At 37.2% G+C, this 65112-nt stretch overlaps 4 protein-coding genes across 8 annotated transcripts in view; 2 read left to right on the forward strand and 2 right to left on the reverse strand.

Moving 5' to 3' along the window:
• The first annotated feature begins 6399 nt into the window (after positions 1-6399).
• Positions 6400-8666, forward strand: LOC107602869 (DNA-binding protein inhibitor ID-2-like). The gene is made up of 3 exons (XM_016295483.1): positions 6400-6990; positions 7308-7368; positions 8037-8666. Exons 1-2 carry the CDS (start codon positions 6505-6507, stop codon positions 7362-7364), a joined length of 543 nt encoding a protein of 180 aa, XP_016150969.1. The 5' UTR covers positions 6400-6504; the 3' UTR covers positions 7365-7368; positions 8037-8666.
• A 1472-nt stretch (positions 8667-10138) lies between these two features.
• On the reverse strand, positions 10139-28004 carry LOC107601799 (kinase D-interacting substrate of 220 kDa-like). 5 transcript variants are annotated; one of them, XM_016294104.1, is made up of 23 exons: positions 27790-28004; positions 26846-26944; positions 26410-26508; positions 26229-26327; positions 25960-26137; positions 25347-25511; positions 24969-25148; positions 24715-24880; positions 23179-23330; positions 22786-23075; positions 22521-22661; positions 21460-21697; positions 20440-20528; positions 19917-20061; positions 18295-18457; positions 17009-17187; positions 16320-16540; positions 15309-15431; positions 14042-14074; positions 13010-13147; positions 12818-12916; positions 11979-12209; positions 10139-11888 (listed from the first exon to the last, which is right to left on the reverse strand). In XM_016294104.1, the coding sequence occupies exons 1-23, from the start codon at positions 27979-27981 to the stop codon at positions 10770-10772; spliced, it is 4539 nt and encodes a 1512-aa protein (XP_016149590.1). In that variant the 5' UTR covers positions 27982-28004; the 3' UTR covers positions 10139-10769. The 5 variants fall into 5 exon arrangements, with proteins under 5 accessions (XP_016149590.1, XP_016149599.1, XP_016149581.1 ...); XM_016294113.1 differs by lacking the exon at positions 27790-28004 and adding an exon at positions 27063-27424 and having other exon boundaries at positions 14042-14071; XM_016294095.1 differs by lacking the exon at positions 27790-28004 and adding an exon at positions 27063-27424.
• A 2058-nt stretch (positions 28005-30062) lies between these two features.
• On the reverse strand, positions 30063-60592 carry LOC107601827 (membrane-bound O-acyltransferase domain-containing protein 2-like). The gene is made up of 13 exons (XM_016294140.1): positions 60008-60592; positions 42907-43052; positions 41362-41439; positions 38117-38212; positions 37964-38019; positions 35377-35431; positions 34971-35154; positions 34069-34261; positions 32704-32807; positions 32548-32612; positions 31515-31647; positions 31126-31277; positions 30063-31034 (listed from the first exon to the last, which is right to left on the reverse strand). Exons 1-13 carry the CDS (start codon positions 60089-60091, stop codon positions 30884-30886), a joined length of 1497 nt encoding a protein of 498 aa, XP_016149626.1. The 5' UTR covers positions 60092-60592; the 3' UTR covers positions 30063-30883.
• Positions 60593-62218: 1626 nt separating this feature from the next.
• Positions 62219-65112, forward strand: part of LOC107602581 (uncharacterized) — an 8989-nt gene continuing 6095 nt past the window's right edge. Inside the window, exons 1-3 of the mRNA XM_016295122.1 lie at positions 62219-62681; positions 64717-64853; positions 64942-65006. Of these exons, the coding sequence (XP_016150608.1) occupies positions 62364-62681; positions 64717-64853; positions 64942-65006 (520 nt within the window). The 5' untranslated portion in view covers positions 62219-62363. The remainder of the gene's footprint in view (positions 62682-64716; positions 64854-64941; positions 65007-65112) is intronic.

Consider the following 65112-nt stretch of genomic DNA (forward strand, 5'->3'; position numbering starts at 1 on the left):
ATTCATTCTAGTGAACCGGTTCTCCTCAACAGTCTTCTCTCACTCAAATGTAATGTTGCAAAGTCCAATTCATTAGTGAGTCAGGTTGTTCGAAACTGATCCTGTCCTCATGTAGCGTAGGAACATCCAATTCATTCATACATTACATCTTTGGATTCATTCTTTCAGACGAGCAAAATGATTCACCGATTCGAGTCCCTGTACTATGTTTGTGCAAGTTAGGCTTTTTTTTCTTTTCGTTTTGTTTAAATTTGCCTCTTTTAAGTTTGATATTGTTGATGGATTGCTCATTTGTTTAAAACCACTCACTGTTTTTGGGGCAACAAAACTATGGTCTGATATAGGCTAATAATAAGTTATCATTGCATAGTATTTGCATAGTATTTTTATATAAAAAATACTGCCTCCCTTAAGTATGTTCAGTGTAACTGAGCACTGGTATATATATATATATATATTTATATATACAGGTGCATCTCAATAAATTAGAATGTCGTGGAAAAGTTCATTTATTTCAGTAATTCAACTCAAATTGTGAAACTTGTGTATTAAATCAATTCAATGCACACAGACTGAAGTAGTTTAAGTCTTTGGTTCTTTTAATTGTGATGATTTTGGCCCACATTTAACAAAAACCCACCAATTCACTATCTCAACAAATTAGAATATGGTGACATGCGGTGAATTGGTGGGTTTTTGTTAAATGTGAGCCAAAATCATCACAATTAAAAGAACCAAAGACTTAAACTACTTCAGTCTGTGTGCATTGAATTTAATACACGAGTTTCACAATTTGAGTTGAATTACTGAAATAAATGAACAAACTTTTCCATGACATTCGAATTTATTGAGATGCACCTGTATATATATATATGAAAATATTTATTTGCTGCTATTTTTGGAGGTCAGCACTAGATCTTGGTATAGAAAGAGACTATAGCCACAGCTCGATCCATCATCTGTGATAAAAGCCACAACTACATTAGCTTCCTCTTGCATTCTTTACTAACAGTCAGGTGTGACCTCTCCCATAAAGTGTGAAAGTATATTTCCACATCAGTCTTTTTGAGCAACCCTTCCCTTTCTTTCTTCACATGACATATGTGTTTTAAGCACATGGCTATCTGACACAGGTCTGAGGTCAATTCAGACGTAGTATCTAAACCTCTTCTTCAGTGATCCTTCTGATTCCTACCTTTGATGTTTCAGCAGTTCTGGGGCAGCTTGGCAAACAGCACCTGTCCTGTGAAGTCATGCCTGAGGCATCTCTCAGACTCAAACTAAAAGAGCATGTAAACGACTGCACCCGAGGGCCTCACCATTGGCTGGATCTGATGTGATAGATGTAGAAACATGCATCTGATGCATCTGGAAATCTTTGCTGAAACACTTTATCAGGTAACAAATACGTGTTGACATGGGTACAGGCACAATACACACAAAACTTAAAAGTGAGTTAATCTGTGGTTTCCATAAATTAAAGGAAAAAACAGTGATACTGGTGCATGTGGTACAGCATATCGGTGCCTATATAAAATAATAGAATATATTTTCAGGCAGAACAGCATAGATTTTTAGTACATTTATATTCTTATATATACAGTGGGTACGGAAAGTATTCAGACCCCCTTAAATTTTTCACTCTTTGTTATATTGCAGCCATTTGCTAAAATCATTTAAGTTATTTTTTTTCCTCATTAATGTACACACAGCACCCCATATTGACAGAAAAACACAGAATTGTTGACATTTTTGCAGATTTATTAAAAAAGAAAAACTGAAATATCACATGGTCCTAAGTATTCAGACCCTTTGCTCAGTATTTAGTAGAAGCACCCTTTTGATCGAATACAGCCATGAGTCTTTTTGGGAAAGAGGCAACAAGTTTTTCACACCTGGATTTGAGGATCCTCTGCCATTCCTCCTTGCAGAGCCTCTCCAGTTCTGTCAGGTTGGATAGTAAACGTTGGTGGACTATTTCAATTACATCATGAGGCATATTCTCTCAAATACCAACTTTTGGGTTAATTTAATGAAAAAATTTAACTCAACAGCTGGGTTAGTCCATATGCGACCCAAAATTGGGTTGAAACAACCCAGCATTTTTTAGAGTGTGTATTCAATACTGCTGTGTTTTGTACAGTGATAACTTATTGACACTCAACATCATCCTACAAACAGACACACAAACAGAGGGTACAGTGCCAAAATGTGGGGCCATAAGATGATATGGGAAATGACTGTTTCTCCGAATACGCACTGACTGAAAATTGGCATGACTTCAGGAGCACTCTGGATTGAGAAAACATGTTCTTCTGCTCATATTTCCCTGAAACAGCTGAGAAAAGAACATTATCTTGAAACTCTATTCTTTTTGGCTTGTGTACTTCAATAATGGGCACAGGGAGAGCAAGAAAGGCTAGCTCTTAGTTCTGTGATGCTCCAAGGGATGCCATTCAGTCATGTAAAGTTAGACACATTCCTTTGTGTTTGCACCACTGATAGTCTCAGGAGGAAAAGGTCGAAAACATTCACCACAGTGTAATTTTAAGATACTAGTACATCATGATGGCTCACAGACTCTTCCTTTGCATAATAAAACTATAAACATTTCCCATTCTGCCACTACAGGAATATTTGACATTTTTAAACTTTTGACCAGTTAGGTCACTGACTTAAATAGGAAACACTCTATCACATGCATAACATTTAAAAATGTAGCATGTCACTTTCGTTTTATAAGTCATATTTTTATGAGATATTGAAAGCCTAATGGACTGTGTGTTGCTAAAACACTTTTTACAGGTTCAGTCTCAGGTATGGGGTGACCCAGAGACAACCGCTGATCCTGCTTTATCAGGATTGTGTCCCTATGCATTGCACTTGACCTGCTGGACCTGCAAATAATGCTTCTGTCAATTACTGTGGATGATAAAGTGTGTTTGTAATGCCAAGTCAACAATGTATATTTGACTGAAGTGCATGAGATGACAATTATCACGGGCTTAAAAAAGAGACTGGTTGAAATCTGCTGCAGGTGCGCACAGGCAGATGCAGCACAAATGAGAATGAGAGGTGTGCCTTGTCCAAATACCCACATTTGCAGTCTTTGCACTTGACCACTTGAATGACGTATTTCCTGTATTTGGCCCAAGTGTTCAAGTGAGGATGAAGACCACAAGTGTGTGTCGAACTTTTCATTACCTGATGGGACACACTCATAATTAACTTCTAATTAAGTGATAAAAAGCAGTTGCAAATGTTGTACAAAATAAATATCACCACTACTCATCTTTGCACCAATAAAACGTAAAAACAGTTTTTCTACCAAATTATATGTAATATCTAATTATTATATTAATATTTAACTTGCATTGGAAATGTTTCGGCAAAAAGTCTCATGATTTATTTCCAGAACATGATGCATGATGGGATACACTAAGCCTCAAATAGCGCTCCGGAGCAGTATTCGAGATAGTGTGGTTTTAGTGTGCGTTAAGGGCACTGCGCTTTGCCGTTTTTAAGACCTGGGACAGTCTTGCACACTTACTTCCTGTCGCGCACACACACTCTCAAGTGGCCAAGACCGCAAGTGTGGGTATTTGGACAAGACATAGGCCTACGCGTATTCACACAGCGCTGAAAGTCAAAGAAGGCGCTGAAAGCACAAGCTCCCAGTTGCTCTGAATAGGACGTCACGCACCTGGCGCCAGAGAGCCGCGAGCTCAGGGGAGAGCGTTCACAGGCGATGTGCACTTCGAATCAGGTTCTTTCGAACATTTGATTTCAAATGTATCGACTCAATATAACAATTCAGGGGTTTCTTACATCACATGTATTTACGTCATAAAGTAGTCCTTCTGTCGATCAGTGATCTGCACGGATCGATCCGTGTATGACATCAAGTACCGTGAGAGCTATAGAGAGCAGACGCTCTGCATGCTTTCGAATCGCTCTCGCGGTATTTTGATGTCAAACACCGATCGATCTGCGCAGCGCCGCTTCAAGTCGAACGCTCCTAATGACATCCCAGTGTAGCAAACCAGTTCAGTTTGTTGCAGCCAAGAAATTCATTGAAATCTCTCAGCTGAAAACGCTTTTGTCTATTGATTATGTCTCACATAGGACGAAGAGGATTTAAGTAAGTAAGCATTAATAAAACCCTATTTATACAAACCACTATGATTTGCATGTGTTGATAAAACTGTCATACAGTGAGGTCTTGTAAACATTTCGACTCATCACTCTAGTAGTCCTCAGTTCACCTCATGATCTGACCAGGTCACTGATCGGGTTTGGGCTCATTCAAGTCAAGTCTCTGCTTTTTACAACATGTATTTTTAATATTTAGTAAATAAGTATTTTTTAAAAATCGAGTAAATCAAGTTAATTTATTTGTATAGAGCTTTTCACAATACACTTTTTTTTTATAGAAAATGCGATGTTAATGTTTAGAATGTCTTATATGCTTTAAGTCTCATTAGCAGATTAGAGCTGGGCGATAATAACGATATAAACAATCACGCAGCCGAGATTTGCAGTAGGCCTATATCGGTTTTGCGATTAGTTGGCTTGGCTATGTCCCAAGTTAACAATCAAGAACAGCACTTACTGATTCAGTACGGTTCAACTTCAAACCATCCACTGAGAAGATTCGACTCAAAAGAATTTTGTTCATGAATCAAACAGCTCTATGTTTATTCAAAATGCCAAGGGCCAGTTGCATAAATTAGCCACTGTGTTAAGACTATGTCTTAAGAACTAGTCTGACCAACTGCAACTAGCAGTTAGCCAAGGGGTAATGAGTCAAATTAAACCATGTAACCGACTTAAAAAATGTATGACCAGTCTTAAAAAATTAGATGACTGACTTAAGACTAGTCTAAGCCTTTTATACAACCGGCCACAGTTCCCATATCTATGGTTTGTTGTAACAGTAAAAAAAAATAACTCGTTTGCATAAAGTCTTTTAAGTGCACGCAGTGGGGATGGAGAGAGGGGCAACTAAATACACTTGATTAAAGTTTTCAATATGACTTGTTTTTAATGCTGTTAGACGTTTCAAATGTGAATCCATCCAAGTCCGTTCCATTATTTATACATGTGAGGTTATGTTATTTGTCGGTGCATGCAGTTGCTCAGATAGTCTTCAGCACGAGGAAAGAATGCAGAGGATGTGGGAGGTGCTCTTGTGATGGGAAGTTCGGATCATTTTACCGACTCGGACCTTTGAGTCTCGTTCAGCAAAATGAACGAATCTTTTTTCCGAGTCATTTCGTTCATTTTAGCAAGATATAATTAAAATGTTACGTGTTACTTCCCTAACACGTCTACTACTTACGCAAACGTTGATTACACTACAAACAATACAAAACTATAATGCTATAAGAAACGGAAAAGATTAATTCATTGTTTACCTGGGTCTCCAGTCTATGATTTGCTCACCTCACCTCTTATCTGACAAGTCTTCGGGTTTGAGTCGTTCGTTCATCACGTGACAGACCCATAAGCTTTAAAGGGGTCATATGATGCTTATTTAAAGATCATTATTTTGTGTATTTGGTGTAACAGAATATGTTGACATGCTTAAATGTTCAAAAAACACATTATTTTTCAAATCCTGTACATTATTGTAGGTCCTCTATGCCCCGCCTCTCTCAAACGTTTCGTTTTCTACAAAGTCCCTCCTTCCGACAAGTGCAGTCTGCTCTGATTGGCCAGCTGACCCAGTGCACTGTGATTGGCCGAACACCGCAAGCACTCGTCGGAAATGTAACGCCCCTTACCATAATCGCAAGCTTCATCTTTCAAAATAAATGTAAAGACAGAACCCGAAAGGGGAACAGAGTCACATGACAGACACAGTGATGAAGCTGGTATGTGTTTGCAGTACACAAGCCACGGTTAAGACAGCTGACTCCGCTGTGATGTGACTCCCTCTCTCTCTCTCTCTCTTTCTCTCTCTCTTGCTCGCTTGCGCGTGCGCACACACACACACACCGCTCGCTCGCTCTCTCTCTCTCTCTCTCGCTCGCGCGCGCGATTATTATTATAATAATTATTATTTACTCTTACAGTTAGGTGATGTGTCTCTGGTCTCAAATTGTAGCTTTTTACTTCTTACAGTTTATAAATGTGTGAATTTCTGTCATGGTTCTTTTCCATAACACTGAATGTTGTAACAAAGGGAATAAAGAGTTGGTTATTATTATTAAGTCTCTTTCCGGCTCAGACTGAATAGGGTTAGCTTATGGGGCTGTCACGTGATGAACGAATGACTCAAAAAACACGAAGACTCGAAATAGGTGAACTACTTGACTAATTCCAGTACAGAACCTATAGGATGTTGCGCATGCGCGACTGAACGAATCACTCCCCGAGACGACTCGTTCTTCCCGAGTCACATTAAAGATTCATTCAAAATGAACGAATCGTTCAAGAACGACCCAACACTACTGCTCACGTGCTGCAAATTTGGCCAATGTTGATGCCCCGGTTCACAGAATGACGTCGTCTCATCGACCAATCCGCTTAATTCTTTATGCCTCAACGAACCTAGTTCGGTTGCTATATAAACGATTGACAACAAGCTTCCAGCACAGATCTGTGGGAGAATCGCATGTCCTGAAATTAACCACAACATCGTTAACCATTATGAAGGCAGTCAGTCCGGTGAGGTCCATAAGGAAACCCGCCTTGTTTTTTTCGGAGCATAATCTCGGCAGCTCACGGGGCAAGAGCTCCTCGGACGACCCGCTCAGTCTCCTGTACGACATGAATGACTGCTACAGCAGGTTGAAGGAGCTCGTGCCGAGCTTACCACAGAACAAGAGCGTGAGTAAGATGGAGATCTTGCAGCATGTCATAGACTACATTCTGGATCTTCAGCTCGCACTGGACCAGAACCCGCAACAGCAGCTCCTCGGACAGAGCCCTCCGAAAAAGACTGTCAGATCACTCGGAGCTGAAATCAGCCTCATCTCCTTCCAGGTAAGACATTTACTTGCATGTCATACATTTAATTGTCCATGCTGGTAAGTCAAAGTAATTCACATTGGCGTAGCCTAATGACAAATCTTACGTCGCAATTATATAAGAAATTATTTAAGAAAGAAAATAGAAATAATATGTCCAATGACAACAGTATGCAGTGTAATTTCAGCATTACTAAAAAAGCGACATGAACAATATGTAATGTGATGTCAGCATTAATAATTAAAAAGAAGCATAATTTATAAACCGATATGAAATTTAACTTGTGCTGGCAGGTACACTGAAACTCATTGTTTACTTCTGTGAATTAACAGCCCAGTAACCCTCAAAGAGAGATCAACTCAGAGGACCTCATAACCCTGTCTCGTTGAAATGGTAAGTTATGCTATAAGGTTACTCTGAAATCGATGGTTTCACATGAGCAGCTGCTACCAAGTTAAACTTTTGCACGTGGGGCAGTTGGGTTGTTTGCCAGCGCACCTGTACATGTTTATTATACATTATGTACGGACTTAGACAGGGATATTTTATAACTTTGATAAGTCATTTAAACATGATATAATGCTTAACAGAATATGTTTTATTACAAAGGTTAGAAATGTCATGAAACGTTGATTCTCAAAACTGAAGATGATTCTGAAAACACTCAAAGAATGAAATCAACTATATTCTGTGAAGCACAAAAAGAAAAGAACAAAACTCCTTTTGTGGTCCACAGAAGAAAGTCATAGAGATTTGGAATTACATGAGCGTGACAGAATCTTAATTTTTTGGTGAATTAATTGTTCAATAATGCTTGATTATAGCTCTATTATTATTCATTACTATCAAATATATGTACGTCAGATGCTCGTGTAAATTCCTCCCTCAGGAGCTGTATGGGATTGCCCGGTATTTCGCTAGTGTTTGCTTAAAAGTCCGAAAAAAATGTCCTGTGGCTTCCTCCCTGGCGCCAGTCTGTCCGGATCTCTGTCCTTTTGCCTTCTCTAAACACTCCTCTCTCTCTCTCTCTCACACACACACACACACACAATCTTTTGCAGGTGTTTCGGTCATGGAGCAAAAACAGGGTCTTTTTGTGTTTTTTGTCCCGTGTCAGACTCATTTGCCTGGACTTCCTCTTGAATGACAAAGGATTCCCTCAAACGGACATAAAAAAGATTCTGAGTTAGTTATATACGGACTTTCATATTCTTTCTTCCAAAGGAAGATTCAAAAAGACTGGAGAGATTTGAAAGGAAAACTGTAATTAAGCAAGCAATCTCAAAAAGCAGGATTTTTTCCCCTTTGCTGTTATGTTGGCAAGATGTGCAAAATGCAATCCAGTTCGTCAAAAGGCTGCGGACTCTGTAAAAATGTACTTTTGTTTTCTCTTTCTGCTGAAAATGTGATGTTTATAATATTACAGAAAATTTTATAATTATAACGTAAATGACACTTTTATACTGTACATAATTAAATGCTAAGTATGAAGTCAGTGTCCTTGTCTGAGCTATGGTTACAAATGCATTGTTTTTGTTGTATTTTTTCATTTTTGCAAATGCATAAAGTTTATTAACTTATTACCGTTCAGGCTGTGAAACTACTAGTATTGTAAAGGGTGTAAGGGTAAGATTATGAGGGGTTTGGGACAATGGGGCGGGGGTTCAAAATGTTTCATTAATTTTTATTTAAAAAAAGTTTGTGTAACGGTGCTAGTTATAGACCAATTACGAGTAGACGTCACAGTTACGTCACTTGCAGCTGCGCGCGCATAGTGGTTGCAGAAAAACACTGGGAACACGTGGAGATAAATGGGTAAAAATCCATGGAATAAAAGAAAAAAATATTTTTGTGCCTTTTGATGTCAAGGTCGGAATGCAAATAATTTGTATAGAATACTGTCTCATTTGAAGCTAAACGCAGACGTTTAAATGGACATACTATGGATGAAAACTGCTATTACTCTACTTTTAAAGCATAAATTCGATTTAAACAATAGGTCTACATAATATTCACATATGCTGTTCATAGGGGACGTATTGTATTAGCCCTACAGTTACAGCATGGCATTATTTAAACCTTACTATTAAAAATATTATTTAAACCTTACTGATAACATTTTTACATAACATTTACTTTATCTCACAATTCTGACTTTTTTTCTCTCGCAAATGCAAGTTTATGTCTCCTAATTCGGACTTTATAACTCGACTTAACTCAAAAATAGTGAGTTTGTCAAATCTGAGGGGAAAAAAAGCCAGAAGAGCCCATGACGAGTTGTTTTTCCTTAGTAGAATTGTGAGATATAATCTCGGAATTGCGAGAATAAAGTCATAATTTTGAAATATAAAATCAAATTTACCTTTTTTATTCTTTTATTCCATGGCTCCATAGACTGCCGCTTGAAACCGTCATGTTCTGCCTCCAGATAGGCTCCGCCCACAACAAACTTCACCCCTGTTTCGGATCTGTAAGACTATCCCACGCTCTAACGTCAATTTCGTTGAATAACAGTGCTTATCGCTGGCTGACAAGCTCTTGTAATATGCGTAGAACATTTTGAAAATGACATCTAATCAATATAATTTATAATCTTTTTAAACATAACTATTTTGTACCGTATCCGTGAAATGCTCTAGCTGTAAAGGCTATCTGTCCCGGGTTTTCTGCAACCATGATGCGCGCGCATCCTGAATGTTTACAAACCGGTAATTGGTCTATCCACCTTTTTCTTCAACGCGGAAGTAAGCCTATGGGTGAGACTTCCGGTTCATTAGCCGCTATAGGTAAATAACGAGGAGAATAACAACGTGCAGGAATCTGTAAAACTGTGTGCACTTCTAACCATTGTGTTCATAATTAAGATAATACATTAAAATAATATAAGACACACCAACTTTCAATATCAAGCAGCAAAACGAACTGTTTTGCTCAGCTAAAAATAGCTGGACGGAGTGGACGCAGATGAGACCGGAAGCCAGACCCATATAATTTACAAATGGCAGCGCCCATTTTTACGACAAGAATGGGACCGAGAAAAGACGAATCTTACTGCGAAAAGTAGTGATAGAAAATTGATTCCTTTAAATAGTTAAAATAGTCTCGTGGGAACACATATCTACACAAATGTGTACAGAAAGGCAAAATGTTTATTTCAGTAATTTTTCTTCAAACAAAGACTCAAGAAAGATGGATACTGTCAGTGCAGGTTTATTTCATACCATGTTGAAGACAAGCATCACAAAACACGTTTAACTTTTCAGGACAGCTGCCAAAAGTACAGTATATATCACAGGGCATGCAGTTTCTACTGGCTAATTTAGAACTGCAGTCTGGCACATGCTTGTCACTGCTTATATACTACTGTAACTTCAGCACAATGACAGCATGCAGGACAACGCAATACAACATTTCCAAGCCAGAACGACTGTTAATATTCATACTTTTTAAGGGGTTTACACAAAGTTTGGGTGCTTTACCATGACAAGGTACTACAATACTTTACTTTGGGAAAACTACTGAATATACATCTACAGCTGCGATTTCAAAATGCTTTATAGCCATACAACTGATAACATTAATACGTGATTAAGCTACTAATACTGTACGAAAACACCACATATATGTAACTATAAGATGGTGGATGATGAGTAGGTGATGGACAGTTGTGAATTAAGCACACTTCAACTACACTTAACATTTAGAAATGTCACAGTCACTGTTGCGTGTATTTAGCCATGCATTGACACCACAAAACATTAATTAGCCAAGACTGCTGTAGATCCAGACGTCGCCTACAGGATACTTTCCCGCTCTTCTCCGAAGGTGACAGTGTCAGAGGACACTTTGAGGATCTCAGGAGGATCTCCAGGGTTAAGCCCTCTCTTCAGATGCACCACACGGATGTTCTCATTTTGGGTGGTGGTGGAACCAGGAGTCATGATGACGTCACTTCCAGTGGTGGTGGAGCCATCTGTGGGTTGGTGAACGTTGTTTCCTTGTTGGGCGTTTGTGTTGTTATTGAGGGTAGTGTTGCTGGGTGTACGGTTGAGGTTGTAGCTCTTAGAGGAAGGCCAGCTCTCTTCGGGGCTGCTGGCCAGAAGACTGCATTGGTCCTCAGAGCAGATGGACATGCGGACGATAGCTGGGTCTTGGAGGCCACTCAGACTATTCGGCAGCCCTCGCTTTCGAGCTGAGATCTCCTCATCCAGCTCAATCAGGTTAGCCCTCTCAGACTGTGACAGGTCGGCCTCTTCGTCTTGCAAAGAATGGTTGGGAGAGCTTTCGTTGGAGCGGACACCCGAGTCAGAAGAATCCTTCTTATCTGAAAGGTAATCCTTACCTTTGGCCAGAGATCGATCTCCAGCATCTGAGGCTTTGGGCTCGGGTTTCTTTCCATCCTTGAGCAGAGGGGCATTGTCCGACTCTTCAGACTCTTCATCATCACTGGTAAGTTTCTGGTAGCGTAAACCACCACCAGGCTTCAGCTTCAGATCAGCACCCTGGAAGAGGCTCACCTTCTCTCCAGATGTCTTGCGTCCCAGAAGGGACTTTGATGACCCATGGTCAACCTTCTCATCCTCTTCTGTTATAGGATCTAAAGTGGCCGTGTCCGCCGAGGCATAGTCTGTATTATCGGCCCCGGACTTGCTGCTCCCACGCTTTGAAACGGATTTGCGCGCATCTTGGTCACCTCCATCCTTCTTCTTGTCCTCAGAGCTGGAGTGCATTAGCTGGCCAACAAAAGGTGGAACAGGCTTCTCCATTCCAACCTCAATCTGAGCCATAGAGGCGATGTATTCCTGGTAGGCATTGTGGTATTCGGCCTGCTGCTTGTCTGTTAGCTTGCAAATTTCATTGGAGGACTCTTGAGAGTTAAGGCTGGACATGCTAGCTGTACGGTGAGTGGTGGCCTACAGAGGACAAGAGATGTTGAGATAAATGTCTAATATGGAATGACTTGGGGAAAAAAGGGTTGCAAGAACCTAGGAAGAAATGCTTACCATCCACGAAGGGTTGGAGTGCCTAGGAGGCTCATCCAAGCCCACGTTACTAAGCTCCTCAAAGCTGAGGTTGAAGTTGTACATGGGTGAGGTGTCCGTGTTACCGACTTCTCCGTGAACGGATGCTCCAGTGTGCCTGCAAGACTCCACATGGCCAACCGTGCTGCTGCCCTGCTCACTAGGAGCCTCCTCATGCAGAATCTGGTTCTCCACATGACGGAGCTCAATCACCTGCACAACATCGACTTCATCACATCAGTATCTAGGGCCAGTGTGAGAGACTTCCAGGCCAGTTAACGGCACGGTCACTTGCATTATTGGGTCAATCTTACATTTCTTGATAATGTACATGCTTTACATACCTTGTAAACTTACAACATTTGTTTCTATGAGATTTAGATGTGAATATTGCTAGGTAAAATTACTGAACTGGCTAACACCGATGAGGTTTTGTCAAATTTTCAAAGACTAAGTAGCAACAAGTGTGTAAAAACATGGTTTAAAAATTACACACCAATCTGCCATGCATGCCATTATTTTTGAGCAAAAGAGTTTATGAACTTATGGCTATCCTGTATTATTTCAAGCTATTATTGCATGTATTTTATTTATTTAGTAAAAGAAAACACTAAATGTGTGTAAACAATTATAACAATAAATAAAATATAAATATAACTATTAATTATAATAAATATTAAACTCATATGAAATACATTTCATATGCATTCGTATAATACAAAATTATACATACACTTTTATATTATGTATAATTATTTTGTATGTTAGCAAGGCATATAGAAACTTGAACAACTTGGAAAACAAACAAGAAAACTACTCACTGTTGTCCTGAAAAGCTGCCAATCTCCAAAATTCATGTTCATCTCTTTCTTCAGCTCGTCAATATTACACTGAGACAGAACTCTGCCATTTATGTTAGCCTGACAAAAAAAAAAAAAAATCAGAACAGAGCAAAACAACCAAGTTATATTTTCTTCTCAGTGTACTTTTTTTTTTTGTTCACAAATGCATACCTTCCTAATGGTGGCTGTATACTGAGAAATCATGTTCTGGTCGATGCCGTCAATAAGTCTGACACGCTCACAGACAACATCTGTGCTCATTGAGGCGAGCAGTACCGAGGGGGTGCCGGAGACCACAGAGGCAGAGCCCTGGTACACACAACACACATTAGTGCCTCAATTACATCAGAACAGTGTGCATATGAAAGATCTCTGAAGTCAATAGATAAACCATGCAGATTATTAGAAAACAGTCCAAAGGGGAAGCAAAAGGTCTTGAATTAAAATTCAAAGAAGAGAGGGATCATAAGAGGTACTGCAGAGGAACATATGCAATGCACTTTGAATCTATTTCTGTCAGCAGGATTTCAAAGAAGCTAGTGCAAATCTAGAGTGATATGATGGTAAGAAAAACATTAAGTATATTGTAGCTTTTTAAATAGCTACGTCTAATTATAACAAAACCAAAAATTGTGACCTACACTACATATCTCTGTTAAGGGAAAGTCAGAGTGGCACCTGGGTTCTATAATTTAAGTTTTCAGACAGAATACTTAAAAAGTTCAGCATCCAGGCCACGCTGTGTGAGAAGCTGATTATTTCAATGGCTTTTGAGTAAATTGGCATCATTGAAACAACTGCATCATCACAACTGAAAGGGTATAGAAACACAGATAGGATTTCTTTGTTTTTTTATAAGGACAGAAGCTTGAAAGACCCAGGGGAAAGAGAGATTTCTGAGGTTTAATGAAGTTTAATGTGACCAAGTAAACTACGCTCCATGTTAGCATATCACATGGGTATGAGCACTAACGCAGTGACGTTTTTTTTTGTTTAGTTAACTGGCATATTTAAATTTTGACCTAATATTTAGCATCTAACCTCAACTTAAGCACCTTTATTCCTCCTTCCCCACTGTGAGTGAATTTTTTGTCCTATAAGTGCATGCCGAGGTATGTTTAGTGTGTGTTTGTGAAGGCACGTGAGGAGGGACAGCATCAGCAGAGCAGCAGAACTTAAGCAGAGTCTAGAAGGATTCAGTACCTGCTTCTTTTTGAAAGACGGTACCTTACCCTGCTTGAGGAGAGAGAGAGGAGAGGAGGGAAGAGAGAAAGGAGGTGGAAATCATGAGGGAATTACATTTATGTTGATGAAAGAAAGATAGAGAGAGTTTAAACGGGGAGCAAATGAGTTTCTCTGCAGCATGTGGGAACTGGTGGACTGTGAAAGCCTCTGGTGAACATTAAGGCAGCTGGTGCTAGACGTCACTAGTGCAGTGCCTGTTTGAACACTGGCATCTTGCTTTTATTCTCACACAAATTAAGCTTAAAATGTACCAGATGTCAAACACTAGGTATAATGCACTTTACACAAACAGGGTACAAAACAGGGACTGAAAATGTATTTTAAAAGGTCTTGAATGTTATTTTCTATAAACATCAAAATGAAACACACACACACAAATGAAGCCTAAAAAAGCTGTCATTTTGTGGGATCCAAAAAATGGTTTGTAATTAATGAAAAAATTGTCACATATTAAAAAAGAAAAAAAAAAACGATTTTTCTCTTACAATAATAGCGTTGAACAGTTTAACTTGTAGTCAACGCATTTATTTGTGTGATAATTGAAAATAAAATGTGGGAACAGTTGTATACAAAATGTTAATGCACACTAAATATTATTTTTAGCAAATAATATTATTTAATAAAAAATACTTTTTATGACAATTAATTGAATAACAATTAAATAGACTGTCAAACATATGTTGTGTATTTTATTGTTGGACAGTCGAGACTGTCAAGATTCAGAATAGTTTTTTTATTTTAATTTAAAATTATTTCTTATAATTTTTTAAAGGGGTCATACAGACATTTGAGAAGATTTAAATATTTGTCCTTTCTGAAACAAGCCTTTCGTGCTAAATTACAACATTTACAAAATAATTTATCATGTCTAACAATTCTCACAACAAAAACCATGAATAAGTATTAGCACCCTATTCGTACAAAGCGCCACAAAGAATATGACTGACTTTTCATATCACACATTACTCTAAGAAAAAGCATAAAGTATAGCTGGAGCAACATCATGAAAACAGCTAAAATAAAATGATACTGACACATACGACAAGAGGGAAGAAGAAACATTATATTAATGTTTATAAAAGGAAACACCTGCAGAGCAAAATTACAAAAACATTAGCTGTAGAAGAAAAGTATGTCAGCAAGTAAAACCCTAGCAAGAACGTCTAACACTAGCACTATCCATAAGCACAAGGTCTGGCAGCTTTTGTTCATGACTAGTACTTACAAGTCCACTGCTATGGTCCTTGGGATAGCCGGTTTTAATGAATGGACGTGGAAGAACATGAGCAGGGAAGAAGCTGCCAGCATACTGCCGCGGCAGCTGGTATAGATGTTGGGGGAAATATGGCTGGGAGACCAAGTTTGGAGGGGGAAAAAAAATGTAGGTCATGAAAATATAACAGAAAATCATAAATAAATACTTGCAGGAATGTTCAAGTTCAATACAATATAAATCAATAACATCTATTACAAATAATTTCTACTTGCACTTTCCATTTCTACAATCTTATTGTAATCTTATTGTGTATTTTTTCTTCTCTTAAAGAAAATGTTTGTTTTTCAACATTATGACACAAACGCTGTCAACTGAGCTTAAATTGTATTGAACCTGAAAGATTCCTTTAAATCCAAACATGTGAAACAATGAAATATCTCTCTCTCTCTCTCTCTCTCTCTCTCTCTCTCACACAAACACACACATACAAATACACTCCCTCTCTAACATGCACAAATGCTTAAAAAAAATGAATCATTAGGTGGGGATACAACATGGCACAAACGTAGCCTCATAAACACCTAATTTTGTTACATTAAGGGGGTTAAATTAAGAAAACAAGGCCAATGCAAATAAAAATGATGCTAAAATGAAGAAAAACAATCACTGAATCACGAGCACAGGGAAATGAATGAAAAATTGTCTGGGTGGGCATGTAGAAATGTTTGACATGAGGCTGGAATAGAGGTGTGTGCTCCTCCAAGGGACTTCCCTCATCTATTAATTACACCGATGTGCCTAGTAGAGCTCCCTGAGGAAAGTCAAGACTAAAACACAGCGGAGTCATCAATCTACACTTGACACTATTTATCAGTTTTAATAACTGGACCCATTTTACCTCAAATGCCCCCCAAAGAGATGACAATCTAATGATAGTTTACAACAAAAACAGTTTCTGATTCAGTTTAACCTATCAGAAATGTGCAATTCAAGTGATCTTTTGTGCATGTGCGTACTCACCCTGTTGTAGAACGGGTGTTGTGGCCCAGCCATGCCGCTGAAATAGGCACTATGGGGCTGAGGAGACACACCCGGCGGGTTATACGGGCCGTTGTAGGAGGCAGCAGGGGAGCAGGCAGAGGACTGCTGGCTGTAGACTGATATTGGACGGCCCTCCTGCAAAGGCAGTGTGGGATAGGTGACACCACCCATGCTCACTTGCTCCCGGGCAGCACGCACATCTGAGAAAATACAGAGATAAAAACTTGGAAATACATGCTTTTCAACCGGGTATGACAGAGGTCAATAGAAATATCATATGGTGTCCTATTCATTTTCTATAAGGTATGTCATTTTCAAAAACCTGTTATCAAAATTTGGGACATTTAAATAAAAAAAAAAACTACATTTATGTGATTTTGTAATTTTCTAGAAATAAATATTACATTCAAAAACAATATTTATTATTTAAAATGCACATAAATTATTACACTTAAAAAATAAAAGAATTGTAAAATTAGTAATAAATTGAGTTTGCAAATTTAGCATAAATTAAGCTGTCAATGTGCAATAATCATTAAATGTAAAAATCAATCACCGATATATATATATATATATATATATATATAAAAAAATATATATTAATAAAATAAAATAAATCAAGCTGTCAGATAGTGGCTAGCTAGTTCAGGTTTAAATTTGATTTTTACCTGCAATAATCTCTCTGAGTTTTGGATCTAAATTAACAGTGCAGGGAAGAAAGGTGCGGATGTCTCGAGCCGCAAGCACTGGAGTTCGGGAAGAAAGGAAAACCTCAAAGCTACGGACATCGCCATCTATCTCCAGCAAAGGCTCCACATCTTTAGTGGTTGGAATATTCTTGCAGATCCTGTCAGGCAGTACATGAAAGATACAACTTGAGAATCATGAGACAATACTAATATTTTAAGGTTTGTAAAAGTTACTTTAGCATGTGTGGAGTGTCCATCACGTTTTTACTAAAACAATGCAAGTCTTGTGAGAATGACTGGTTTTAACATACCCTGGAATAAATTATATTGAGCCTTGCCAGATAAAACAAGTCATGATGGTTTTACTGAAAATGAAAATGATGCCGATATATCTCAGCATTAGCAGCACAATATCTTCATTTCATTTTGTGTTTCTGGGGCATGGGCTGCTTTAAGAGTGAAAGGAGTGTGCAGACAGCCAGTATCAACACAATACTACAATATTACTGATGCTCTGGATGCCAAACCTCTTCGTAAAACCACAGACTTCATATGTTTCCACTTAAACAGACCTAAGGGTTTTTAAAAATGCTCTATAAACCCCTCAAAATGTCAGAATACACCCATGCTGCGAATGCATATGTTTCTCTCTTTATATTTAGGTACAACAAGATCTCCAAAGTGATGGTGTGTGGCATGTGTAAAGAAGTAAACAACATGAGTGCAGTCAGAATATTCCATAATCATTTCATATCTGACGCCATGACGATATCTATGCAGTGAATCAAGTCTTACATGAATGGCATCATCTGACTAATCACCGCAGGGAAGCCTATCTAATGATCTGGACCTGCTTTCTTTGGCTTCATCTGACATTCTGTGGCCTCCCATTATTCGTTTCCAGGAAGCTTCCCAAAGGAGACATTTTTCTCTAGGACCCTAATGGGCTAACGAACAAACTACATGCAAAAAAATCATACAGGACAAATACATTACATAAGATTACTCAGAAAAAACCTTGTATGTACACATTAGCAATGATCTGAGTTGTTGATCTCAGGTTTAAAACAAAACGGCACGTTTCTGGCAATCTGATGGCTTTTTTATGAAAGAGCTACAAAACTACTGCGATAAAGCATGTGGTGAAATTGAAACATCAGGAACTGTGTTAGGTCAAATGCAGTTTTCTAGAGATCTACATTACAGCATCATAAAGGCATTATAAAACATAAATAGAGTCATGTGGTTTCTTTCAAAGCTCCTACCTTTCATAGATGGCTTTCAGAGTTGTCTGATCTGGGATGCCGTCTGTCTCTTCTAGGTACAATATGAGCCAGGATGTGCGATATGGCCACTGCTCAGTCAAGTTGATCCAAGACGCAAGCCGGTCCCAGTTAAAACTTATCTGATTGGCCCTCAGCAAGCGGCCTAAACAAGAGGAGCATATTTCTTGAGTACTGAATGTTCAGACTTTATGATTTCATATCTGAAAGTTCATATTCCATTATAGTGACTAAACTAAGAATGAAAGAAAAAAGAGAGAAAAGCAACTGTTTTCTATCTGAACACATTTTAAAATGTAATTTATTCCGGTGATATCAAAGCTGAATTTTCAGAAGCCATTACTCCAGTCTTCAGAGTCACATGATCCATCAAAAAAATCATTGTAATTTGCTAATTTTATTATCATCATCAATCTTTAAAATAGTAGTGCTGCTTAATAACACAACACTGCCACTTGATCAATTTAATGTGCCCTTGCTGAATAAAAAGTATTAATTTCTTTCTTAAGAAAATATTACTGACTGTAAACTTTTGTACAATAGTATAATTCTGCAACTCTGCTACAATTCAAATGTTTGCAACCTGTCTTACTTCCGTAAGGTGATATATTTCAGAGTAGGCCCGTCACGATAACAACTTTTGTTGTGCGATATATTGCCCCAGAAATAATTGCGATAAGTGATATTATTGTCATTCAAAAGACCATTTTATGCCACTGATTATATAATCGTAATGTAACAGCATTATAATGCAAGAAGGCCTACACACTTCCAAATGACAACAAACTTTTAATTTTTAAGAATATTTAGATCATGGAAATTAAGTATCAAAATATTAGATACTTTAAAAAACCTGAATAAATAGTAAATAAAAATTTTCTAACAAAAAGTGCAAACTAACAAGTAGAAAAAAAGAAAAATGCACAAAGAACTTGTATGGAGATTTTTCCATCTACAGATTTTTCCCTGACCTTCTTTTCTCTGTAAATTAATGGTGCACACTATTGCTGAAAAAAAACAATCACTACTTATCAGACAGATGTCCGTATGCACAAAGGCACAGATCCCAAACAAGAGCATATCTGCAGATGAAACTTTTTTTTGTAGAGGCATTTTTTTAATTTGAACTAGCACCTCATGACTACACCACGTTATGTACAAGAAGCTGCAAAAGACACAGACGCAAGTGGAATGTACAAAACATGGTGACATTCATTTTTAAGTAAATATAATGGGCGATATATTGCATCACCAAAATTTATTGAGGTAATATATATTGCGCGATAAGTTGATACATTGATTATTGCGACAGGCCTATTTCAGAGTAAGACAGGATACTCAATTAAAAAAAAATTGGGTTAATTGGAAAGCATGTTTCATTTGGATCAAGAAAGGTGGCCATTACTAACCAGACTAAACCCTTTTGGCTTTGGGGTAATATCACCTAATAACTCAAGTGATGTCATTGGAAAAGGAAAGTTGTTTCAGAGTAAGAGCAAGTTACTACATTTTGATTAAAGATTACACAGAGAATTTTTTTCTTTGAAATAGCATGCAGAGATAAATCATTTTAGGAACATGTTGGCCTTAAAGACAGTGCTGACCTGTGACTGATACAATGTTGAGGAGTCTCCTCATAGTTTGAGGGCTGATGTCACTGAACCAGTCCTCAGTGACGAGCAGTTTTGTGAGGTCAAAGGACATCTGACGCGTGACTGACCTCTGCATCTGTCGACGGCGATAAGTATCCTGAGGAGAGATCGGCTAGATTTAAATCATGCTTATTATTCAAAATCAATAGCATTAAGGAATACAGGGAAGGAAAATGTCAAGGGAGAAATTTGGAAACATTTTGTGATATGAGCATACCATGTGGTAAAACATTACTGTCATTGGATTACAGACAGACAAACTGCACAAGCACAAGCCATGGGATTGCCAGATAGGACAAACAATTCAATTAGATTGTGGAGTTCAAATCATCATGCTATTGCAAACATCAGATAAAGGTACTATCATATAACTATTAATCTTATTCATAATCTCTAATCATTATCTTAGTAGCCTTCTACTTAACCATAATAAGTAGCCTTTTCACATAACAAAGCAGCATATTTATCAGCTTACCCTGCGGTTAAGTGTCGTCTTACTGCCAAACTTGGTCTGGTCACCCAAGCTGTTCTGGGACAACTTTCTGTCCAACTCCTCATGCCAACCTACAGCATAAGAAAATTGTAAGAAATTTGCTTTGCGAGCCCCACCAAATATGTGATGATTGGCTGTGATTTTTGTCATGCAGCATTTGATTTTCAACAAAGACATAAAAACTAATATGAAATGTTGGTCAGAATAGGGTTAGAGTAACCTGGTTTGGACACTATATTGTCATTAAACACAAGATATGTTTGGCTACATTTTTGTAGACTTGTAGACAACGGGTCTGTTCAGTTCTAGGAGACCACTGTCTTTTTAAATAATTTAATCAGACTGAAGGCATTACTGCACATGACAACTCAGACTTAAGATTTTATGAGATTTCATGGCTGAAGTCACTATACTGTCATAAAAACACAAGATATGTTTGGCTACATTTTGTAGACTACCATTCAAATATTCAGGGTCAGTTTTTTTTTTAATTAATCAGCAAAAATGCATTAAGTTGATCAGAAATTAAAGTGAAGACATTTTTAATGTAAACATTTCCATTCTAAATAAATGCTGTTCGCAAAGAATCCTAAAAAACTGTATTATGCTTTCCACAAAAATATTAAGCAGTACAACAGTTTTCCACTGTGATAATAAAAAAAAGACACTGAAGACTGGAGTAATTGCTGCTCAAAATTCAGCTTTGCCATCAAAAGACTCAAACTATTTTAAAGTATATTAAAATATAAAACAGTTATTTTAAGTTGTAATAATATTTCACAATATTACTGTTTTAACTATATTTTTAATCTAATAAATGCAGCCTTGGTGAGCAAAAGAGACTTCTTTCAAAAACATTAAAGAATTCTTACTGATCCCAAACCTTTGAATGGTAGTGTATATCGAGACACAAGGAAGACTACTTCCCGTAATAGTCAGTCATTATTTGAAATACAAGACATCCTACTGTATTTTAACCCCTCATCCCATGTTGATACAAACCCTCAGAGTTCCCGGTGTCTCCATTAGCAGGAGTGGGTGCACACATCTTCTTTGCACTGCTGAGGCCACGGCTGTTAAGGAAGACGGGCAAGTGAACAATGTTGCGCATATAGTCATGGCCGTTGATGTTGGAGTCACGCAGCACGCTGTTTAGATTCTGGTTTATAGCTTTGATGATGATGTGAGGATCACTGGCGAAGGTAGAGATGAAAGGACCCTTGGAGAACAGCACTCTCACCTGATCAGAAAGACAAATTTGACAAGTTTTTGATATGGGCCTCAAAAAGTGCGATTTACACAACACTAAAAAATAGAACTTATGAGCGCCATTTTAAGGATTTATTCAAGCTAACGCTCACTTCACATGCACTAAATCCTCTATCAGTACATCAAGTCAGTATCCAAGAATTTCTTTAAATGTATGATAAAATAATTTGATTTAGAATAGGCAACTGACTCTTATCAGGGTCTGGATACAATTGACTAAATAGATTAGGGATGCTGTTGGTTACCACTAAAACAACGGGTCTGTTCAGTCTTTGTTAAACTAGCAAAAAAGCCAGCTCTAGGAGACCACTGTCTTTTCAAATAATTTAATCATTGCACATGACAACAAAGACTTAAGGTTTTATAAGAGATTTCATGGCTGACGACAATTCAAAAGGGAGACTTGTCCAAAAATAGATGGATGATATTTTCAGGCATGATATTTTAGACAGAGGCGCCAGTGTTAATTTAGTATTATTTATATAATATTATAGAAGCTATTCATGTTTTGAATTAGCTTTTATTTGTATATTTTCAGCTGTCATTATTTTTTGTGCATTTTTTTTATCTTTATTATTTTAAAAAATAATTTCTATGCAGCCTTCATGTATTTATATTTAATTTATGGTTTTAATAAATGCAGTACTTCAAAGATAATTTGCTAGAAATGTTGCTTTGCCAACTGAATTATTTTATTTATTTTTTCCATTTAATAATGATTTTTAAATTTTATTTTAGCTTTATTTCAATTAATGAAAACAATATTTAGTAGTTTTAGTTAACACCGTGCTCACCGTGTCAAGCATCTGTAGCACTTTGTCCTGTTCACAGGAGTCCAGACCATCAATGATAACAACTAGACGTGTCTGGTTCTGGGTAAAGCCATCTATAGTCTTGGCCATCTTAGCCATGAGCTCCACTTCATTCTTTAAGACCTGTGAAAAAAAGTTCAAATATTCAAGTAACAAATTCACCATCTGTGACACTGTATATAAACACTACCTATGTGTTACTCTATGTAGCTTTGTGTATAAGCTACCCAGAAGCCTGCCAACTAACCTTCATAAAGCCCTCACTCTTCAGCTTGTGCATCTTGTTGGCGGCACTGTGCAGCCTCTTCCTCTGGGAGTTCAGCACTGAGTCTGTCACCTGCCACCAGGTGCGACAATTAAGCAACATCGCCAAACCAACAACACTCGCCATGGAAACCAGCACTGCATTCACTGTCTGGTTTTGCCCATCCACCTTGAAGACCGCCAGCAGGGCCATTCCCATGATCAAGCAGCCCAGGATGAAGAGGAAGAGAACAAATGATGGGATGCAACATGTCTTCTTCCACTTCTTTTTACCTGAGGGTAGACATGGTCACAACAATAAATGTAATGAAGCAAATAAAGGCTCTATTTACTAATCTAGTTCCTGAACAATCGAGAATGTTTAAGTGGCCTTTACCTTGAGTGTCCTCAGTTTTAAAGACTCTGAAAAGTCTGGTGGCCAAGAAGCCAAACTCCCTCTCACAGGCATCCGAGAGAGTAGCGATCATTTCAGCCATGGACGTCTCCCCACCGACACTGGATAACCTGTTATAGTCTGTGAACAGAAACCTGAAAGAAAAAAAAGATTTCAGTTCTGATACTTCCCAAAGAGGCCAGGCCTATTTTTTTGCTTTCTTCTGCTAATATACTAAAAACTAACCATTACAAAAAAACATGAAAATGTCATCAATATACATCAAAAACATAAAAGTATGTAAATATGTACACACACACGCATTAAAAGTACACTACTGTTCAAAAGTTCCAAGGACATCAAGATTTTTCAATGTTTTTCAATGAAATAAGTCTCTTATGCTCACCAAGGCTGCATTAATTTGGTCAAAAATACAGTAAAACAATAACATTGAAAAAAAAGATTTCAGTTCTAACTTCCCAAAGAGGCCAGGCCTAGTTTTTTGCTTTCTTCTGCTAATATACTAAAAACTAACCATTACAAAAAAACATGGAAATGTCATCAATATACATCAAAAACATAAAAGTATGTAAATATGTACACACACACGCATTAAAAGTACACTACTGTTCAAAAGTTCCAAGGACATCAAGATTTTTCAATGTTTTTCAATGAAATAAGTCTCTTATGCTCACCAAGGCTGCATTAATTTGGTCAAAAATACAGTAAAACAATAACATTGTGAAATATTATTACAATTTAAAAGAACTGTTTTCTATTTTAATATATTTTAAAATGCAATTTATTCTTGTGATGGCAAAGCTGATCAGATTTTCAGCAGCCATTATTCCAGTCTTCATTGTCACATGATCCTTCAAAAATCATTCTAATATGCTGAATTGGTGCTCAATGAACATTTCTTAATTTCTCTATATTCTCCATTATTATCAATGATGAAAACAGTTTTGCTGCTTAATATTTTTGTGTAAATCGTGATGCACTTTCTTCAGGATTCTCTTGATGAACAGAACCTTCAAAAGAACAGCATCTATTTGAAATAAAATTATTTTGTAACATTATAAATGTCTTTGATCAACTTAATGAATTCTTGCTGATTAAAATTATTGACCCCAAAACTTGTTGACCCAAATATTTTGAACGGTAGTGTCTAATGTATACTTATTAAATAATAATAACAATAGATGCTTATTTTATTCATATATTTAATTGTATTATTATATTATTAGTAAATAATAATATATAAAGTGTATAACTATTCATGATAGATTTCTCAGTTTAATATTACAGTTGGGAAAACCTTACAGACAGCACTGATACAATAGCACTATGCTGCTCTTGACACTTGTGACTAGTGTCTTAATGTTGCAGTGTTTACTGGTTAGTAAGTCAACACCACATCAACTGCTCATCTTGGGTGCTTGTGAGATTAAAATGACAAAATGACAAGTCCACATCAATCATTTAGGACAGGACCTCATCTTAATGGCTTAACGGTTTATGTAGAGTATAGGTAATTACCTGACAGGCAGTGCACGGGTGGTTTGTTCCGGCAGCTCCGGTGGGTTGACGAACATGAGTTTGAGCAGAAGCTCCAGGTATCCGATGTGTCGGGCCAGATGGGTGCTAATGACCCACGCCCAGTTCCAGTTCTCACCCTCACGCCTGCTCCCAAAGTACACAACCACTGTGTAGATATGGAGAGTTGCTCATATTTTTTATCATGAATACAGAACTTACTTTGGGACAATAAATAATGGGCCTGTTTTTCTTACCAAAGAACACATAAAGCAGAGCCAGAATGCTGAGAGAGATGGCGATAGCCAGCTTGGGATCCACGGTGAAGCCGAGCACTAGTGCTACAGAGCCACACAGCAGGAGCGATAATACCACAACCAGCCACGAAAACTGGAACAGAGGCTCCACCTGCTGACCTGCAAATGTCTTCATCTCATCTGAGAAAGAAATATGAAGATTTATCCACCAATAAATATACACCAGATGCAGCGAATTTAGCTCTATTAAACATTTCAAGCTCAGAAATAGCTAAAAAGCTAGGTAGGTACGTGCTGTACATGAGTAAACGGTGCTTTAAAATATCCTTTTCAGGTCACTTTCCTAGTTTAAGCCGAGCAACTCTAAATAATGCTCACCCTCTAGTTTCTTGAGCAGGAAGGACTTGCCGCTGCCCCACTGGGCATACAGACCCACACAGATGGGCGGCTGCATGGAGGGCTCACTCAGGATGTCTGCTAAAGCGCTGCTGTACAGGTCATAGCCCAGCATGTCCCCATCTGACTCTGTGGGGGACAGATGTCCTAAAGGGGACAACACAGAGAGGGGCAAAAATACACACACAGGTCATTCATAACCTACAGAAAATGCAGTATAATTTAGTGCTGAAATGCAACTACAGCAATTCAAAACATAAGTTTACTCAAAAGAACTGTTAGGTTCTGAACTATAGAGTGCAAGAAACAGCCTGAAACACTGTCCTGTATAATTTACAGCATTTGCCGAGAGCGAATTTATTTAATATGTAAGAAAAAGGAACATTATAACTAAAAATAAACCCAAATTAATCAGAATCGAATCAAAATGAAATCGAAATCAGAATAAAACCCAAATTAATCTTAATCAGAATCCAATTAATCAGCTTGTGAATCAGAATCTAATTAAATCAGGAAATCTGTATCAATATCTAAACCTAATAGTGAGTGTTAATCAATAGTTAAGCTCATGATGGAGATCTAGTCTCAGACTTACGGGCTCCAAAAATCTGGGTGAGGATGCTCTTCTGGTGGCTGCAGTCGATGTTATAGGGTGTCTCTCCAGCCTTGTTGGGCCGGTAGAGCAGGCGGCCATCTTTAGGGTTACGGAGAAGGAGCTCTGCCAGCCTGCGACTCCGTCCACGAATGGCGATATGAAGAGGGGTGTCCCCTTTCTTTAGCCAAAGAGAGCAAAGATTTCAAGTGCGGTATAGTCTCATCATGTGAATGTCAATTATGCATATGAAATTGTGACTGAAGTTTTACCTTGTCAACTGCAGACACTTTGGCTCCTTTGTCCAGCAGCAGCTCCACTATTTCTATGTTCCTCATCTTGGTGGCTTTGATTAGTGGAGTCTCAGAATCCTACATATACAGAAAAAACAGACTCAAAACTGGCTCAAAACAGTGAAACAATCTCTTTAACACAAGTCGTGCTTTTCTTTACCTTAGTGGTGGTCTCTGTGTCAGGGTTGCACTGCAGTATGTCCCTAACCATGGTTGCATTGCCTTTCTCTACAGCCCAATAGAGGGCAGTCTTATTTTCCTGCAACAAACAAACAGTAGAGTCAATTGAATTTCTGATAACTCTTAAACACTTGCGGTTAAAATATGATTAATTGTGATTACGGTTTTTGCTTCTCTCGATATTGACCCTCAAAACATAACAAAAACATGAACATAATTTATAATTACTGTAATCATCATTAGGCAGGTAAAATAAACCCAGTGTATGAATTGACATTCTTAATTTGTGCTTATGTGAAAGTGCAATAATTCTGACGAAACTTTAAAAAAGTATCAACTGTGATGATCAGTTTAACCATTATTATGATGCCCTAGTTGAAAGTTTCTCCACATATATGATATAACAGGCATGTTACCTGGCCTCTAATGTCGATGTCTGCATACTTATGCAGTAGCGCCCTCACAATCTCAACATGCCCACCTCTCACAGCTCCAATCAGCACAGTGTCTCCACTCTACAGGTTTAAAACACAACATACAATGAGAATACATAATATCACAGGTAATTTTTATCCAGTATATCAGTTTTAGCATTTCTGTTTGTTTACAGGTTTGTTGCGAGGTTCAACCCACCCTGTCTGGGATGTTGACATATGTTCCGGCATCAAGCAGGTCTTGCACAATCTCAGTGTAGCCCTCTTTAGCTGCGATCATCAGAGCTGTGTTTCCGTCCTTATCAGTCATGTTTACATTGGGGTTCCTCTTCAGAAGCTCTTTAACCACCTCTGTATACCCTCCTTTCACAGCCACGATCAGTGCCGTCATGGAGTTCTGAATGGGTGAGATTAATTAAAGACGACCAACAGGCCCTCAGGACAGTGATGGATTGCTGCTAAATCAGTGGTTCTCAACCAGGGGGCCAGGGCCCACTAGGAGGCCTCAGCCAACTTTAAAGGGGACAACAAGACGACTTTTTAAAGTAAATTTAAAAACAACTAAAAATCAAGATTGCGGTTAAAATATGATTAATTGTGATTACGGTTTTTGCTTCTCTCGATATTGATATCGATACCCTCAAAACATAACAAAAACATGAACATAATTTATAATTACTGTAATCACCATTAGGCAGGTAAAATAAACCCAGTGTATGAATTGACATTCTTAATTTGTGCTTATGTGAAAGTGCAATAATTCTGATGAAACGTAAAAAAAGTATCAACTGTGATGATCAGTTTAACCATTATTATGATGCCCTACACAATGAAAATACATAATATCCCAGGTCATTTTTATCAAGTATATCAGTTTTACAACTGATTTCTTTTTGATTACAGGTTCGTTGTGAGGTTCAACTCACCCTGTCTGGGATGTTGACGTATGTGCCGGCATCAAGCAGGTCCTGCACAATCTCAGTGTAGCCCTCTTTAGCTGCGATCATCAGAGCTGTGTTTCCGTCCTTATCAGTCATGTTTACATTGGGGTTCCTCTTCAGAAGCTCTTTAACCACCTCTGTATACCCTCCTTTCACAGCCACGATCAGTGCCGTCATGGAGTTCTGAGTGGGTGAGATTAATTAAAGACGACCAATATATAAAAATATAACAAAACAATATATATCGTTGTATTTACTGTATTATGTCTAGATAGATAGATAGACAGATGAAAATATGACTAAATAACTATTTAAATGTCACATAAACGGGACCTGTGTGAGTAAGAGCCCAATAAAACTACAATAACGTTACATTATCTGCACCGTAATAAAGTGCTTGTTAATCCTGAAATATTTGACTGTCTAAACATTATTGTAATTTGATATTAAAGAATGTATTTCTAGAAATAAACAGGGCGGGCAGTGTCTCGTCAACATGCCTGCATGTTGATGCACTGACTCACTATGAGAGACCAGCCAATTAATCGCCATCAATACAAACCTGAACAGATTCACCGTATCAGTACATTAATACATTGACATAAAAAAAATCTTATTCGCTGTGGATGTTCAAATCTGCTCAATTCTACAGCTTGATGCTCGTTGCTGTCCTCTAAGAGGCTATGAACTGTAAATCATACTCGGTATCAACCCACAAACGCGATTTGAACCCTACATCTGCATTCACTTACGAGACGTAAGGTTACCTCACAGAAGAGAAACGTTGAAATGCTCTGCTGTCGGAAGGTCCGTTTGGAAAGGCGTGTTTCTCTCTGGTTTTTCGGTCTACGGCGCTTCTTTCTTCCTATTCACCATCTTTAACAACAGCCATTTTGACGAAGCAAAGCGCTGTGCTGTTCGAGCTTCTTCAACACCGGGCGAGTCCCTGACAACACGCCGCGTGACCTCACGGCTCACTCAGCACATGAGCACATCTGATAGATAGTTCACATGTGGGGAGAGATACTACATTACACAGCATTTGTTTTATAGAATATATCATCTTATTTCATTCTGTAGTTGCCTTTCCCAGGGCAACAGTCTATGGATGTTTCTTCAACTAGCAAACTGTATTGTATGGAAAATTCGCCCTGTGGCCTTTTATAAAATTAAAGCAAAGTAAAGTAAAATTAAATTAAGTACAATAAAAATAAAATAAACTGGCTACTTTTCACACTTTCACTAGTTTCAACAGTGAACCAAATGCATGGTTTTTCCACCATATCTAAAATGATGTATTGTGTTTGAAATCATTCTGTGATGGATGTTTTGCTATTGTTCTACTGATCTCACACCTGACATTTTATGTACCCGAAATACACACATTTGCTTGTTTTGTCATAATTTGACCAATAAATAAATAAATAATACAACTTTTTGCATTATTTGACAAAATGAAAGGTTGTAAAGACTGTTCACAGTGTGATATTTCATGTCTCGTTACATATCAGGCGCTTCCCTCATTTGTCTTGGGTAAAAAAAAATACACAAACGTCTGAAGAAACTTTATCACAATAGAGTAATAATTATTTCAGATGGATTTTCATATTTTATGAATGCAATTCAGGGTCTGAAACGAGGATAAAATAAATGTATACTGCTTGGAAAGCAAGAAAGAGAAATAAATTGGGGAAAAATAGCTCCTGGGACATAAATTTGCCTGTAGTGGAAGTAACATCCCTGTAATATAATGTTAGCAACATCAAGTAACTTATTGTTATCTGTAGTGGCACAAAGTGCACACTTTATGTCTGCAGAGCAAAGGGCAGATGTTCATCCAGGTTGAGGCATGCGAGAATACAGAAGGCTAAATTACCAATGCGTCTTAAACATTTCACTACTGAGTAATGAATGTAACTGTACCATGTACATTATCTTCACAAAATGGTTCATCAGAAGACAAACAGACCACAAAGGAGTAGTAAAAAGACCTTTTTTAATCACATAGTTTGCAAAAAACAAATGTTCCAGATCCACACAGAGAACGTATTGTTTCAAACAAATCCAGTGGACATCCTCTACAATTTCATTATATCTTTAACACAAACATCAGCTTCATTTCAAACTTTAAGCAGGCTAAACCCTGAAGCTGACTGAGGCCATACAAAATGTGCATTGCTCTGCATACAGAATCACCACCTGCCTGACTCGCAAAAGTCATGCAGTTAACAGTACTATCCATGTTCTTTTTCTTTTTTTTTTTGCCAGACGTTACTCAACATTTCATTACTTTCCAAAATTCTCAATTTAGATTGGATTATTCTGAAAAATAGTTTTGTTTATGAGACAAGAATCTCTGGTCTTTAGATTGTAATGTATTATTTGTAACTTTCAGAATTGTATGTGAAGACTACATGGACGAGACGCTATGACAGACCATAACAAACATAACATGACAAAGGGCCAAGAGCCCAGTTTTTAATGGCGCAGCCATGGAATCAAATCTTAATTCAGTCTTTTTGACTTCAAAAATACAACTTGCATTTAAAGTTTCTTTTGCAAAGACATCCTCCATCCTTTAATCTTCTTTTTTTCCAATAACTTTATTATTTTTCCAGTTAGTTTAATTATATTTATTTTTACCCCTACCACATTAAAAACAAATATAATATTGTCAGCTTTTTGCAAGTGGTACTGGCCTTGTCCCTTGCAAAAAAAAAAAAAATCCTATTTACAGCCTAATACAAGACCACCAGATTAGGACACTAATACTTGCTGTGACAGGTTGAATTACAAAGGCAAGGTCACATAATTCTATACAACAGTGTTTTCTTGGCAATAAAACTCATCTTATACCAGTCTGATTTGATTCCATCATCTCAAATCACTGTCCAATCCCAGTACCACTATACTGAGCCAAGGGATGACTTACTCTATCAGTCAGACAGAGGTTGGTTGGTTGGTTGGTTTGTTTATTTGTGAGCTGTAGTTTATCTGACTCGCTTTCATTTGTGGCTGGAGAATAGGTACATCTGCCCAGTCTGTGTGTGTATAGAAGATTGGTAAGCTGTTGCAGGATTCATGTGGCTTTTTGTTTCTGGTTGCTGTTTGTGCTCTCCAGGCTCGGTTGTACAGCAGGCTGTTGCTCTTTCAGCCGCAGGTGGCGTGGTTTCACAGGCAACACGATGGCCAGCAGTATACAGCCTATGTGGATGCAGAAGTACCATGACCTACAAAGTGATAGAAACGGTATAATGTCAACTCATGAATGAAGAAAAAAAAGTTATGCATTTTATATCTGTTTTTGTTCGTCCTTCCCACCTGTAGAACTTGAGCGAGGGGCCCACAGAAAGCAGAACAAAGGGAATCACTGTGTAACAAATGGCAATCTGTGTAGCCGCCCATGTGATGACATCATACACAAACTTGAGAGCTGGTGAACCCAAGAAGTATGGTCTTACATTGTGTCTCACCTGAAGGAGAATAGGAAACACACCATTAAAAAAAAAGGGAGGAATACCAACTAACAACCCCCAGAAACCCCAAGCAATGATAATCACCCCCCCTTTTTTTTGACAGTTGTTATTTACAAAAAATAATAAATCCCTGTGCTCTTTATGGCCAAGCAAATGGCAACATTACACGAAAGGGACAGGAATTTTCCCTATGTGAAGTGTACTTCGTGTTTGGTAGAATGTAATGTCACTCACAGCTCTGGCTGCAAGAGTGATGACGATGCCAGTGAGGAAGGTGAGGTAGTAGCCTGGGTAAGCCCCATGCCACATGGCTGACAGCAGGAAGGTTGCAGCTGTGGGGTTGTAGGGACAACGTTCATAACACACCCTACAAGACAACACACAGTGTCACACATAATAAAACAATATGAAATAATCATGCTAGCATATAAATATGGAATGAGGAAGGAAATTAATCTTCATCTTTTCATCTAATGCTTATACATATATGCTTATAGTATCAGTGGTTAGTCTGTTTGCTTATAATGACAACGTTAATTATTGCTAAATTAAATAATTGTGAAAAAGCATCAGTAGATGGAGCCATCTCACACAGAGATTACTGAGATCGGTGGCGATACTCCTCATTCAATCTAGGACACACATATTTTAAACAAGCACAGCATTTGTCTAATTATGAAGGTAGAGGACGAGTGACAGACAGGTACTGTAATTATACTACCATTCAAAAAGTCTGAGGTCAGTAAGATTTTTTTAAAGCAATTAGTATTTTATTGATCAAGGATGCATTAAATTGATCAAAATTTATAATGTTACCAAAAAAATTTTTATAGCAAATAAATGCGGTTCTTTTGAACTTTCTATTCATCAAAGAATCCAGAAAAGAATCTATCACAGTTTCCACAAAAATATTGAGCAGCACAAATGTTTTCAACATGATAATAATAGAAATGTTTCTTGAGCAGCAAATCAGAATGATTTCTGAAGGATCATGTGACACTGAAGACTGGAGTAATGGCTGCTGAAAATTAGCTTTGTCATCACAGGAATAAATTACATTTTTAAATATATTAAAGTGGAAAACAGTTATTTTAAATGGCAATGATATCTCCCAATATTACTGTTTTTTTTACAGTAGTTTTGATTAAAAAAAAATGCAGCCTTGGCGAATACAAAAAGAATGCTTTCAAAAGCATTAAAAATCTTACCGACCCCAAACTTTTGAATGGTAGTGTACAATAGCAAAATGCACTCTTCCGGTTCTTACCTTTTAAGCCAATGTGCTGTTTGAATGTTCCAGTTATCCAGGAATACCTTAAAGCTGGTGGCAAGCTGAAAATATAAGAGTTGACTTGACTGATTAGAACACTTCCGATTCACTCAAGAGGGGAAAAAACAACAACTTAAGAGCAACCGAACTGACCTCTATATTCATGATCCTAAGGTTGGAAATGAGATCCCATCGAGGCAAGCCATTACTGTCGTAGCCATTAAATCCAAATCCTGCTGCGTTATTGATGGCATCAGCTATTCAGAAAGACAGCATGAGTGTCAAGATACTCACATCAGATATAATAAATGTTATGAAACCCAGAATACACAGCACCAAGTTTGTTTCTACATTTATGTAAAGTGTTATAATGGAGCAAGTATTTAGTTGTCAGGAATTCAGAGAATTCTGGAAATGCTTGCTGTAGTGTTTTATAATTCAAAGAAGCATGTAATGCAAGTAAAATAAATACTGGTAGAGTTTTTTCTCTTACCATGTCAGAACCTACTACATGAATTGAATAACTGCATTCAAATAGTGAAGTGAAGTGAAGTGACATGCGGCCAAGTATGGTGACCCATACTCGGAAGTAGTGCTCTGCATTTACCCATCCAAAGTGCACACACACACAGCAGTGAACACACACAAACCGTGAACACACACCCGGAGCAGTGGGCAGCCATTTATGCTGCGGCGCCCGGGGAGCAGTTGGGGGTTCGGTGCCTTGCTCAAGGGCACCTCAGTCGTGGTATTGAAGGTGGAAGAGAGCGCTGTACATTCACTCCCCCCACCTACAATTCCTGCCGGTATGAGACTCGAACCCACAGCCTTTGGGTTATGAATCCGACTCTCTAACCATTAGGCCACGACTTCCCCAACTGGAACCAATATGAGTTTTAGTTCCATCCTTAGTCTGAAGAGGGCAGTAAAACACAAGTCATATGGACTAACTCTGTGTTGTGTAAGATGTTGATCCCAATTCAAATGGGTCACACAACCAGTCCGCACAACAGATGATGGATGATGCATCCTAATGTGTAATTAATCATGCCCTAGGTGTAGTATAAACGATAATGGTGAAATTTGAAAAACAAACTATTGCTTGTGCTTGATTAAATTATTCTTTCCAGTATTGTTCAACAAGGCGCATATAACACATTGGGGGAGAGAAAGGACAACTTGGAAATAGGAAAACAGACTAATAAAAGAAGTGTCATGCCTGTTTGAAATGAGGGGTCACTTATTTTTCTGAGGGGTGAATAAGACATGATCAATCTGCAAAGATATATATATATATATATATATATATATATATATATATATGCAGATTGGTCATGTTTTATTCCCCCTCAGAAAAATAAGTGCATAATGCCTCAAAAAAAAATTTCAAAACATGATATCCATCATCAGAACAGAAGATGAGACAAACCAATATCTATCAATAAAGATCAAAACAAGAAAAAGATAAGAGAAATCTAGCCAGATGGGAAGAGAAAGACAGGCAGGAAGTCCACGCACCCAGAGTCCAAACAAAGTAGTATTTAGGCCGGGTGGTCAGCATGGACAAATACAGGTAGACCACCTGAGCATAGAAGGGCGTGGTAGCAATAAAATCATCATCAACGTTACGCTCCACAGGACAGACTTTGCAGACGGAGAGGAAGACCAGCAGAGAGATGAAGCAGGTGGCCAGTTTCCGGATTACTTCTGTCTGTTAAGAAACAGAAATGCACAAACTGATATGAACTTGGAACAGGCCAATCATATACAACTTAATAATTTTGAATAAAACATACTGTAGATAATGTACACTACTGTTCAAAAGTTTGGGGTCAGTGCATTTTTCTTTTAATGTTGTTCAACAAGGATGCATTAAATTGATAAAATATGAGTAAAGACTTACATTATTCTAAATTATTTCTATAGCAAATAAATGTTCTTCTTTTGAATTTTCTATTGATCAAAGAATCCTGAAATTAATGTAAAAACAAATATACGCATAACGCATCATAGTTTTCACAAACATATTTAGCAGTATAACGGTTTTCAACATTAATAATAAGAAATGTTTCTTGAGCCCCTAATCAGCATATTAGAATGATTTCTGAAGGATCATGTGACACTGAAGAGTGAAGACTGGAGTAATGGCTGCTGAAAATTTAACTTTACTTCAGCTTCACGGGAATAATTTACATTTTAAAACATAACAAAATAGAAAACAGTTGTACTAAATAGAAATATATATTCGCAATTACTTTGTTTTTACTGTATTTGATTAAATGCATAATATCTTTCCCCAAACTTCTGAATGGTAATGTATGAAAACATTTGTTCAGCATTTAAGTTCCCTGTGACATGAATTGGTGTATAATGTGAGGTTATAAAAAAAATAATAATAACACAAACAACTTAAAACGAACATTTGGTGAAGGGTCATTCAGTCTGCTCTTCCCATTGACTTTTCCTTTGGTCTCAAGGTCTCGGTGGCGATACGGGGTACCCTCGATGAAGGCAATGTAATCGTTATAAGAGCTGGTGGGACCAGCCAAAATCCCCATGAAATTACAGTTGTAACTGAAATACTCCAATAAACTGGGCATCCGTCTGAATGACACACAAATACAGGATGATTTTAGAAGTGCATTAGGACACGAGTAACATCATATCTAGTAAAGAGGACTTGAGATAGCTTGTAGTTTTAAATATAAAGGGCAAAGTTTTTGAGACCACAATTATACACTCTTAATCAAAAATTACATTCCTTCATTTAATTTAGTCTTTGTACTGTCAACAGTTTGATTTTAAGGTTCTTTTTAATCTTCATACCTTATGGCCAACAGTTTTTGACTTTGGTTTAGTTGATCTTCTTTCCTTGCCATTCCTGTAAACACACACACACAAACATCAATACAAACATCCATAACAAAAGTCCCAGGTAAGGCAAATAAAGCTTCAGTCCACAATCAAGTTAAAGGGTTAGTTCACCCAAAAATCTAAATTCTGTCATTAATTACTCACCCTCATGTTGTTTCGAACCCGTAAGACCTTCGTTCATCTTCGGAACACAAATTAAGATATTTTTGATGGAATCTGAGAGCTGTCTGACCCTGCATAGACAGCAACACAACTGAAATGTTCCCAAGTCCAGAAACGTAGCAAGGAGATCTGTAAAATAATCCATGTGACATCAGGGGTTCAACCGCAATTATACGAAGCTACGAAAATACTTTTTGTGCTCAAAAGAAAAAAAAATTACTTTATTCAACAACTCCAAAATGGCACCAGGGTGATGCGGAGGAGACAAATTGTTGAATAAAGTCGTTATTTTTTTTTCTTTTGCGCACAAAAAGTATTCTCGTAGCTTCTTAATTACAGTTGAACCCCTGATGTCACATGGATTATTTTACAGATCTTGCTACGTTTCTGGACTTGGGAACATTTCAGTTGTATTGCTGTCTATGCAGGGTCAGACAGCTCTCAGATTCCATCAAAAATATCTTAATTTGTGTTCCGAAGATGAACGAAGGTCTTGAGTAATTAATTACAGAATTTTCATTTTGGAATTAACTATCCCTTTAACGGCATGGAAAAGATGGACCAGTATATTATTCAAAATGTCTCCTTTTTCGGTTTTCCACAGAAACAACAAGTCATATGGCTTTTGGAATGACACTGAGCTGAGTAAATGATGACAATTGTAATTTTTGAGTGAACTATTCCGTTCAATACAATTTATCAGGAAATCTTGATGTTTGCATTTGAGCACAGTGAAAGTACCGTAGGCGTACAAATTCTTAGCTTGTGTTTCATCTAACTCTCCCTGGCCTCTCCATGATTTACAGAGGTAATTAGAGAGGGAAGAAATGTGCTGTAAACTGACTTAGCTCAGAGTTCATGTGGTCGACTCATGAGTCTCCTCTGCCTCAGTTGTTTGTCTTCCCACACGATAAGACAAGGCAGAGTGACCCAGAGTAAGTGGCTTGAATAATTTCTTGTTGTTTTATCGCCACCCTTATGTACATAAGACGAGCCACTTATATGTTTTCATTACGGTTTATGGCTGACTCGGTGAGCAGCAGCAGTGCAGACAGAGCTTCACCCACAATAAGCACCGACATGTCCCAGAGCTAGTGATGGAGGTCAGCAAGGACTTCTATGGGGGAATTTGTCCTATTAGTGTCCTACGGACCATAGGGAATATCAATGACAGGTTATTCAGGGCAACAAGCGAGTGAAACCACTTTATAAGAGTCCTGGCAGACAGCTCACATACAATTTATATCACAAAACAATTTTATATCACAGTAACCGAAAATATCACAATATAGTTATTTGTACTGGAAATCAATGAGAATTGCTTTATATGTTAAATAATCACACGGTATTGCCCATTTCTGGATAATCCACTGAATTAAATACTTTCCAAATGAAAGGTACTTCATCTAATTTGATTATGTTCTATATTTATCTGGACTATGATGAGCACTAAAAGATACAATCATTCATAACAAATGAATGAGAAGTCTGACATCAGTGCAAAAACAGCATCATGTTACGTAACATGACTCAAAACAGTAAAACTAATATTAATAATGGATAGTTAGGACTTAAAACTGATAGCTGGCACATTTGTGACAGCACATCAATTTATTTCAATATTAATGCCTCAAGTTTCAACAACACCCATTTATAACAAGTTCTTCTAGTCTTGACTTTAGTTCGTATTAAATGATCACTAGACGGCAATAAAACTAGACTGTGTTGAGAAAATTTACAATTTGAACATGCAACAAAAACTAAATAAAAACTATATACACGTTCTAACAAAAAAAAAAAAGTAGAACTAAAAAAAAACAAACAAAAAACTAACAGACAAATTGAAAAGAATAAAATAAAATTCAACATAACTATGTGCAGCATAAACAGTACAATACAATGCTGCCATTGCACGGTGTAAATCATCATATCTTCCAGTCCTACTCTTGCACTAGACATTCAGTGAGGATAAAACAGTAAATCTTAAGGGAATCCACTCTGTTTAGAAGAATCGGCATGACAAAGGTTTGCAGGCCAGCAGCTGAACTCAGCAGAGGACAAAGAAAGGAATTAGTGATAGCAGTAATATTAAGAAGTGTGGTGTGGGGAGCACACATCATAAGAGTAATCCGTCACCCTGTGGAACAATAGAGGGGTGAAGAGAAGGAGGGTGGCTTGTTTTCATTTGCTTTCATTTCATCCCTGCTGCCTTCAATTTCTTTAATTAGTTTCTCAGGCCCTTTGGCAGCACATTTGACAATCACAACAGCAGTCGCCTAGAACAGCATCCAGAACAGAATCCCAATGCTTCATTCCTGTGTGTATTCTAAACTTTAACCAAACACACACACACACACACACACACACACACACTCACCATCATGGATCTCAAAAGCCACACTGGTTATCTTCTGTGTGATGACCATCATCGGCCTGTCAGGGAGAAAAAAAATAAAAAAAAAAGAGAGATGCGAGTAGACAACACCGACAACGAAGCTCAGAAACTTCACACAGAAAGGCATATTCTTACCCTGTAAAATCTGCAGAGTACATTCCGTAATCAAAGACGTAAACCCGGGTGATTTGGCAGAAGCTTAGATAACCCAGGGCGACCACCAAACAGTATCTGCAATGTGAACCAAACAGCAGGTTTTACACTGCAAGACATTTCTGATGCATTAATGCACTTACGACCATTTTTGTGCAGATGATACACATAAATTTTAGTTTTACAAGAGCTTTGATATCATGAGGGCCTGGAGGATGCCATACTGAGAATTTTATGATCCATTAAATCCCAGAAACAAGTAAAAACATTATTTAAAAAAAAAATAAGCTAACAAAGAGCTCAGTGATATTTCCAGAAATGAACTCTCAGCTGTGATGAGAGCTTTTGATCTGCAGAGGATGAAGAGCAGACTGTGTGTGTGTGTGTGTGTGTGGAGATGAACATTACTTTCTACACTAATGAATGACATTATTGCTCCCTATTCTTGTATGATGCAGACATAAGCTAACAAAGAGCTCAGTGATATTTCCAGAAATGAACTCTCAGCTGTGATGAGAGCTTTTGATCTGCAGAGGATGAAGAGCAGACTGTGTGTGTGTGTGTGTGTGTGTGGAGATGAACATTACTTTCTACACTAATGAATGACATTATTGCTCCCTATTCTTGTATGATGCAGACATTTTTTTTAAATGAAGGTAGAAGATGGGAAAAGGCACACATATTCTTAAACGCACACACAGATGAAACTGCTAGTGCCATAGAGGCATTTCATTATCGCTGATTGAGGGAAGGCTTCATGTATTTGCTCAGTCTGTATGGTATTTTATATGGCTCTCTGGAAACCTGGATTGGCTAATTGAGGCACTTTTAAATTATGTAAATTATATTATATACTCGTGCAAAGACGAGTTGGAAACACGAGGAACATCGTACAACTCATCATGGAGAGGAAGCTCAGCCTGTTTGGACATATCTGCAGGATGGAGGACAAGCGACTGGTGAAGTGTGTGGTGTTTAGGATCACGGATGGACGGACACGTAGAGGAAGACCGAGTAAGGAGTGGTTGGATGACATCAAAGAATGGTGTCAGAGGGACATCCACTCTCTTAGCAAGATGGCACAAGACCGTGCACAGTGGAAATGGAGTGTCAGACGGGCATTGGACACCAACGGGCGTGAGCCCATGGAATGATGGATGGATGGATGGAAATTATATACAAAATTATATAAAATAAAGCCAAAAAAAAAGCATTAAATTAAGGTAAAACTACTAAAAATCAAGATATTTCTGTTTTTCCTTTGAAGAACCAGAGTGAAGAATCTGGATATATGAGGAAGTTATTTTTAGAAGTGTGATTTATAGACCTGGAATAGTCATGTAAATTATTCAAATCATAAAACTCCATGGGCATTTTTAATGAATACAAATTTGTCTAGAATGTTCTATTTTCAAACTCTAAAAATCACAAACAACTGGAAAAGTTAAGGGGCCTTCGAATAATGTTGTGGACAGTGAGAGTGGCATAGGTGCCTCTTCTCAGATCATAAAATAATTTGAACTGCAAATAATATTTCATTTCCATTTAATTATGCGCTATATGTGCAGTATGCTACTCATGTAAGAAACTGTTTAAGCGGGATAAATGGACAGTCAGCCTGTCATTATCATAACATAAACCTTCACAAAACTCCTGTGTCCTCTGATCATGCTTTTTGCCAGGTTACTGGTTTTGTTTGATGGATTTAGTAGTGAGTTAACTAGATATCTACAAGCTTAACTGTATTTTCTGCTTTGTTTTCCCGAGTCATGTCTAAGAGGGTGGAAAAAGCAGTGTGAACCAGTGCATGAAAACATGAACGCTGATTTCTCACATAAGTGCTTTTCTGTTGTGCATGCAAACATACTGACTGAAAGTTTAGTATAAGACAGCAGCCACAAACAACTTTTGTTGTGTTCTGTTCACTGCACATGATAACAAGAGGGTCATTAGTCCAGTAATCGTGTGGTTTTAAAATGCAAGATCTGTTAATCTCACAGACAAAAGGTAGGGAAAAGCAGATGAAGCTAACGGAGACTAGCATAACAGAAGCTCCCAGTCATTCTCATTATTTCATATACACACACACACACACTCACGCTGTGGTGATGACACATTCAGCTCAGGTCCCCAGATACTGCAGGTGTGAGTACAAAGACGAAGGGTGTGTGTCATGCGTGTGCTTTCCATTCAACAATGCGAGTGTGTTTTGCAGGTCTGCAAAACAGTTTGTCCCCCAAATGAATGCCAAAAATAGAATGGTCTCAACCACCTTATGTTTCCCAAGACAACAAAACCAGTAACGGCAACAGCGTTTCTACACAGCCCACCAATAGAAGAATTTTCTACCTCAACAACTACCCCTGAATCTTCCTAAGACAGTAATATCACCTCATTTGAAACAAAATGTCCCTAAAGGGCCATTTGGCAGAAGTCTGACAGTGAGGCAATTTTATATTTACCACCTAGTAAAAAGTTTCTGGCAGCTGGCAGGAGATGGCAGAGGGGAAATAATGGAAGATTTTATTACACCCGTGAGGAGGACAGTGACTGATAGTCAGCGGTTGAAGAGAATGATCTCTTTCTCATTATAATTATCTCTGGGTCAGTTTTCAACTCTTTCATCAGAAGAGTCGGGCTCTAAGAGAGCGGACGACTTCTATTAGCGCGGACCTCAGTTCACCTTATGAATGAAAAGGGGGTCATGAAGGATTCACACACATCTGTTCCATGGGTTCTACTGAATGTTAAGTAAAATGTTTTTAATGTAATGGTGTTCATAACCAGTTTTACTTCTGTATTGTCACATAGTTTCTAGTGAAACGGGATATGCAATAACAAAAACAACTTTATTTTATCCATCAGCGATTGACTGGGTTTAAAAATGAAAACTGATGTCAAATAAAATGGGAAATCAGTTCAGAGGCGGAGCCACTATAAGGTTGCACTATCTTTCGAAAATGTTGTTGTTAGTATGTTTTTTTTTAGTTAATACTTTTATTCAGCAATGGTGCATTAAATTGATCAAAAGTGACATATAATTTATTAGCTTTTTGTGCAGTTTCCATGTCTGTGCAATGTCAACAATGCACTTGTCCAGCCATTTCATGGTCTCTTTAACAGTAAAAGGAGTCACTTTTTTAATGTTGCCTTCAATGCTATGAAAGTTAAAAACCAAACTTTTGAGTATTTTCAATGTTGTTATAGTCGTAAAATTATGGACTGACTTGTGCATGTGCTCAACTCCCGTCAGAATCATTATGCCATAAGTAATGCCGCTCTGGAGCAGGAAATGAAGAGCATACCTGTAGAAGAGAGAAATTGTATTTCTATTAATACAGCACATAAGAGGAAACTTTCAAATGATACTTAAGTATATAACCACTCAATGAAAAATGAAAGGGAGGACTCTAACTCTAAATATGGCAGCTGTAAGAACAGAGTTCCACCTTGCAGAAGAACCTATGGCCTTTTTGATAGAGGTAAAGGCTAGATGTAAACGCACATCATCTGGATAAGCATAAAAACTGACCTAAAGAAGTAAAATACCATTATTAAGTTATTGGGTGTTGTTGCTGATTTGACATGTTATTGAAATATTGCCTGGACAAACAGTTTTTGAGATTTTGGGGAACTAGCTATGCCTTTATGTAAAGACAATAAACTTTATGGAAGCTTATCTGTCAGACACGTAAACAAACAGACAATTTAATAAGGGTTTGAAAAGATGCCACTAATTAGCAGCCAAAAATGTATCTATCCTTTATTATCATGAGTGTGGCCTATTGATCTATTTGTCTTATTAAATGAGATGTTAATGAGCTTCGGATTTTAGTCACCACGACACATCAATACAAGCTTGTGCGGGTCGACAGTGAATCTCACAACACAGACACTAATGTATCTAAAACTATGTTGGTATCGACAAGACTTTTTCTAATGTTACTCTATTAATAAAATTAAAAGACCAGCTGTTTCCCGCAAAGCTTTTTGCAAATTATACTGGAATTGAAAAATACATTTTTATTGTTTTTATTACTCGCATTTTATTATTATCATTAAATGTCATTAAATTTAGCTATAGTAAATGATATGATTAGACACAAAAATTAATATAGCAATCTGAAGTATTTTCTGAATATGCAATATTGTGGGAAAAAAGCGCAGCATTATATAACCTTTAAACCTTCTATTAAAAAGATTATTTTTCAAAAAAGAATTACGAATAAATAAAAAAATGTTTAGTTAAATTATAAACGTATATTATTATACCACTCACAATCCAAAAATGGGACCCACCAATCAACAAAATTCATTGTAACCATGAAAACTTGTATTTCTTTTTTCCATTTTTCAAATCCTTTTTTGGTTCGAATAAATGTTGTTATGCTGTCTTTCATCTCACTGATGACTTTCAGAACCAAGGCTCAAAAAAATAACCAGTCACTGTTGCACTCAACTGAGGGAGTCATACAGGTGTATTTCCAACTGGAAAAATTCCACAGAATTTGATACTTGACAGTGTACTACAGATGTCAGCTTCAGCTCTCTTTATTGTCCTATAAGCTGTTTGTTTGTGCTGTATCAAATGTGTGTCGTTAAACAGGCTGCTACATTTTCTATTGATTGGCGTCTGTTGTATCTTTCTGGAAAGTCACACCAACACAAATCCTGCAGTCCAGCAGCAGGGAGTACAAGCAAAACCTGGTTTCAGTTTCTGTGTAGACATACAGAGAGGGATGTATCAGTATGGACTGCAGGCAAATACTCACCAGCCAAAGCAGAAAAGGGCAAAGTAGATGCCCAGCAGTGTGGCCACCACATGCCGCACAAAAGGACTGGTCTTGCTGGGGTGCAGATAGAGCCTGAACCACACAGCCGTGAGCAGGGCACAGAGCTGACATACTACGAAGTTCACCTAAAAACAAAAATAAAAAACACAACTGGTCATCAACTGAACATACACCATCACGGCCAAAAGACTGATACTTAGATCAGATGTATAACTTTTCAGATTGGTTTGTATGTCACTTCTGAGGCAAAGCATTTTAAATAAATTCATTCATTCATTACTTTAAACACATTTTTAAATGTTACAAATGTTGTACATTTTCAATTACATTAATTATTTTATTATTTTTTTAATTGTTAATTAAACTTCTTGAAAATAAAACCATGTTAAAACAAAATACAATATAATTTTTTTTGCCGTCAATTGATTAAAAAAAAAAAAAAAAAAAACTAAAATCACGCATTTTTTTCTGAAATGAATCATGATTTACTGAATCACACTTAACGTTAAAGTTTATAATATACTTTTATATTGCAATCATTTTACATTCAATCGTCAAATTAACGTAGAAACAACAAAGACAGTATATTTTTTATATTTGTTTAATGGTATTTTTTTTATGACTGAAGGCGAGTATCACTGACACCAATACGACTGATGTCTCTTTGAAATTGTTGAATGAAACAAACATTAAAGTATAATTGATAGCTATCGATTTGAACATTTATTAGGCTTTTAAAAAATAACTTCTAATTTAAGTGAACTTAAAACAATTTTCACAAACCCATTATAATAAAGGTCATAATTACCTGTGCCCTTCAGCAAGTAGGAAATATACAGAAACGGCATAAACTTATCAAACACTAAATTCTAGATTATTGATTTCCTCTTTTTTTCTTTTGTTCTTTGAATAGCAGATATCACAGCTGCTGGGTTATTAGGTTATTTTGGTTGCTTTAAGAGCTCCAGCTCCTGAACATGACGCGGATCTGACACGCATCGTATTTTCTCACAACTCTTTCCCTTTTGTGACCCATTTCAGGTCTTAAAGTCTCTATTAATGAGTTGATGAGTTGAATCAGGTGCGTTAGATGAGGGAGACAGTGCTGGGCTGCTCCAAAACAATTTAGAAAAATACTGCATTTCAGAGACATGCTCTAAAACGGGACGCATATATAACAAATACTTAAATCCATGCACAGTTTTAAAGGGGTCATATGACATTGCTAAAAAAACATTATTTGGTGCAATGCAATGTGTTTATGCAGTTTAAAGTAAAAAAAAACACGTTATTTTCCACATACTGTACATTATTGTTGCACTCACTATGCCCAGCCTTTCCGAAACATGTCGATTTTTACAAAGCTCATCGGTCTGAAAAGAAGGTGCTCTGATTGGCTAGCTATCTAGTGCGTTATGATTGGCCGAATTCCTCAAGCGTGTGACGGAAATGTTACACCCTTTAAAAGGTTCAAGAAAAGTTCCTCCGTAAAATGCGCTGCACACTCTCAAATATTTGGGTTGGTCTGTTCTGGAACAGTGTTGTAAATAAAACGTAACCACTGATTTCTAGTTGTGTCATCTTTTGGAAGACCAAAGTAGTTTGTCTTTCGCAACGAAGCACACAGCATCTCCACAACATGGCGGCGGCGGCAACAATACTACAGCGAGAATAAAAGTTACGCCTTCTTTCTTTGCGTATACATTTGGGCGGTGTTATGCAAATGTTCCCACACAGTGATGTAGACATGTGGGGGCATATTTGAACGAGGTGTTTTAGGAAGGCGTGGCTGAGCGTTCACTTTTATAAAGAATATCTCTTTGGGTTTGAGACCACATAGCTGTACATTTAACAAAATATATTCTGATATTCTGTGAATTCAGTGCGTCTAGAAAAGCTGCAGTATTTGACACTGGAAGCATGTCACTTGACCCAGGTGTGAAGATTATTATGTAAAGACAATGGAATTTAGAAGAAATAATAAGCAGTCAAAATCAAAACAAACAATGACTAACAGGGTCAGAGAACAACGATTTCACACTGTTCCAGGAGAACGTCAGAAGGTTGGCAGGATTCAGTGAGGTTCCTGCAGTATTTCAGGACCCTGCAAGCCTTGTGACCTGCTTAAAAGGCAATGCCTTGAGTTTCACACTGACATGCTTCTCGTGAAAGCCAAAGACATCCACAGCATGAGTCTGAGAGTTGTTTCTTGACTGCACACAGCTGTAAAATTTCTGCTGCAAGTCATCTGAAGACAGATATAGATCTTCAACCACATTCAAAAGAGTCTAACATCTGTAAAAAGTGGGGCTGCACGATAAATCGCATGCGATATTGAACGTGCATCTTGTCAGAAAGCCGGTTCTGTAATCAGTGGTAAATCTCCATCACCTGCGGGCTTTCACATTGAGCGGCTCTGTGTAGTTAATGCTGCTCCATGTGAAAGCCCACAGGTGATGGAGATTTACCGCTGATTACAGAACCGGCTTTACTGATAAGATGCGCGTTAAATATCGCATGCGATTTATCGTGCAGCCCTAGTAAAAAGCTTTATTCCTACGCTCTACACAAATAACTTTCATCAAGTCTGCAGAACAGCTACTTTTTCAGCATGTGTGGCACAAAGAGAAAATAGAAGAAAAGTTTCATGTACTGAAACAGACAATGGCCTTTAAATTTATATTCAAAATATTATAATAATTGTATTATAAAATAAAATATCTAAAAAACAACAACTGAAATCAATCATTTTAAATTCTGCAAATGAATTTCGGATCACAATATATACAGTAGACACATGGATAACCATTTTAAAATTTGCTAAAAATTTTAATTAACAGTTTTATTAAAAATATTAATAACTGATACCAAAGACTACCTATGTTTACCTTTTAGATTACTTAAAATGTAAATATATATGAAATTAGCATGTACAATTAAATATCCAATACTGACTGAAAAAAAAAAAAACTACAACATCTGCAGAAAACAAAAATGATATTGTGTATCTCCACTCCACATACATAGCGTTCACTTTTATAAAGAATATCTCTTTGGGTTTGAGACCACATAGCTGTACATTTAACAAAATATATTCTGATATTCTGTGAATTCAGTGCGTCTAGAAAAGCTGCAGTATTTGACACTGGAAGCATGTCACTTGACCCAGGTGTGAAGATTATTATGTAAAGACAATGGAATTTAGAAGAAATAATAAGCAGTCAAAATCAAAACAAACAATGACTAACAGGGTCAGAGAACAACGATTTCACACTGTTCCAGGAGAACGTCAGAAGGTTGGCAGGATTCAGTGAGGTTCCTGCAGTATTTCAGGACCCTGCAAGCCTTGTGACCTGCTTAAAAGGCAATGCCTTGAGTTTCACACTGACATGCTTCTCGTGAAAGCCAAAGACATCCACAGCATGAGTCTGAGAGTTGTTTCTTGACTGCACACAGCTGTAAAATTTCTGCTGCAAGTCATCTGAAGACAGATATAGATCTTCAACCACATTCAAAAGAGTCTAACATCTGTAAAAAGTGGGGCTGCACGATAAATCGCATGCGATATTGAACGTGCATCTTGTCAGAAAGCCGGTTCTGTAATCAGTGGTAAATCTCCATCACCTGCGGGCTTTCACATTGAGCGGCTCTGTGTAGTTAATGCTGCTCCATGTGAAAGCCCACAGGTGATGGAGATTTACCGCTGATTACAGAACCGGCTTTACTGATAAGATGCGCGTTAAATATCGCATGCGATTTATCGTGCAGCCCTAGTAAAAAGCTTTATTCCTACGCTCTACACAAATAACTTTCATCAAGTCTGCAGAACAGCTACTTTTTCAGCATGTGTGGCACAAAGAGAAAATAGAAGAAAAGTTTCATGTACTGAAACAGACAATGGCCTTTAAATTTATATTCAAAATATTATAATAATTGTATTATAAAATAAAATATCTAAAAAACAACAACTGAAATCAATCATTTTAAATTCTGCAAATGAATTTCGGATCACAATATATACAGTAGACACATGGATAACCATTTTAAAATTTGCTAAAAATTTTAATTAACAGTTTTATTAAAAATATTAATAACTGATACCAAAGACTACCTATGTTTACCTTTTAGATTACTTAAAATGTAAATATATATGAAATTAGCATGTACAATTAAATATCCAATACTGACTGAAAAAAAAAAAAACTACAACATCTGCAGAAAACAAAAATGATATTGTGTATCTCCACTCCACATACATTCAAGGGCATGTGCCAACCATTTACTTACCCTAATCCTGAATATATAGTTACAGTCTTGCTAACTGTGCCAAGTAATTCAAACAAGACAGAATTCACACACTACATAAGGATGCTACAATAAACTGTATTTCTGTCCTGCAACCACATCTGCATTCAACGCCTGTAGAATAGCACTTAATAACGAGTCCACAAAAATAAATCCACCACAACAAAGACACCATTTGTTTTGTGACATCCAATACATCTGTCAAGCAGTCCAGCATGGTCTGCATGCTGTAACTTGTATGCAGCACTAGCAATGCTGTAATTGTAAACACATCAAAAGACATATCAAGCGCCAAGTAATCAATATAAAATCATGCTAAATGACAGCACAGTAATTTTATAAGAGGGCCACGTGTCTTTGAAATTACCTGAGCTTGGATGTTACAAAAAAACAAGTCCCTTTGAATTAGGTTTACTACTTTCAAGTCTTGAAACACTTAACCCCACTGACAGCAAAGAACTATCCATTATGAACCACAGCCCATGAACGGCAAGCATGCTGTTTGGTGCTGAGACAGAGATGCTGATAAAAATTTAGTTACAAGTAATTATGAAGGCTCACATTATGTCTCAGACACAACATAAATAACCCTTGACAAATGAAGGATTATCAACCAGTTTTGACAGAGCTTTGTTTGCCAGCTTCTGTCACTGCAGACTTCCTGTTGCTTTCTCACTCAATTGTCTCGGTCCATCTGTCACACTTGCAGCAATGCATGTGCACACACACTAAATAAATCAGTTAGTTAGTTATAGGAAATCGCACAACTAAACAGTCAAAATCTTCCATAAATACATAAATTATAAATATTTGACACCAGCACCTTCATGCTGGCTCAACCCTGCAACATAAGAGTTTTGAGCTGTAGCCTAGCCACAGCGCCAAAACATTTTACCACAAAGCCACAAGTCACACAAAAGCATTTTAGCTGCATTGTGATAAGACAAATCATACTAATAATTCATAAAAGATTATAAATGTCTTCAACAGAAAGCTCAACTTCATTCCACTTTACAGTGGCAGATTGCAAGAGGCTCCCATGAGTTTCATTCCACTATCATTGTGTTCTGATTCAAGTGCCGAGTACACAGAGGGCACATCCTGCTTAGATTCAGACTATCAGAGGTTCAGAGAAAAGGTGCCATGAAAGATGACACCAACTCAATATCTCAATACAGATTATAAAGCATGCTCTCGTAAGAGCTCGATGTTAAGGGCAGTCGAGGAGAGAGGAGAGGAGCTCGAGCAAACATTTTTATAGAAGAACATTAAAAAGACTCATTCACATACTCTGCCTTAACAGCCAGTTGTAAATGAAAGAGGCTAAAAAAAAAACCCTGGAAAAGCAGGCCAAGTTACTGAACTTGACAGCACCCATCTGAAGCAGATGCTTCTAAACTTTTGACTTTTTGACACATGATTTCGCTTTACAAAACCTACTCAACATGAGCCCATTTCTGTGTAATTACTGCTTTATCATTTTGCTAAAAGGTCTTGATAAAATGACTTTTAGTGAAACTATTAAACTGGCAAATTGGGGTGATTTAATTCAATCAAAAAGGCTAAGGAGCAGTTTTCTGTGCTAGAACATCAGAGCATTTATGGAAACTCCTTTGTGATTTCTCATAAGAAGAAGAAATGGACTCATTTCTCTTATTCTATAAATTATTAAATGGCCATTTTAAGCACTGTATTGAGAATCAAATAGGGTAAATATGATAGCAAAAATAAATTGCTGAAAACCTTTGTGCTTTATAAAAAAATCTATTTTTGTAACTTTTTAAAATGTAATATTTATAAAACAAAAACACAAAAAAACTAATCAAATTAAATTATTATTTTGGCCAAAAATAAAAATAAAATTAAACAAGCTAAAATAAATATTTTTGTCAGTCAAGTCAATATTTTGATGCTTAGGTGAATTGAGGTATGACAACACTATAAAGTATGACATAAATCATTAATTTTGAGATCTGCTAAAGAAAAAAAAAGAATGAAATCCAAATACAGATAAAAAGAATAAAACTACTGTCCCATAGCCTACATACTGTGAATCTCTAGTGAAGAATCATTCTTATTTGACCTCTTGTAATACATACATATTGTTGCTCTTGGCTTGAAATTATGGTCAAATATGGCAGATGGTTAAAGCATATATCCAATATCCAAGTGACATGAGGAACTCAAATAACAGCCTTGAACCTGCTCACCTTCATCATTAACTCAGCACATCTGTACTGCTTCATGCTGAAGTGCTGCTGTTCCCATGAGGCAAGCCAACCAGAAAAATTGGACTTCTCTCTCTCTCTCTCACTATCGTCTTTAAAATGATCCTGTTGATGCGTCTCATTATTACATTCCTAGTCTCCTTTATGTCCAGGTTACCTGGTGCCATGGTCTCCAGTGTCAGTGCAGAGGAACCTGAGCAGAGGTCCTCATCACCTCAGAGCACAGGCTAAAGCTGGCTGCACCCCACTGGAGATAAACTACATCCAAGAATTTGCCTAACCCACAGATTCTGATAAGCAGCAGATAAATCTGATTTCTTTCCACACACGTGACTCAGAGGCAGAGGACCGTGCTTGGGCTTGGCTAGAAATATCCTGGAGATTCATCAAAGTCAGCTGACGCAGGGAAAGCGAAAGGCCTCTACACTTCATCAGGTGGTGAATGTCGCTGCTGAGATGCTAAATGTGCCAATTGTCAGAATAAATGAAATTGGGAATGAATAAAAGAAAAGGGGATGTCAAAAGTACTTGGTGATATCATCAGGAATAGTTTTGTAGTTATTATTTTACATCTGTACTGCTTCATGCTGAAGTGCTGCTGTTCCCATGAGGCAAGCCAACCAGAAAAATTGGACTTCTCTCTCTCTCTCACTATCGTCTTTAATTAATGATCCTGTTGATGCGTCTCATTATTACATTCCTAGTCTCCTTTATGTCCAGGTTACCTGGTGCCATGGTCTCCAGTGTCAGTGCAGAGGAACCTGAGCAGAGGTCCTCATCACCTCAGAGCACAGGCTAAAGCTGGCTGCACCCCACTGGAGATAAACTACATCCAAGAATTTGCCTAACCCACAGATTCTGATAAGCAGCAGATAAATCTGATTTCTTTCCACACACGTGACTCAGAGGCAGAGGACCGTGCTTGGGCTTGGCTAGAAATATCCTGGAGATTCATCAAAGTCAGCTGACGCAGGGAAAGCGAAAGGCCTCTACACTTCATCAGGTGGTGAATGTCGCTGCTGAGATGCTAAATGTGCCAATTGTCAGAATAAATGAAATTGGGAATGAATAAAAGAAAAGGGGATGTCAAAAGTACTTGGTGATATCATCAGGAATAGTTTTGTAGTTATTATTTTACAAGAGAGAAATACTTGGAAAAAAATGTGCACAGATGAATGACAACAAATCCAGAGGGATGTACTGATGAAGTAACTAGGGTCAATATTAATTTCATGCAGACTCACAAATACTGTTGCACTGTTACACAAAATCAAACAATATCTGTCAGCAAAACAAAGCAGCAAATGTGGTGTAAAATTACTGTGCACAATGTGTTATACAACGAATCCATAAAATGTCAGTGGGTTTATAATAAAGAAGCACAGGATGGCAAAACCAGGCCTAAATATTCCTCCCTGCTCTGCCTTGTAAAATTAGAGTTTAGAAAAACAGGACAGTTGGTGTCTGACTGTGGGCTTGTAATATTGTCACAATTTCACGGCAGTTCACGGGATGACAGTAACTGCTTCTCTGACAATTCAAAAAACGCATTTAAAATTAATTTCCCTAAAATAGAATTAAGAGCAAATAAAATAAAATTCCTGCACCTATTACAAGTGAACATATCATTTGTGGGTTGTATACTGAAACAACAACACATACATTGAACAGTAAGACATTTCAAAACCTTCTAATTTCACATGGTTCAGTAAAAACTGCTACATTCAGCTTTGCACACCATGACATATTTATGGTGCTCTATGTTAAATGGGCTGTATGATGACAAAAACAAATGCAGAAAGCAATGCTGATTACAATAATGAAGAATTATTTCTTCAATTAAGGCCATTTATGTCTTAGTTTAGTTGGAACAATCTGATTGGCCGACCAATTACAATACAGACAGAGAAAATATTTGGGAAACACGTTTAAGAACAATCACTATTTTTGCAGTTCCATTTGGTATCGCTAGAGGTGCAAAGATGACACACTTCGGCTTTAAGTGTGTCTGCTTTTTGTGGCAATCCTTAAGAAGCCTGTTGCTAGGACACGGTCCTCCTAAAAATAAAAGAGGACACTGAGGTGCAGAATGAAAGCTGCCCAATGCATTCATCAGTCTTTTCAGCTGTCACTGACCACACGTTTGGCCTGATTGATTTGCTTTCCACTCCGAGAACCTTTTTCATATCTCTTGCAGTGATATGCAACTGAAACCCAATTACAGTTTTATTCTGCATGGGCTATAATGTGATATAGAGCAGGAATATTTTCCCTCTTAGTACTGTAGATCACATTCATCTGGTTTAACTTCCAGACCCAGATTTTGAAGCAAACATAAACAATTTTTTTTTTAATTTACAAAAGTGAACAAAAATGCCCTTAAATTATTAATTGGTTTATTATTGGTTTCTAAAAATATCTTGAATGTTTTAACTAGAGGTCGTCCGATATGGATTTTTGGATGGCCGATGATGATAAAGTGAGCTAATATAAGATTACCTGATAGAGCACTATTTAATTTAAAGTTAGTAAATAATGCATGCATAACAATTGCTGAAATCAATTTATATCTATTTTATATAATATTTACTATAATAATTAGAAATAAATCATTTAAAATGAATCAATAAAAAAAACTATTTTATAACTATACAACTACAAAAATAAATATGTAAAATAAACCGGTATATACTTGGCAACTTCTTGCTTGATTCTGTAATCCTATTATAATATTTTTCTATAAGGAATTGAGGAAAAACGTAAATAAGGTAAACTTTCTAACCAACAGTGCACGCAGTATCCTGATAAGTCAATCATTTTTTTCTAAAAAAAAAAAAAGACCAAGTAATGCTAATTTCACGTGCATTAATACATGTTCTGTTACACACAAAAAAAAAAAAAGGAAGTAAACTAATGAAGAGAATGGGAGCTCTTGGTGTGCTCAGGCACGGGGTTTTCAGTGCTGTCAAAATAAAAAAAAAAGTCACACTTCTGGCACTTATTTGCCAAAAATAAAAACTTATGGGCCAATGGCAACAATTAAAAAATGCCAAATATCGGTCGATAATAACAGCCTTGGCCATATATCAGTTGACTAATAGTTTTGATTACTCAGCTAACTGTTGACTCAAAATGTGCTTATGCAAGAGATTCAACATTATTACCTCCAAATATAACAACAGAGCACCTGCATTTTTCTTTGTGCTTTCAAAAGAGCAAACATCTGAAATCAAAACTTTTAGTAATCCTGCTCCATAGCCTTGAGGGTTCATCATAACATTTAAGCGAGAACCATTTGTGGTAGGGTAAGCTTTACAACACTTAACCCATTAATCTCCCTAACCAAATGCCTGACCTTGGCTATGGCATTGGAATTACATGACAAGCAGTTAGCCGATGATTAAATCGCTCTTGAGCACTAAGTGCTCCCATCAAACAGTGCATTAGATACTCAATTATTTATGGGTGCTACTAATGCACATGGTGCACTCATGCTCCTGTCAACTGAGCAGGTAAGGATAACCATTACATAACACTAAGCCCTTGACACTACAGTGAAATCTGGAGGAGATGGACCACTCCAATAAGAGCTTCCAAAGCAACGCATCATGGAGATTAAGATTGAATGAGCTTTTGTCTTTGGTATGCAAAGGCAAAAATTGGTTAATTTATCTTAGAAATGGACTGGCGTTGGATTGGAATGGATATCAGTTATCCTTGCTTGCACTTAGCATCAGTTATAGATCAGAGATAATGATCTTATTATTACATTCTGATGGATTCTGCAGAGCTCTTCGTGCCACAGGATTGGCCACAAAAACTTTCAGAGAAAGAAATTTAATGAAACAACATTTAAAAAAATACTTCAGTACTTCTAAGTTCAAGATAAATTGTAATAATTTTTAGCATTTGCGAAAAGTTTAAAGGGGTTAAATGACGTTGCTTTTCCATTTTGGCAACACATTTTGTGTATTTGGTGTAATGAAATGTGTTTTGGGCTTTAAGGTTCAAAAACACATTATTTTCCACATACTGTACATTATTGTTGCTCCTCTATGCCCCGCCTTTCTGAAATGCGTAGATTTTTACAAAGCTCATCGGTCTGAAAAGCAAGGTGTGCTCTGATTGGCCAGCTATCCAGTGCGTTGTGATTGGCTGAATGCCCAAGCGTGTGACGGAAATGTTACGTCCCTTACCATACTGTGATGCCGTGTCCCGGCACGAAGAGACAAAACCAATAAAACCCATTACAAACGAGGCATTTGTTGCATCCAGTGGGGACATAATTACTGATTATAATGACTTATACTGTCTTTTTACGCGTTGCGTCGCGCCGTGTAAACATAAAACCATGTCTGCATTTGTGATCAGAGAAACGACAAACAACAAACGCTACTCTACACTGCTCAAAACTCACGTTTGAATCATCAGTGGCAAATTCTTTAAATATGTAAACGTACTTACAGTCTGTGAGTCAGAAGCGTCAGACTGGCCTTGCAAAGTTGGAATTGCCCCACTTTATAGAAACAGCCTTTGTGCACAGACGCAATGTAGGCTACTGGTTCAGGAAACAGTCTTCGTCCTCCGTAAAATGCACTGCACACATCTGAATATTTGGGTTGAACTGTTCTGGAACAGTGTTGTAAATACAACTTAACCACTGATTTCTAGTTGTGTCCTCTTTTGGAAGGCCAAACAAAGTAGCTTCACTTTCACAACAAAACACACAGCATCTCCACGACATGGCGGCGGCAACAGTGAGAATAAAAGTTACTTACGCCTTCTTTCTTTGCGTGAACATTTGGGCGGCGTTATGCAAATCGTCCCACATCGTGACGTAGACGTGGCCTAATGGTTAGAGAGTCGGACTCGTAACCCAAAGGTTACGGGTTCGAGTCTCGTACCGGCAGAGATTGTAGGTGGGGGGAGTGAATGTACAGCGCTCTCTCCCACCTTTAATACCACGACTGAGCTGCCCTTGAGCAAGGAATCGAACCCCCAACTGCTCCCCGGGTGCCGCAGCAAAAAAAATGGCTGCCCACTGCTCCGGGTGTGTGTTCACGGTGTGTGTGTGTGTGTGTTCACTGCTGTGTGTGTGCACTTTGGATGGGATAAATGCAGAGCACTAATTCCGAGTATGGGTCACCATACTTGGCCACATGTCACATCACTTTTTCACTTGATTCTTAACTTTTATAAACAATATCTTTTTGGATTTGAGACTTCAGTCTTTGCAACTTTACAGATCTTCTTCTATGGACCAAGATCTTGTAACACTCCAAAGAGAAAGGAAAAATTTTAAATCGCATCATATGACCCCTTTAAACATTAAAGGACTAAAAGATAAAACAATTAGGAGTGGGTCACAATGGCTGAGTAGTGATCTAACAAATGACTTGATTAGTGAGGTCCTTTTCTGGGTCTTTATGCATTAGAGATGCACATTGCACAATATTAAAGTATTTTGATGTTATGCTAATAAGCGATAAATAAATAATTTTGTTTAAAAAAATAATTAAAATGAACAATAATAAATGTTATTGAAAATAACTTCAAATGAGCATTATTAAATAATGGAAAAGATAATCTCTATACAAAAATTTAAATAGCCAATAATATCAACTGATATGGATAATTTAATAAAAGAAAATAAAAATAATTGTAATAGTGACTCATAACAGATATATTGTTAATTAAAAATGATTATTCCACTTTTGAAAACACGTGTTCCATTCTGCTGTGCTCCGTCTAGCTGTTTACGAACACAAGAATGAATAACATGTAAATGCCTGATTTTTAAAATGTGTAGCTTTTTACATGCCTAAAAAAAGACCTAGAATAAACCTTTAGACCTTTAGAACACTCTCTGGACATGTCTGTATTTAGATTTAAAGGTATTTGAAGTTTTTTAATCTCTCTCTGTTAAAAGACTTTTAGGCCAAACTTTGGCTGCACACATAATTCTTGGATAGGCCTTGTTTGTTATGTATTCCACAAAATAGCACTACTTAAGGATTTATTTTTCTCCAGCACATGAGTGAAAATGCTGAGTAACAGAGCAAACCGCAGGTGCAGTCTCTAAAACACTTCCACACTCGGATTCTTATCCCCTGGAGACGTGCTAAATTAATCTGTACCTTCTTGTGAGAGACTCCGAGAGCGCACTGCTCCACATCATTCAATGAAGAAAAAGGATCAAGCAGTTTCCAAATCAAGTGAGCATCATGCCAACTTAGGATCCAAAGAAACATATGACTTACTGAATAGACTAAACATCCAGAATGACTTTATTTTTAGAGTGTGAATTATTGTTTCATCAACATGTAAATAACATTCAATTTCACCTCTAATTCAACTCACAGATTTAAATCAATTATTGGACTCCATTGTTTCCATCCAGGATGCCCATGGGAATAATGTTCTGTCCTTGAGCAATTAGCAAGAGCACTGAGGCTTCCTCCTCCTGTGGGAGACCAAGATTAGGGCTCAAGACATTAAAAATCACATTCAACTCAAAACTACAAGTTTTACTTAAGTTGTTAGTTGCTATATAGCCACACATCACACGTGTAGTGAGCAAATGCTCTGAGGTCAGCACTTTTTTTTATTTATTAGCATAAGCCTTGAACTCAATCATACAGGCCAATGCTCCACAGATCAGGTACACAAAAGCTGACTAATGAATTTGGAGGCCCATGCAATACACACGGGTGTTATTTGCATTGAGACATAGAGGTCTTTGTTAAGCAAAAGTTAGGTATTGTGGCATTGTTAGATAAGAATACAGCCTTCCACTTCACCCGTTCATTCAGCCTCTCACGGTCAAATGGTTAAGCACAGCATAAAATGTCACTTCTTGATTCACTAAGGGTGTTTTCACACCTGTAGATCGATTGCTTTGCTCCGAAACAGGGATTAAAATTATTACAATGTGGCTTTTTATTCTTGGTGCAGTTCGCTTTCACACTGCAGAGTTTCTGAATGGACCAAATTTGTTAATACAAGTCACGCGCGAGTAAACTGTTGTCTCATTGATCAAAGTTCCACGGTTTATTTTTTGGGATTCCACTTAGCCGTCACGGCTGTCATACGTCAGGATGGAACGACAAACAGCTTCGCAGGCTGTTTTTTTATTGTAGCTGTCCTTCATTTCATTTTGAGCAGGAGTCCAGGATTCATCGGGAAAACATTTTTAAAATACACATACTAGGAAGAGGAGCAATAAGACGGCATTATAAAATGAAAAGGTGCGCTTTGATTTTGAATGGTGAAGACGTGCTTCACCTACAGACATTCACAGGTTCATTTTGAAGTATTAGCAAAACAACAAATCTAATGCTTTTCACGGAACTTACGTAATTACCCATTATACATTGTGATATAGCCTGGTTCGTTGGTCCGTTAGATCGGATTGCTTTCTCACTACAACCGAACCGCTCCAGAGTTAGTTTTCAATCGAGCCGAGATCGCCTGAACCAAATGTTTTTGCGTTGATCCCGGGCGCGATTGCCGTGTTCACATATGCCCAAACGAACCGAGCTAAGGGGGGGGGGGAAACGCGCCAGGTTCCGAAACAACAGGCCAGGTGTGAAAGCACCCTAAAGGTCTCAGCATCTATGTTGAAAATCTATGAAAATTTTGGCCAATACCAATAATTATTTTGATGTCGGCAGATAATCAATAAATGGTAGATACTGTATACAAAATTCTATATTACTTTGGTTAAAAAAATAAAATTACACTAAAAATAAAATCAATAGTTTGAAATGCTATAATTGAACTGATCACTACAGTAAATGCACCAGGGATGCACCGATATGGAAATTTTGGCCGATGCCTATAATTATTTTGATGTTATGGCTGATAATCAATAAATGGCAAATGCTGTATATAATATTCTATATTATTTTGGTAAAAAAAAATAATAAATAAAAAAAATTACAATCTAATGCTATAGCCTAATTGAACTGATAACTGAAAACCAGTATGGACATTTTGACCGATACCAACAAAACAAAACAACACTTCATATTAAAAGTCCAGATTTCTGCATACTATTTCTATGAATATGTCAGTGTTGAGTTAATAATAACAATAATAATACATAAAGACATCAGTTCTGAAGCCAAAGATCACAACATTTTACCAAAGAGATTTTTGCTTTAGGCTTTGACCTTTTGACGCAACCATCCACAGTTGTGAAATGGCATGTTCTTGATGTGAATATTAAAAGCCCTGAAGCTGCTGACCTGCTGTGACCTCACAACAACACTGATGAAATGCACTGTAATTTGATGAATGCAGCTGTAATGTGTACAAAACAGAACAAGTCATCCTGTTGTAGGAACGAGGGAAACCGTCTGATCCAAACCAACCACAAACTGCACAAGAGACAAAATGCATTAGTGACTCTCTCTTTTAGGCCCAAGTGTTACATGAGTACAATGTCTGGCAGAGGCAGAGCAATGCTAGCCGAGTACTGCTCACATTACAGTCTGTTCTCACTTTAGAGTTACTCTCCATCAACAGGACAGCTTAGAGGAGTTAACTTTTCTATGAAACCTTTATCTAAAGTGTCTGTATACAGAACATGCACTACCATTCAAAAGATTCTTTAAGAAATTAAGACTTTTATTCAGCAACATTTAATTGAATTGATCAAAATAAATTGATCAAAAGTGACGAAAATATATTTGAAATGTTACAAAAAAGTTTCTATTTCAAAAGCTTTTTTCTGAATTTTCTAATCATCAAAGAATCCTGAAAAACAAATGATGTTTTCAACATTGATGATAATAAGAAATATTTCTTGAGCATCAAATCAGAATATTAGAATGATTTCTGAAGGATCATGTTAGTATTGGCTGCAAAATTTCAGCTTTGCAAATCACAGAAATATATAAAATATATTAAAACAGAAAACTAATTATTAAACTATTAAATTATTAAACAGTTATTTTAAACTGTAGTAATATTTCACAATATTATTGTTTTACTGTATTAATCAAACAAATGCAGCCTTGGTGAGCATAAGAGACATCTTTCAAAAACATTTTTAAAAAATCCCACCGACCCCAAACTTTTGAACGGTAGTGTTTGCCTTTTGTTTGCAATAAAAACATATACACAGTTGGCTCCATCTCTTCAAATGTCTTTACCAAACTCCTCTCTGCACTAAATCAATATAGAAGCTTACATACAGAAATCAAACGATGTAATGTAATAATGAACTACTCTTGCCCATTTTGGTGTTTGTTTCATGGTTTCACAAAATCAGTGTCTGAACAATCCACACAATCAACACTTTCAATATGTTAAAGACATTTTTTACAAAGTTAGATATTGCATAAAACTATGGCCTGTGTCCAAACGTCAATAAAATCTTGTCAATCATTTGGTCGGAGTAAAAGGTTAAGGTTAAAATGCTTTTAAACAAAAAGCTCTAATTAACTTCTATCAATTACCATTGTCAAATATTTCACAGAGAAAGGTAATTAGAACCAGCAGCATCTATCTTCAGAATATGATGTACACTCCATAAGCCTCTGTCCCTGACCTTAGGTCATGGTTTTTGGTTTCTTTGGCATCTCACTTAAAACAGCTATACAATACAGTAGTTATTTACAAATCAATAATAATAGACTTACCATTTCAGGTGTAAATTCTTGCAATGTGGGCCTAATATCATTATATTTATCATAATAATAAATCTTTAATTTACCTGAAATGGATTAATATGATATTTATCAATGCAGAGAAAGTCTAACACTCAACGTGTCCTGTTAAAATTGCTTCAGTATTTCCTGGGTGAAAATGACACCATATCATTGACCATACAATTTCACTGAAGCTGTTCTAGTTTGTCATATATTTGAGAGAACATGGACTCAAAACAAGGCAATTACCCAAGCTGCCATTCTCTCTGGTACACACAGTGCCAATAGCTGTGTCTCCAAAACTAGTGAGCTGCCTATCTAGACATTGTCATCCCAAAATGCTGTCTACATAGACAGCTCACTAGGCTATGAGCAGCATCCCATATATAAACATTCTGTGCAATATATGCGTGTTAACTCTGAGCAAACAGAAATGATAATCACCAAAAAAAACACCTTTAAAAAAGACTCCCTGGGGTAGCACGACATCGTGACGTTTCCAAAAAGTGCCTGACAATGACTACTGTTTTCTCCGTTGTATTATGTGATCTATGCCTGCATTAATCTATGTTGAATATGAATTAAATTCGCTAATGTCCACATTTGCAAATCCTCGAGCAGTTCACCATCCATTTCATCACGCAAATGACACATTTCACGATCACACAATCAACTCCACCCGAAGGAAATATGCGCTTGCTCAGCCAGACGTCATGAATTTCGGGAGGAAACATTAAAAATCCAGCGTTTTCATTGTCCTTACCAAATGGTTTCGTGCACCGCCTGTAAAGGATTTGTAGAAGGACCTGCATGCCAATGAAAGCTGTGATGAGGGTTTTGTGCCTCCAGTACTCATTTCACAAAATACAAATAACAGAAATGTAACGTTACCTGATCTAACGGAAGGTTGGTTATCTCGCTTATTGGCTGCAGTAAGTCGGATCCGGTGCAGGCTGATATCGTCTCAGTAGCCATGTTTCGCTATTGTATCAGTTCTGTGCTGTTATCTATGACTGTGGCAGCCCAGTTCGCCCGGATTCAATCCCACATACATCCACCTCTGGAGAGACTGTTGCTGCTTGCTGCTGTCCACTGCTGGTAAAAAAACGGCAGTACAACACCCCACAGTTCGCCAAACAACCGGATTTACAAATCCTACTACAGTGAAGGCTTCGCTCATGAATATTAATTACGTAACTTGGCGTTCGGCCGAACTGATTGGTTGAAAGGCCAGACGTTGGTAACTGTGCCAGACTTTACTTTGATGGGGAGTCTGACTCATCTCCGCGAAACTTTCGACCAGTTCCGACGTTTTTGTTTTTTGTTTCACGACTTCTGCTCCGTAATTTCGTGGCTATCTGAAATGTCATAAAAATAGAAAAACAGCCTATAAAAGCTGTTATTGAGTACTATGCATTAAAGCAGGGGTGCCCAAACTCGGTCCTGGAGGGCCGGTGTCCTTCAGAGTTTAGCTCCAGCTTGCCTCAACACGTTTCTAGTATGTTCTAGAAATTGAAAATATATTTGAAATGTTACAAAAAAGTTTCTATTTCAAAAGCTTTTTTCTGAATTTTCTAATCATCAAAGACTCCTGAAAAACAAATGATGTTTTCAACATTGATGATAATAAGAAATATTTCTTGAGCATCAAATCAGAATATTAGAATGACTTCTGAAGGATCATGTTAGTATTGGCTGCAAAATTTCAGCTTTGCAAATCACAGAAATATATAAAATATATTAAAACAGAAAACTAATTATTAAACTATTAAATTATTAAAGTTATTTTAAACTGTAGTAATATTTCACAATATTATTGTTTTACAGCTTGCCTCAACACGTTTCTAGTATGTTCTAGAAATTTCTAGTATGCCTAGTAAGAGCTTGATTAGCTGCTTCAGGTGTGTTTGATTAGGGTTGGAGCTAAACTCTGCAGGACACCGGCCCTCCAGGACCGAGTGTGGGCACCCCTGCATTAAAGTATTATTTATTTTTATAATTAAATTAATATTTACATTTACAATGCAACCAAAATTATTACTATTTGTCATGTTTTGATTAATAAATTTTTATTAAAACAAACTGCTTCGTAGGAGTTGATATAATCAAGTCATGAGCATATCCAGCGCGTGTAATTTGCCACATTTCTGCTGTTTAGTTAGAATGCAAACAGTTTAACGAGTCGGTAAATCGCTAGCACACTCTTATATTAAATAATTATACATCTACGAAAAAATACGGAACGGAAAGCGGTTTAGTCATATTGCAGGTTATTTTTTTACAAAATGAATATATAACCTTGCATGAAAATACCATATGAAAAGTTAATGCAGGATTTTAAATGTTTTACAAGACATAAGTGCTCAAATTTAGTAGAAAAAGTGAGTTTTTTTGACAGGTCTCAAAACATCGCGTCATTTTACGTCACGAGAGGGAGTCGTTTGCCGCGCTCGGAGGGGGAGAGGGAGAGGGAGGGGGGGTTGGTCTTCAGTACCAGCAGTCCTGAGTAAGTGTTTTCGGTAGGTTTTGTATTTCAGTTTATCATCGTCATGGTAAATTATTGTGTTTGTGGAGGCTGCACAAACTCAGCCTGTCAGGAAATCGAGTCCACAGGTTTCCTAACAAGAAAAAGGGTGCCATCTTCTGTGCATGTGCAGGTGAAGAGACGGGACTTCACTTCTGCATCTGCTTCGAAAAATGCGGTGGTGTGTAGCGGTCACTTTAGACCTGATTGTCATCCCGGCGATATGATGGAGTTCAACATGGGATGCCGAAGCAAGAACCAAAGTTGTGTAACTTAGTTGTTTTAAACATAGGTATGAATATGTATACATATCTATGGTTGTAAATCACCGCAGCTAACGGCTTGTAAGCATTAGCAATATATTTTTTAAAACCGTGTAAAAATGTTACCATATAAAGGCATAACTGGTTACCTCAGTTTGCTAATATTATAACCATCAAGTCTAGGTACAGCTTAGTGATTTTTTTGCACCGCTAATTCGTAATTTATTGTCATGTGGCTTTTTGGGAGACATTTAGTATAAAATAAATTACTTCTTCATTCCACTAGATGTCACTAGGTGCGCTTATCCGATAGAGAGAACATGAAGCAGAAAATCAAATCATTTGATTGGTCGGACGGGATCACGTGACATCATGTTTTGTCTTTCTTCTCGTGATGTATGTAACCTTGCACGTTGATCTGATTGAATGTAGCGATATAATCTGACAGAGTGTTGCGACGATGGCGAAGTGTGTGGTCCAAGGATGCATAAACCACAGTGATCTCAGACCGGGCGAGCAATCGAGCCGTACGCACAAGAGGTTTTTCAGGTTCCCCAAAGACAAGGCCCGGGTGAAAGTGTGGCTGGCCGCTTTACGGGAGACTCGGCTCGAAATCACAGATCAGCATCAGATATGCGAGGATCATTTCCTGAGCCATCACATCACGCCGAACGGCATCAGCCCGGACGCGATCCCTGTTATGCCGCCGTTAGAGGGACTGGTCGCCGGCTGGAGCTCGTGTGGTGAGCAGGACGAGCACTCGGACCCAGTTGAGGAGGTTGGAAGGGTGCAATGCAATACATACTCCGACAACCAGCTATCTATATGTCAGGAAGTCATGCAGTATGTTTTACATAGGTAGTTTTTGTATAAGAGCTTTAAACTCATTTAATTTTACTGGTAACATTTGTGATTTATATATTACTTTTGAGTTTGATAGGTCAGGAGTTGTCTATTTACACCTGCCAAAATGCATTGATCAAAGATCCATAAAACATAATACAGATGCAACTACCATATTTTGGCCTTATAATAGTTAAATGGTTTATTAATGTGTTAAGATGTTCTGCCTCGTATAAATCATGACCCAACGTGATCCTATTTGTGAACATTGAAAATCATTCTGAATAAAAAAACAACAACATTAAAATGGTATATTTCAAAGTATTAATACATTAAGTGTAAAAGTAAAAATAAATAAATACGTATGCATTTATTCTTGGATTAACATGACTTTTTTTAATCCAAAATGGTATGATAAAATTAATATTAAACGATATTACTTTATTGTTTAAAGTAGGGCTGCACGATAAATCGAAATGGAATCGAGATCGCGGTTCGACAGAAGCTGCGATTGTCATGCGTATCTTTCAGTGAAGCACAGTTCTGTGATCAGCAGTAAATCTCCATCCAAAGGTCAGAGGGCGCTCTCGCGCTGAAACGCCAAATACGCCTTGCAGAAGAAACCCAGGAAATGCCTATAGCGGTAGCTGGATAAACAGAAGATTCAGCTGCTTTCATTGATTCAACGTGACTAATAAACACACGACTACGGCAATATTCGGTTTATCTGAGTTCTTATTATTATAATTTATTCAAATAAAGTATTTATAATGGAATGCCTTTATCACTGCTTAAATACTATGAAATATGTTGCATGCCTTATTCTGTGTAAGAAGCCACATCATCTCACAGAAGGATTTATTTCAAACACTCAACTGACGTTATGTTTGGAGTAAAAATATGTTATTAAATGTGGTATTTTCACATGCTCTCAGATGGAGCAGCATTTACTACACAGAGCCCTAGTTCACTGAGAAGCTATGCAAACGGCTGTCATTATCGCGAATGATTTCTTCGATTTCATAATCGTGCAATAAAATCGTCTGTGATTTTTTTTTTTTTTTTTTTGCGTAACTTGTCAGTGAACTACGGCTCTGTGTAGTAAATGCTGCTCCATCTGAAATCACATGATGATGATTTACTGCTGATTACAGAACCGGCTTTACAGTCAAAATGCGCATGACAAATCGCATTCGATTAATCGTGCAGCCCTAGTTTAAAGATTTTATTTGGGCCTTACTACCATTCGAGCTCCATATTAACTCTATATTTGTACAGCTGCAACCAGAAATAGTTAATTATATAAAATTAATACAAATAAAATTTACGTTTACATTTACATTTTAAAAATTAAATAATACAATTTTAAAAATACATTTTAAAATTCCATCTCAACCCAGTCCTTAGCCATCTTCAAGAATCGGCTAAAACATCTCTTCCATCTTTTTTGACCCTCTAACTCTAGCACTCTCTATTCTAATTATATTCTTTAAAAAAAAACTTGTCCCTTTCAGAATTGCACTACTGCTTGTTTTCTTTAAAAAAAAAAAATAGCTTTTCTAATCTTTTTGTATTCTATTTGTTTTCTTTTTTATTATACAATTAACAAAAGCAAAAAAGGCCTCTTAACACTAGCTTGCTCTATTCTTTTTCTATTCTATCTGTTTTATTTTTATTTATTGTATAATAATAAAAAAAAACTTGGTACGTATACTGCATTAAGCTAACTGAGACTTCTTATAGCACTTGCATATCATTGCTCTTTTGTTGATTTTGATTGCTTCCATTGTCCACATTTGTAAGTTGCTTTGGATAAAAGCATCTACTAAATATAAAATTCATGCATCTTTAATTGAGTTATCAAGAAGTAAAATACATGTGCTCAAATAGCTGGGATGATTTTGTGATCAAATAAGTTGGGTAATGCTATGGATGATCAAGTGTTATTAACTTTAATTTTGTCTTGAAAGGGTGAAGTTGCTGCAGAAGAGGATCTTTATGATGTAGAGTTTGAGGATTATAAGGAAGAAGATGAAGACCTCAGTCTTGCAGATAATGGTCCATATAGCATGAATAGTAAATTCCAAGGACAGTGTTACAGTAAAAGGTAACACTATATTAAATGACTACTTCATAAATGGCTGAAACAATATTGATTATTTTGCCCATTCATTATATAATGTGCTTTCTTTTAGTTTAATTAACAATCCCAACATTAACAATCATGTGAATCAAGCAACAGGGGCATCCTCCAGACAAGGTATGGGATGTTCTCATTCATTTTTAATTCATTCACTTGTGTTGCTTCACAGAATATGAATGTAATTTGACCAAAGTAAAAAAAAAAAAAAAAAAAAAAAAAAACA

The sequence above is a fragment of the Sinocyclocheilus grahami genome, unplaced genomic scaffold (genome assembly GCF_001515645.1).
Source record: "Sinocyclocheilus grahami isolate Dianchi unplaced genomic scaffold, SAMN03320097.WGS_v1.1 scaffold15.1, whole genome shotgun sequence".
NCBI classification, from domain to species: Eukaryota; Metazoa; Chordata; class Actinopteri; order Cypriniformes; family Cyprinidae; genus Sinocyclocheilus; species Sinocyclocheilus grahami.

Excerpts from the sequence above, each read along its gene's own strand:
- LOC107602869 (XM_016295483.1), top strand. The coding sequence starts at position 6,505 with ATGACGTCGTCTCATCGACCAATCCGCTTAATTCTTTATGCCTCAACG. Across the intron at positions 6,991-7,307 it reads TCAGCCTCATCTCCTTCCAG|CCCAGTAACCCTCAAAGAGA; the intron begins GTAAGACATTTA and ends GTGAATTAACAG.
- LOC107601799 (XM_016294104.1), bottom strand. The coding sequence starts at position 27,981 with ATGACGGCACTGATCGTGGCTGTGAAAGGAGGGTATACAGAGGTGGTT. Across the intron at positions 17,188-18,294 it reads CTGAAAGCCATCTATGAAAG|GATCTGCAAGAATATTCCAA; the intron begins GTAGGAGCTTTG and ends ACTGCCTGACAG. Across the intron at positions 15,432-16,319 it reads AACACCCGTTCTACAACAGG|CCATATTTCCCCCAACATCT; the intron begins GTGAGTACGCAC and ends TTGGTCTCCCAG.
- LOC107601827 (XM_016294140.1), bottom strand. The coding sequence starts at position 60,091 with ATGGCTACTGAGACGATATCAGCCTGCACCGGATCCGACTTACTGCAG. Across the intron at positions 41,440-42,906 it reads GCCCTTTTCTGCTTTGGCTG|GTATGCTCTTCATTTCCTGC; the intron begins GTGAGTATTTGC and ends TCTCTTCTACAG. Across the intron at positions 32,808-34,068 it reads CTACTTTGTTTGGACTCTGG|CTGATGCCATCAATAACGCA; the intron begins GTGCGTGGACTT and ends CTTTCTGAATAG.